Raw genomic sequence first — 72089 nt, forward strand, 5'->3', positions numbered from 1 at the left:
TGTCTCTCTCTATGTCAGCTTCTATGCGTTCCTGTTCTCTGATTTCAATTCCATCAATGGCCTCTTGCATTCTATCCATTCTGCTTATAAACCCTTCCAGAGTTTGTTTCATTTCTGCGATCTCCTTTCTGGCATCTGTGATCTCTTTCCGGACTTCATCCCATTTTTCTTGCGTATTTCTCTGCATCTCTGTCAGCATGTTTATGATTCTTATTTTGAATTCTTTGTCAGGAAGACTGGTTAGGTCTGTCTCCTTCTCTGGTGTTGTCTCTGTGATCTTTGTCTGCCTGTAGCTTTGCCTTTTCATGGTGATAGGAATAGTCTGCAGAACTGGGACGAGTGACGGCTGGAAGGACTTCCTTTCTTGTTGGTTTGTGGCCCTCCTCTCCTGGGAGAACAGCGGCCTCTAGTGGCTTGTGCTGCGCAGCTGCGCGCAGACAGTGTTTCTGCTTCCTGCCCGGCTGCTATGGAGTTAATCTCCGCTGTTGCTGTGGGCGTGGCCTGGCTCGGGCAGCTACTCCAAAATGGTGGAGTCGCGTTGGAGCAGGAGCTGCTGGGAGGCTATTTATCTCCGTAAGGGGCCTCCCTGCTCCCTGCAGCCCAGGGGTTAGGGTGCCCAGAGATCCCGGATTCCCTACCTCTGGATTAAGTGACCCACCCTGCCCCTTTAAGACTTCCAAAAAGCACCCGCCAAAACAAAACAACGACCACAAAAAAAACAAGAAAAAAAAAAAAAGGTGGTCGTTCGTTTTTCTTTATTCTCCGGTACCAGCCTCAGGCCTCTGCTCACCGGTCTTTCTGCCCTGTTTCCCTAGTATTGGGGTCCCTGTCCCTTTAAGACTTCCAAAAAGCGCTCGCCAAAACAAAGCAGCAAAAAAGCAAAAAAAAAAAAAAAAAAATGTTCGCGCGCTTTTCTTATGCCCTCTGTCGCCCAGCCTCCAGTGCCTGCTCACTGTTCTTGCTGCCCTGTTTTCCCAGTATCGAGGGCCCTGTACTCTGGTCCGGATGGCTGGGGCTGGGTGTTCGGCAGCCCTGGGCTCCGTCTCCCTCCCGCTCTGCCTGCTCTTCTCCCGCCGGGAGCTGGGGGGAAGGGGCGCTCGGCTCCCGCGGGGCCGGGGCTTGTATCTTACCCCCTTCGCGAGGCGCTGGGTTCTCTCAGGTGTGGATGTGGTCTGGATATTGTCCTGTGTCCTCTGGTCTTTATTCTAGGAAGGGTTGTCTTTGTTATATTTTCATAGCTATATGTTGTTTTGGGAGGAGATTTCCACTGCTCTACTCATGCCGCCATCTTCCGCCCCTCCAACTACAGTGTTTTGACACTGGACTGTTAGTGCTTTAATGTGTCTTTCCCAGCCATGGATTTCCTTGTCTAAAGTCACAACTGTGCTTTGCAAATCATTCTTTTATTTGTTAGTGTCACCTCTGCACAGTCACATAGATACAGCTGTAGTGAGGTAGGGGCATGGTGTGCTGGGTTAGTTGGCATTATTGTTAATTTAGAAATTCTCAAGGCAGCTGAGTGAACCCCTTGCCAGCTTCAGCTCTTATTCAAGTGTCTAAAACCTTGTCAGTGGTGAACTGAAACCCTCCCAGGGTCTGAATAACTGAAAATGCTCTCCCATCCTCCCACTGATTAGGAGAAGGGGCCTGTAATAATTCTGCTGCTCAAACCTCGTGCGTGGGTCTCATGGGGTGAAATGACATCTACGCAGTTCTCTATAGTACCCGTTACTATCCAACTGACTATATAAATCTGACTTCTTTATCTTCCTCTTTGCACTACTCCCCCAGTAGTGTTCTGGTAAATCTGCAAAACTGGCTCTGCAGGGCTGGGGGTGCTGTAGGGACTCTGACGGATGGCTGTTTTCAACAACGGGCTTGCAAATTCCTGAAAATTTTGCACCTTGCCCTTGCAGACTGCTTTGAGCCATCTCCAGCACACCACTGGCTCCTCACACTGGGAAATCCCATGGGGGTATCCCATGAGGACCAGGGTTTGTGGATGCTTTGTTAACTGTTGTAACCTCAACCCTCCGGGTAATGCTTGGCCCACAGCAGAAGTTTCATAAATAACTGTTAAATGAATGAATAAGTTTAAACACATACTTTATAGTTGGGATCATTACATAGAAAGAACAATGCATTGCCATTTTTCCTTCATCTTGTAATATAAACTTTACGCCATCACTTGCTATTCTAGAATATATTAATGGTACCATGATGCTTAACATTAGAGTATAATTCGTTCCAGTATTATTTGACATTTAGGTAAATTTAACCTCATTTTAAAAATCACAAAGGTATTTATAAATATCTTTGAATGTAAATATATTCAAATTAACTAAATCAAATATAGAGGTGCATTGCTTAATGTTATAAAGTTATACTAAAAGTGGTATGGGTAATAAACTTGCGAGAATTTCATGATATTCTGAAGTTAAAATGATGCGTATATTTGAACAAATTTATCTGGTATTAGAATATATTTTTAAGGAATATAATATGGATCAGTGGGACAGACAAGGAATTCAAAACACTGACTTTCTTTAAGTACAAATTTGATATGTAAAATAACTTTGATAAACAATGTAGGATGTATATTAAAAAAGGAGTTGGTGGTAATTTGTTACAATATGGAAAAAAGTAATTTAGATTCATACTTCAAGGAACTCAAAACATTGACTCTCTTTAGGTACAAATTTAATATGTAAAATAACTTTTATAAACAATGTAGAATGTGCATTGAGAAAATGAATTGGGGGTAATTTGTTACAATATGGAGAAAAGTAATTTATATTCATATTTCATATACTATAGTAAAATAAAGTCCATCTGGATAAAACAATAAAAAAACAGTAAATAAAATTACAAAATTCATTTTATTCTAATACTGTAGGAATGAAATTTTCTGAGGATTAAAGTAAAAAAGATTATAAAGAAGTTCAAAAATTTAAGAATACAGGAATTTTAAAACTTGTGTTCCACAAAGACTGAAAAAGTTAAAAATAGTGTGACAACTGTGACAGACATGAAATCTGTCAAAATCTTCTGCAAATCTGTAAAAGCTCATGAAGCCATACATAGATGGATACAAGGTTAAAGAATAAACAAGAAGTTTTATTTAAAGCAAAGTACAAATGATGAATACAAACTAGGAAAAATAAAAATCAGTTCAGCCTGTGTATTGATTAAAGCAATTCAAAGTAGAATTTTCTTAGAAGAGGTTGTATGCTTAGTTCAAGCCTCTTTCACTTATTGGACTGATTCCATTTCAATTCTCCCATAGGTTTAGTGAACCAAACATGGATTGAGCCTGATGTCAATTTCCCGTTCCCAAGTCAGACATGGAGACCCAAAGGAACTCTCAGCAGCTTGCCAAGGTGACCAACAGACAACAGAGCCTAGAGCTGATATGTGATCGCATTGTCCTGAGAGATACTGGAATAACATTTCTGGTTCTTCCTAAAGAAAAGAAAAGCCTCGAAGAGTCAAAATGCCAGAAACAAATATATTTCAAGCCCAAGTGCATCACCTTGCTATTGCTTCACTTTTGGTCTCTTTATGAAGTTTAAACACAGACGTAGGTGTATCTATGTACTTTGTGGGCGTTGTGACCTGCTGCTGCAATTTTATTATGAAAACAGTTGTCACTGGAATGTATACAACTTCAGGGTGGCTCTATGTCACTGAGTCACTGACTGCCAGGTGGTGGAGGAGATGGCAGTTCTACCTGAGCCAAACCTCTGTGGAGTCCCTGTCTGCCTACCTAGTAGATTAGGTACCCAGTGTATTTCCTTGGGAATTCTGCTTCCATGTCATCTCCATGGCCTTCACAAAAATATGGTCATAGTGGTTCTGAGAGCAGCTGATGGAGTCAAAGGATTCAGGGATAGAAGAAGCATAAATAGCTATTTTATAAGTAAGCTATGATTTTTGAGGAGGGAAGCAGGAGGTGAATTTCATGTCCCCTCTGGCTCCCTCATGGAGGCACTTTCCAAACTGTGACAAGGAAGCAAAGACAAATACAGAGTTGTGGTCTCACTAGTAGGAGAAAACAGATTGATATTCAGGGAAATGGAAGTGGCTAGAGTTTGTGGGACATGATGCTGAGGAGGAGGGAATTCCTTAGAAAAGGGCACCAAAAAGTCTTCACAGGGATCTCTTTGGGTCTGGCTGAGCACTAAGCTTCATGGGTAAGGCTGAGAAACATGGCAGCTGCTGAGGGCCATGGGCTACAAGGAGATTCCAGAAGCCACTTAGTTCTGGGAGATGTTGGAGTTCCAACAGCAAAAGTAGAAAGATTTCGCCAAACATCTAAGTCCTATAGTTGAGATCCTAGAAAGGCAATGCCTTAAGAGTATGACTATCTTGGCTTTCAAGTAAGAATTTTTATAGACAAGCCTTAACAAAACTCTTACAGACAATGCCTTAAGTTCAAACCTTGACTGACTCACATTGATCCACCAGTAAATAAACTGCCTGCCAGAGCAAAAAATCAACATTCTCTGAAGAAAGAAAACTAAATCCATTCTCTCAGTAGCATACCACACAATCACAAATTACTAGACATGAGGAAAAGTAGGCAGATGTGACACAGCATAAAAAGTCAATATAGACAGACTCAGAGATGGGCAGATCTTTCCAGTGGCAGACAGGACTTTAAAGAAGCTAATATTGAAAGATTTCAATGAATATGTAGGCATAACGATTGTACAGAAGGAGAGCCTCATCAGAGTCATGGAAACCAGAAAGTGAACTAAGTAGATATTCTAAAACTAAAGATTACTAGACCTAATGTGGAAAGTTTGATAGATGGGCTTAAGACAGGTTTGTTTACCTTGGAAAAGAAAATAGCTGTGTAAAAGACAGAGCTTCAGAAAGTGTCCAGACTGAAGCACAGAGTGAACAACTTTAAAAAAAGATCAGAGAATCCTTACTGAGGAATAAATAAACATGGGTGTTTTGAAGAGGGCATGGGTGTGGCGTTAGACCAGGGCATACAGCATGACATCCATGTGCCTGGACATGCCTTTTAACTCCTATGGCCCAAGTTTTCTTATTTTCACGTGGGGATGTGGGAAAAGGAAGGTACCTGAGATACAGAGAGGTGAAGGGGCTCTCCTCAGATCGCAGAAATAGCAAAATTCAAAGAGAAGCAGCACATGGTATCCTGACTCCCAACCTAGGAACTGATCCACAGAATGGCACAGGCTAAGGCAGAGACAAGCTGGCCATTCCTGGGCTGTGTTTGGGCCGATGTACCTAAAATGGCCATTTCGTACATCTTGTAGGATTGTGAGTTGGAAAACTGCCAACACCCCAATCACAGGGAAAGAGAAAGAGCCCTACAACTTGCAACCAGGTCTCACTGGGTCAAGTCACTAGGTTTTCTGAACCTCCACTGCACATATGGAAAATTGACAACATAATACTGATTCCCAGAATTCAATGAATTCAGGTTGAAGTGTACAGGAGCTGTAAGCATCCACCACATACGCCTTCCCTACTCTGAATCAACGGTGCTGAGCCGCTGCGCATCACTATGCCTGAGGCCCAGGAGAGACATTCTGGAGCCTTTGTCTATTTATTGAAATGAGCCCAGTATCACTACCTAGCCGCTGTAGTTAACGAGGTGAAAGGGCACAGTTATAGCAGTTCCCGACCTGGGTGCCCTTAGCACAGAAACATAGGTCACTCTGTTGTGGTTATCAGTCTGCCAGGGACCCAGCCCCCTCAGAATCAAGGTTCCCAGATCCTACAGGGCAGACTCTTCACCCTGTACATGTGCTGAAGCAGGGATAACACACTGTGAGTCAACAGCAATGCAGAGAGAAAGCTGACATTTTCTGGTTTCCCTGAAGTGAGGTAAGATATGAAGGTGGGGACATTACTCTTCAGGTTCCAGATCCACCTGGGAAGGCCTGTGCGGGGCCTCCACTCCAGAGCCTGTGGCCAGTGCCAAGGTCTAAAGAGGAAGATAGCCCACTTGCCCAAGTAACAAACATTTACTGAGCACCCACACTGTGCCAGACGCTGCCCTGGGCCTGGAAGGACAGCCCCTGCCGAGACAGACCAGTCCTTGCTCTAGTGGATCATCAGTCACACTGTGACACTGTAAGCCCCCTGACGCCCTGGTGCAGGGACAAGGATTCCTGACCTCTTAAACAAACCTGGAGAAAGAATCTTCCAAAGGAGTTCTGGGAGAAACAGCTCAGCTGTGTCCGGAGCAGGCCATTCACAGTGACCTGGCTTCCCGCATCTCTCCTTCCTCCCATCAGACACGGGTCTGCTAGGTAATGGGAGACTTTCAAACACCGAGCGTCAGCACAAGAAGTTGCAGTGACAGCGCACTGGGGGCCAGGAGGATGGGGCTGGTCCAGCCAAGCCCCCGTGCCCTTCGGCCCCAGAGGTGCCTGGCGCTGTGGGGGTCCCCGCAGCGCTGTGCTGCTCCTGTTGCCCAGGGCTGCAGCTCCAGCTCCTGCCCTGATTCTCTTCTCTGTGCCTGGGACCTAATTCTGTGCATTGCAAGCTTTTCCTAAAGACCCAGTAGGTGTTCAAAGGCATAAATGAAGAACATGTGCACAACATAACGCAGGCCAAGGATAAGGCATGTCCACACTTGAGGAACTGTGGTGTGGCTGAGGGAAGGACGTTCAGGCCTGTGTTTATAAGCTGTCTGCTCAGAGAGCCTGATTCAAGGGGGGCCCAGCATCAGGGAGCCCTTGGGTATTCAGGCCCATTTGCTCCACCCTGACACAATACCTTGTCCATCCAGCTGTTCAGTTCTGAGTTTTCATGGTTGAAATGCATTTTCTCCATAACTGCCAGCATGCTCCCAAAGACAGAAATTGTTCTTCTTGTTGTCCGGTGAGGGAACTGGGTCAAACAGGAGGCCCATGGGGTCCAGTGACATGTCTGGTAAGAGATGGAGTCAGGGCCTGAGTTAGACCCTGGTCCTTCCCCACATACCCATGGCTCCTACATGTGGCTTCCCCTTCTGAGTCCCAGGATCCACTCTGGAAAAGGGGACAGGGCACACTCTGGTGCTGATTTGGTAAACCCCTGATAAGCACATGGCCTTCAGTTCCGCCAGATCCTCCTCGGGGTCCTCATTCTGAATAAAAAAGCGAGTGGGAGGCAGCTCCTGTCCTGCTGGCTGCCTGTAGCTCGGCGTGCCACAGGGCCTGGACGCTGCCGCCTCCCATTGTCCAGAGCTGTTGACCCCCTGGTGGGCCCACTGTGTGCCGGGGGGCCAGGCTCCGGTCTGCACAGGACTGCGCCATGTCCCCACTTTCCTGGAATTCAAGGAATAAGAATAAAATGGGCTTCTTATTCACTCCCCAATTATTTCCAGCTTCACTTTACAGACTCCCCCTGTGGCATTGTTTTCTCAGGAACTATGAAGCAATGAAACTATTAAAAAATTCAAACACTATGCATGGACTGTTTATCAAGAAAACAATCACAGAAAAAAAAAGGTCCTACAAATTTGCCAGTGAAAATTTCAGGGCCGGGAGGAGGGGAAGGGAATGGCCAGGGGAAGGGAATGGCCGCGGGAAGGGTCGGGTTTCCCCTGAAATGCTGACCAACTGGACCCAGGCTGGCGAAGCTTCCAGGGGCACACGCATACCCAGTGGGAGGACACACATGTCCTGCTGTCTTTGTAGGACTCTTCTTCGAACTCCAAAGGTTCAGATTTCCTTTTAGATAATTTATGAAGTCCTTTTAAACACACTCACTCCCTTGGGGGAAAGATTTTCAAGCAACAACTGAACTTTTATTGATGGATTTTTGGCTATTAGGGATATTAGTTCAGCATGATTTAATTTGTGGATTTTGTTGAGCAGAGCAATGAAGGCCAAGCTCAGAAGAGAGAGGCTTGGGCTGAGAGATGCCTGGCCTTGGGCCCTGCCTCACATGCCCTCCCTGGGTCTCTGCCCTGGCTGAGTGGGCCTGGCAGGTCTTCCCTGAGAGCTGGCCTGTTTGTGTCTGGTGTTTCCCTGCTTTACTTCTCTCCCTGGCATTTACTCCTGTTAGCATCTCACTGCAAGTTCAAACCAAGGTGGAAAACAGGGCCCCGGATCTCAGAGCTCTCTGCTTTGGGTGCATCTCCCATGTAAGTTGCTACAGAGACCGCATCAGCTGATGGACCAAGCTGGACTGGGCCAATGCACAGAACCTGATGGATCCATTCTGGGCTTTGAATGCTGGGATGCTCAGGGCTCCCAGCCCAGCTGGACTGGCCACTTGGAACCTGGAGAAGGACGAGGTGGGATGGGGCTTTCTCCATCTGTGCTTAGGCCTGGGAGATGCTGCCCTGGGTCTGTAGTAAGAGGCCACAGCAGAGTGGAGGTGTGTGCAGGGCTGGGAGTTTTACCCCACTCAGCTAGGAGAGAGCAAAGGGCTCCTCAAGGTAAAAAAGAGAAAGAAGAGGGCACACTCAGGACTGTAATTAGGAGGCTTCTGGTCTCCCCCTCCATCAGCAGCCATTCCCATACAGGCCCCACATGATGGGTGGGCAATGGTGGGGCCCAGAGATTGTGGAAATACACATTTCCTCTGTGAGCTCCTCGATCCTGCAGCTTCAGGGACTAAAATATTCAACCTTCCACTAGTGGCAGGTCCAGATGGCCTGTTCCCAGACCCTCGGGCTACAACAGTTTCAGCTGCAGCTTTTCCTCGTTTGGGAGAGTGAAAACATGGGCTTGGAATGTCCCTGAGCTTTCTAATTAGGCCACCAGCTGATCTGCCCCAGCCTTTTCTTTCAACCAACTTTACCTTCTAATGTGAACAGGGAAATGCTTATTTGCTTAAGCTTGTATTTTCCATAGTTATATAGCAAAATCCCATTTTTATAAGCATAGTTTAGCTCAAAGAATAATAAGGCACCATTCAGCCATCCAAAAAAGCCAATCAGGTTTCCTTCCAGTTTGAGATGAGGATGCTAGGAGGAGGTGGAGGGTCTGGCAAGGAGGCACTGTTCCCATCCTGAATGAAAACAGGGATTCATACAACATGATGAACTTTAAGGACACTGTGGATAAAGTGAGGGTTCCTATGGCTGGATTCTCACCTGGCCCTGGTCAGCTTGCTCACTACACATGTGTGGGCAATATGTTGCTGTTGACTCTATATAAAGAGCTCTGCCCAGTGCTCTGGGCGACATGGTGGCATGGCTGCAAGGCTGCAAGAGAGCAGAGACTGGAGTGATGGTAGCGCCAAGGACAGTCACTGAAACAGCTGTAGGGGCAGAGAGGCCCAGAGGCAGAGACCAACTTGCTGCATGCAGACTCACTCTGAATCCCAGGGCAGGATTCTAGTGATTAACCTGCCACTGTGGGAATAAAGTTGGGTATAAACTCTTTCACCTCAATAACGTTCCATTGTCATTTTTTCAGTCTCATTGAATCCATAGTGAACTTGCCCTGGGCTGAAACCCATTGACAAGACAGACATCATGCTGAACGAAATAAGCACACTGCAAAAGGACACACATACTGTATGATTTCACTTACCTGGGGTGCTTAGAATAATTAAAATCATAGAGACAGAAAATGGAATGGTGGATGCTAGAGGTGGGCGGGGGTAATGAGGAGCTAGAGTTCAATGGGGAAGGAGCGTCAGTTTTGCGAGACGATGAGAGTTCTGGAGAAGGGGGGTGGCAATGGCTGCACAGCCACATGAACGCACTTACCACTACTGAGTGTGTTTAAAGATGGCTGAGAGACCAAGTTGTATGTTGTGTGTTTATCACAGTTAAAAATAGAGGGGGGATTCAGCACCTGACCCTGCTTTCCTGAGGGTATGGAAAAGCCTCTAAGCTCTCTGGATCTCCAGCTTGGCAGCCTTGGAGGAATCCACTGCTTTCATCTTCTTCCCAGTGGCGATGCTGACGCCGTAAGTTCTGATTCATCAGGAATATTAATTCAAGATTCTGGCATAAAACCCAGGGCAAGCAGCCCCGTCATGGGACATGGCTGGATTGGGTCATTGTTGGATGGTCTAGCTTTTGCCTAGGCTGCTGATCACCATGCAGTTTATCAGTTACGCTGGGTCGATTGACTGGCTCGTTGGCTCCTTCATCATCTGGAAGCTCTTCCTGGGAGCAGGTCCAAACCTGCCCCGCGCTAGGGAAGTGCCTTGGCCCCAGGACCTAAGCAGTGCTGAGTCTGATGTGCTCTCACCCCATTCAAGGCTGTGCACATTCTATCTTTGAACGTTTCATCTGTTCGTGGAAGATTAAGAGGACTTCACTGGATGTGACTGGAGAGTAGACCGTGTGTGCCCGCCCGTGTATGTTTGTGTGAGGAGACCTGCAGGTGAAACTCGGAGCTGCTTCTTCTGCACCCCTGTCCCGCTTTGGGGGATGGTGTGGCTGAGCAGCCAGTAGGGGCTCCGGTGCCCCCGCATCAGGTGCCAGAGTAGAGAGCACGCAGAGAGCGCGCAGGTGCCCTCCGAGGCAGGGGCCTGCCGCAAGTTACCAACACGTGTTTAGCATAAAACCGTACTAATTCACTGCTAACAAGGACTCAGCTCAGCTTTTTGTAGCCAGAAAAGCCCCAGGCGAGCTCTTGGTTGGTACTGGCATCCACTCAAGTAGAAGAATTGCTTCTTTGGGAAAAGAAAACACACGTGAAATACAGAGGCAGACTTGCTCTGCCTGATGCCTCTGTCAGGCTGCAGTTCCTGAAGAAGGGCGGGGAGCCTTGGGGTTATATTGTCTGTTAAAATCTTGTCCCCTTGTGGAGCTGGCTACGCCAAGGTGGAGCTGTTTCACCACTGCACAGACAAAATGGGAGGCACGTATTTTGTAAAGCAGCAGGCAACACTGTTGGTTTTGTCAGACAAACCTTAAACTCTTCACCTTTTGAAAACATACAGAATAGAAACATTTATATTCTGTGTGAACCTCACTTCCCTGATGGCAGCAAGGCCAATTCCAGAAGTACGACGAACCCAGAATAAATTTTGATAGAAACCTTGGCTCAGAGCAGGAAAGTTATAAGAGCTTATATTCTTCCATCTAGACCAAAGGCTCTTGTGGGGTTGCTCTTTATTTTTCTGGCTCAATATAACATAAAATAGGTAATATAATAAAAATACCTTATAAATCATAACCTAGGGCTGATTAGACCTATGCTCTGTCAACTCTGACATGAACATGCAGAAGCACCTACTGACTCCATGTCCCCGTGGCTTCTCCATCAGTGTGCTGCCTGGGGGAGCCTCTCCTGGTTCCTTTGCCTTAACTCCCCTGCCCTTCCTACACGGCTCGGACCCACTGTGATTATGAATGGACCTTGCCTTCATCTGCAATGTGGCCTGGAGGGACATGTTTTTCTTCCTTCTCCTGGTGGAGTGGAGGGGATGGGGCTGAGCAGCAGACAGCACAACCGGTTGGTCAAATACACATCAATCATGCACCACAGGAAGGTCTAGTTTTCACAATAACGCTGTGCATGGTAAAACTGGCTGTTGCTCCCTGGTGAACTTTTCCTTTGGAAAATGGTGCAGGGCATAATAGACAGTTATCTGTGAATAAGTGGCACCAAGTGAGTCAAGATGTGAGGGTCACAAACCTGCCGTTTGGCCCCAGGACAATGAGACCCAGGAAGGAAAGCAATTTTCCCGGGGTTGTGTGCTGAGCTGGAAGAGTAGAGAGGTCTGGATGCCCCGTTGGAAAGAGAACCCTGAGGACCCTGCCAATCTCCCAGGCACTGGGGAGCCCCCTGCTGCAGCTCTGCTTCCTCCCTGCCCCCATGTTCCTGGCACACTGATGCCTTTGTTCCAGACATCCTGGTTGGAACTTCTCTTTACATTAATCCCAAATCTCCTTGATCCTTGGCTGCCAATTGCTGGTTCTAATTCTGTTGCCTGAATTGAAATAGAATGAGTCCATTCTTTCTTCCATGTGATGGTTCTTCAAAAATCCCAAGGCTTCTAGAATATTCTCCCATCTTTATGTTTCCAGATTAACCACATTTCTTCAGTACTTCCTCAAACTTTCCAGACACTTCTATCTTTCCTTCTTCCAATGTGTTTGAAGTTGTCAGTCATCAGTCTTAAAACCTTAAAAAGGGTCACAACTTTCCAGTGACCTGACCAGCATTGTTCAAGATGTCCTGTACCATCTGCCTCACACTGTGCATGCACATTGAACTTACACACTCTGAGGTCCTGTTTTGTTTATTGGTCTTCTAAACATAAACCATTGTTTGTATTTATTTATATATTTATTCAATTATTTATTTATTGACATTCTCAGTCCTAAAAGGATTTAAGGTGACTGTTAAAAATACAATACAGCCACATGTAAAAGTATTAATTGAAGAAACTAGCAAAGGGATAACATGAATAGAAAAAATTCAGAAATTCCAAAGTTATACTGGCAGGTAAAATGTATCCCAGGAGATGCTGTAACACAGCTAGAAGAAGGCCACACATTTGGCTTTGAGCTTCCTAACAACAAGCAGAAAGATGGTAACAGGGTCGTTTATGTGTCAGAGCACATGTAAAGGAAACCCAAGTCAGAGGCTCAGGACAGTCATGGCTCTTCCTGGTTCTGAGACCTAAAAGGACTGGTTCCCGTTGGTGCTGACAGAGGGGACTGTGTGATATAACTCTTAAGAGCGTTCCCAGAGCAAAGGGCGTGTTTCCTCAGGCTCTGGCTGCTGACACGTTTCCGAACTGCTGCTGATCTTATGCAGTACCCTAACTTGATGTTCTTTGGCAACTGATTTTTTTAAACAATATTTTTATTCCTGCTACATTTTAATATGTTAGCTTAGGGAATTCTCATTAAAAAAAGGAAGATGGAGAAACTGCATGAGTGTATCCATGTCACCCAGTGTCCTGTGGTGTGCCTTTTGGTTTTCAAAGTTCTTTGATTTTTGGCTATTTTGTTATTGGGTTATATCCTTTCTAGTATTCTCCCAGGACCCTGTTTTCATTATTATATTTAACAAAACATATTCTGAGGTCAGGGACACTTGCAGGAACCCTGTTGTTGTGATATTCTAGTTCAGAGCAGATCTAGCTGGAAACCTGGGGTTAGGCTGGTGTTCCTTCAAGATGTAGAATAACTGAAACTCTCCTGAAGTCCTAGGTCCTTGGTGTCTCCATCCAGGTGCAAGAAGAGGCCAAGGGAGGGGCTGTTTCCATGCCTCACACTGAGAGGCTTCATTGGTGGGGAGGGAGAACAGCCTTGTGAATGTTCTCCAGGTCAGCAGCGAGACTGGGGCAGCTCTGTCTGTATGACCTACAAAAGGCTGCTCAGGTGCACACCACAGTAAGCTCAGTTGCTCTAACAGCTCATCTTTGGACTTCAGCCTCTAGCCAATGGAACTTAGTGCCTTTGTCATCCACTTTCCCACCCCACTCAGCAGAGCTCCATAACTGTGGTCGGTTCTTCATAATTCATTCCATTAATAGCCCTCCACACTGCCTGTGACCATCCAGTGCTGGTTTGGAAACACTTCTCTTTGTCTTCATAACACCTGATGGCTTTGCTTTTAATTTCCTCACTTTCTACTTGCAGATGTATGGGTCTCCTGGAACTCTATCTTCCTTCATAATGATATTAATATCATCTACATCAGGAAACATGTGAGTCCTCTCTCCAAAGTGCTACAGTTGGGTTTCATGCAATCCACCTTTATCAATATCTCTAGACCTTTTGCCATCTCGACGGTTCTCTGAATACTTCACAAATTGTGTAGTTAGTGTAGGTCAATAAATTCTCATGAAGATAGTGCAGTTCTAGCAACTGTTCCAGAGAGAGAGAGGACTTTATTTCTGGGCTTCTGCCCCAGTATGGTAAAGAAGTGAACATAAAGGTACATAACATTGAGTCCAGAGCACGGGGTGTAGTCCTCCAAACAAATTCTTTGGTTTTCTAATGAAAATGGCCAGGTTTTTAAATTCCATTTGTAGGTAAATCTTCCCCCAGCTAGAACATTACAGTGGCACAATCGTTGAGGCAATTAACTCAGGGTGAGGTAAAACAAAACTCCAATAGTATCTGGGTCTGGTCTGGGAAATGGAATCAGATTTGATTTCCAGTCTTGAACTGGGCTGTTGCAACTCCTAACTTGCAACAATAAACATTGATAGTTTCTATTTTGCTTTCATTTAATAATGACAGGAACCAAGGGCAAGAAGGGAGGAGAAAGGGTTGTGTGCTGCAGTGTGACCAGCTGGAGAATTTGCCCCCGTGTGGGGGAGAATCCTCCCTGGGATGCGCCTCAGGCTTGGAAGTGCTGTGCGCCTGGCCGCTTCTTGGATCTGCTCTTCCTACTTGGAGAATGCTGCGCCTCGGTCCTGAACAAGAACATGAACAATATCAGAAAGCGTGGGGACATCTTCCCCCTAAAACATGATGCATGTACCAAACACACAAACACTAACATATCTGGAGTTGTAAACATATCACACATATAGTGTTCCACTGACTCATCACAGCGATGTCAGGATTACTATTCAAGTAGCATGGCCCCTACTTCACCAATGATGAAAATGAGGTTTGCAGTGTAAGCACATTTGCAGTGAGGACCTTGAATCTGGTGCCTGAGACCCACGTGGCATCATTTGCCTGTAGAAACTCCTCCTCTGGCTGTTGCTTCCCTTACTCCAGACAACCTGATAACAACTGCGGCTGGAGTCATTGCTCCTTTTTGGCATGTGGTCAAGGAGAGGTGGGGAGGTGTATGGTCCTTGATTGTGTTGTATTTAGAAACATAGGGGCTCCCCGAAGCAGTGCCCCAGCTCTGGAGAATGGGGTCTATGACTCTGGGTAGTTATCCACTTGGAGGAATGCAGGGAGCAGGAGGTTGTTGGAAGATGACGCATCCTTTGTTATTGTTGGAGTTCATGGTGCTACACTCCTTTCAGCTGAGTATGCACCAGCGCCTCAATTTGAGAGCACTGCAGACTTCATCTCACACTGGGTGGAAAAGTTAAGGGTTACTGAGTGTCCTCTTCATGGCCCCTTAAGATCCGTGAAATAAATCTCTGTCCTGGGCAACACACTGAGGACTCTTCAGCCTCCATGCTCCATTGACATGTCAAAGTTTGACAGGGAGGGCATGGCTCCTCTCATTTGGGAGGCTTGCAGAGCAAACCAATGATGTATGCAAACTGGCTGGAGGCTGCACCAGGATTTCTATGAAAATACATAGATTTCCACCTAGAATTGCCTTTATATGTTAGCATGAAAAGTGGCCTGGTTTGCATATCTAAGCACCTAACAGACACATGGAGTCCTTGGGTGCCCAGACTAGCAGACCCTTTTCTGTGTGTCAGAGCCACCCCAAAGTCCCTTGGGAGAGCCCCGCTGCACAGAGCAGCCATGGCAGGAAGGATCGGTTTGGGGACAGTGCACTTACTTTCTTTCCTCCCCAATAGCCTTTAGATCCAGGAGGTGCTTTGATGGAGTTTAATTGGATCTTTCTAATTGCCATTTTATAGATGACAGAGGAGACCTGGAACGTTTCTTTCTAAGGTAGAGCAGTCAGTGGGGGGTGTCCAGCAGAGGGAAGGCCACCTCCAAGTCGGCACTGCAGCATGGGAGTGAGCACAGCGGCAAGGGCGACCCCTGCATGGAGTGGTGGTGCTGAAGACACACGGGTGTTGTCCCTGGGAACTGACTGAATGAGCAGAGGGCCCCCATGGCTGTCACAACTGAGTGGGGACACAGCTGAGAGATTACGGTGCCTGCAGAGTGAAAGGGGACAACATCTGCTGTACTCAGGTGTCGCCTGGCAGATGCAACGTGCAGTGGGCATCTGGAGAGGTGGGCAAGCTGTCTGACTGAGATTAAGGCAGTGGCCCTCAATCCAGGGTGTCCTGGCCCCCAGGGGACATTCAGCAATGTCTGAGTTGGGTGTCACAACAGGGTGGAGGTGCTCCTGGAGTCTTGTGGGCAGAGGCTGGGGATAGTTCTTTTCTTGCCAATGGGTTTCAGCCCTGGGCAAGTTCACTATGGATTCAATGTGACCAAAGAAAGGACAGTAGAATGTTCTTGGGGTGAAAGGGTTATACCCAACTTTATTTCCATGGTGGCAGGTCAACACTAAAATCCTGTTCACTCAGAGCGAGTCTGCATGCAGCAAGCTGGTCTCTGCCTCTGGGTCCCTCTGTCCGCACAGCCATCCCAGTCTCTGTCCTTGGCACTGCCACCACTCCAGCCTCTGCTCTCCTGCAGCCATGCAGCCATGCCACCGTGTCACTGGGAGCACTGGGCAGGGCTCTTTATATAGAGTCAATAACAATGCATTGCCCACACGTGTGTAGTGAGCTAGCTGACCAGAGCCAGGTAAGAATCCTGGCCATAGGAACCTTCACTTTATCCACAGTGCTAAACACCCTACGGTGTTCAGGATGGTTCCCCACAACAGAGAGTCACCCAGACAGAAATGTCAATGGTGCAGAGGCTAAGAAACCCTGGTTCAAGAGATTGTGAGCAGTTAAATCAGTAGATGATGCTGGTTTCCATTTATAGCTGTCATCTCTACCACCTTGATTTGCAATTAATTCTGTCATGCTTTTCAGAGTCATTTTCCAGTTAGTATAATAATGGCATGGCCTAGGAGGAGAAAGGTTTAGAAGCACAAGCCCATCTGCCAGTTAAGGACCCAACTCTTTCTCCCAAGCTGGAGGCAAGCGCTGCGTCCTTGGCGTTCCTAGAGCTCTATCTGTCCTTCCAGGGACTTTGAAACTTTCTCTCATGCGAGCCTGATTAATTCATCTCCTGGCCCTCATGGCAGTCAGCTGAGAGGCTTGTCCTTAGAAACTACTTGATGAATGTTTGGGGCCGCCTGAGGCCCCTGGGGCCGACCTAAAGCAGGGCAGAGTGGAGCAGCCTGCCTTCCACCTGACTGGGTTTGGTTTGGGAGGAGTGACCACGGGCACCTTCGGGGCCCCTTCCCCAGAGAGAGCCCCTGGGGGGAGGCCAGAGCCCCACTAGTAGTCCTTTCTTGTTAACTGTTTGCCTCCCAGAGACCCCAGCAGTTTCTCATGTTTATGGCCTCGGGGCTCCGAGGGAAACAGAAGTGGCACAGTCTTTGCCCTGCAGCCTCCATCCCCTGCGAAGCTCAGAGGGTCGTGATGAGCCTTACGAAATGATTCTCCAGGAATCTTTCCTGCACTGTCCTCAGTGACCCTGTGTGATGGGGAAGGAGCCATCCTACTCCTTGCAAGCTCTCACTTCAGTGCAGGGAAAAGGTGGGCCCCTAAATAACCACGACGGATGATTGCAGTGCTTCCTAGGAGCACAGACAGTGTTGGTGAGGGTAGAGGGAGGGAAGATGGATCATCGCTGAGGTGAGCTGAGGAGGCGGGGCCCGGCTGCAAGTTTTCCTGGCCTCACAGGAAGCACAGATGGAACGCATGCCTGAGGGGCTTCTCTCTTCACCGACATGAGCAAGTGGCCAAGGGAAGATGCTGTGGCATCCTCAGGGCTGCCAGGGCAGCCCATCCCTCCTTCCCGGCTTTCCCATTGTGCACAGGCCACACCTGGAGACCAAAAGCTGTGGATGAACATCCGGCTCCCTGAGCCACAAGACCCTCCACAGCCTGGATGTGACTCAGCTGCCCCATCACTGCCCGGCGCCTGCCCCAGTCACTTCAGCCCCTTCAACTCCTGGTAAGAATGCTCCTGCCCCTTGGGCCACAGGTTGTACTGTGCCCTTTCCATGGTTGGAAAGTGTACTCTGCAGGGTGGGGGTGGAGGGTGGGTTTCTACCTGTGAAAGCCTCATATAAAAGGTCACTTTCTCCTTGAAGTGTTTCCACCCTGCTCAGGTAGAAATCATCCCATTTGTCACAGCTCATCACACTCTGGTTTTGCGTCACATCGAGCTGAGCATGTTAGGGGCTCTCTCCCTCATGCGCTCCTTGAGGCCATGCAATGCTATTTTTTACATGCGTTCATGTATTTGTACCACCTTTTCCCAGTGTTAACTTGGATGCATATATAGTAGGTGCTGAATAAATATTTGCTGTTGATTAAGATGACGAGTTTCATTACATTTTTCAGGAACAAGTTTGTACCAACAAAAATAACTCATGTGTTTCAAAGAAATGTTGACTCTTCAAACTGCACCAGTCTTCACCTTTTAACGGTTCCTAAATACATAGACTGCTCTGGTGCAGAGGGGATATCAAAGTTCAAAGAGACTAGGAGTCAGGTTGAAGATGGTAAGTGATCAGATCCTTAGGGGAATAAGAGCGTTTCCTCATTTTTGGACTGAAGCAGAAATGTCTGCAATCCAGATATTTAAAACTCGTCTGGGTGAATAGGTGGGAGCTTTCACAGAGCGGACTGGAGCAGGGCCCTCAGAGATGGACTTGATGTGATCGTGAAGGTCATATCTAACCCCAGAGCTTCGGATTCCATGGTAGCACATCTGCTTTTGATTATCCAGGTTCGGAGTACTGGGCTTAGGGCCGGCCGCCATCTGAAGGAGGAAATAGTAAGCCTGCTTAGAGGTCTGGATGTTCCCACAACGGGAGAGCAGCTAAGCCCTGTGGCTGCAGGAAAGACCCTGGGGCTTTGTCTGTGAGGCCCCACATGTGGCGAACTTTGCAAGCCACTCGGGCCTCTCAGAACAAACGAAGTGGAGCAAGTGGGATGTGAAACCAGGGGAAGTGGGCCCTGCAAGAGGAGGAGATAACTCAGACATCGGACAGCATGGTGTTAGGGGGGAAGGTTTGGAATCGGGATCACACCATGCTTTGGTTCTGGGGACACTACTCAGTGGCCCCTGTGTGACCTCCAGAGGTGTGCCACTTGCCCCTTTGTAAAGGGGGTTTATTGAGATGCCCCATGGAAGCATGTAAGGCTGTGCCTGGGACTTGCCACTCAGTCCGTTTGGCTATTATTTTACAATGGGACTTTGGCTGGCTCCATCTGGAGAGGCAAGATGACTTTCAATGCTTTGAAATTTGAAAGAAAGAAAGAAAAAGCCCCACCACCCGAGTATTGTTTAGGAGTATATGCTTAGAATCGTGGCAGTCTTAGGCGAGCAGCGCTGGCTCCCTGCTGGGTGCAGATGTGAGGGGCCCTCTCCTTCGGCAAGTGCACTTGCTGCCCAGCAGAGCCACCCAGGGCACCGAGTCATGAGAGCGGAGGCGGCAAAAGCTGCAAAAACACATGAGGCGGGAACGGGCCCCAGGAGGTCCCTGAGGCTGCGTGGGACACAGAGTCCTTGGCACGCTGTGGAGGCTGGGACTATGTAAACATGAGATCAAAACGGTGGCCTCGCTGGCCCTTCAGCATGATAACTATTTGTCCTGAATGTGCCACAGGAGCCAGACCACCACCACCTTTTTTGTAGTATGTGTTTTAAGAGGACCTGGGAGAAACCCACTGGTATAGGTTCGGGGAGAGACTTTCAGCTGGCTGTCTCCCTGGTGGCGGGACCCACCTTCTAGGGGCAGACAGCCCCCTGCATTTTCAAAGCCCAGTCAGCCTGCATGACCCTCCCAAGCAAGGCGGCATGGAGCAGGCTGCTCAGATGCTTTCATGCTAAGCCTGGCATGGGAAAGAGGGGCCCGCCTAGCCCAAGTCACGACCATCATCCCAGGACCACTGGGGACCTTGTCTGTGAGCTGGGAAAGGGGAGTTTAATAGGAACGGAAGCCATGAGGCCAGGTGTGCGCAGGGTCGTAAAGCCCAAATAAGCCTCAGCAGCTCCTCCTTCCATCTTTGCTGCCAGTCTTGGCTTTAATGAGACCCAAGCCCTTTCACCTTACTGTGCAGCCCCCACTGCCTCACTTGGGCATCTTCTCTTAAAATCAGAAAATACAGAAGAGGAAACATTTCCTGTTCAATATCCCAAGTCATTTGGCTTCTTTGGGTCCTGCTTTAGAGGGAACCTGGCAGGTTGCTACGACTCAAGCAGATCCCTGGACACACAGTTAGCCAGGCAGACAGATAGATAAATTGATAATCTATTGGATGAAAAGGCCGCTGGGATGAGTGAAACAGCTAAGATCTAACCATCTTCTGTTTCTTTGTGAGGACAGCAACCATTATCATCTCTTTTTTGACCATTTATCATTCTGTCTTTTCTGCCAGAAGTGCCAAATTAATGTTTGGACCCTTGCTCATGTTTGTTATTTCACCTAGGAAGTGTTAGCGATAAAGCCATTTGTCTGAGAATGTTTGACTGACTTTGTTTTTGTTGTCTGGCCCTTACTTTGCAGTGTTTGGGGCCAGAAAGTGATTATTGATATCATGCCTGAGAGAAAGTGCTCAGACTCGCTCTGTAAGTGTCTGAAAGGAGAGAGCTGAGGACAGTCCCTGGAGCCCAGGTCAAGCTGACAGTCATGGGTGGGGGCTGTGGGTTCAGAATGGTCTGGAAGGATCTCAGAGATGTGTGTGGGTGTGCACCTGTGTGCATGCATGAGTGTGTGTATGTGAATGCAAGTGCACGAATGGGCATACATGCATGTGTGGCAGGGCTGTGGTGTGATGGTGATGAAGCTGGTGGCTAGGTTTTCATGATGGCCTATGGACATTTGCATGGCATGCATGAGTGTGTGTATGTGAATGCAAGTGCACGAATGGGCATACATGCATGTGTGGCAGGGCTGTGGTGTGATGGTGATGAAGCTGGTGGCTAGGTTTTCATGATGGCCTATGGACATTTGCATGGGTGCCCATCTGAGGTCTTCTTGAAATGTCGGCAGCACATAACTGCAGCGCCTGCAGGAGATTCAACCGACTACAGCATTGTTGGCTGTAGGAATCTTGACAAGGTGGCTGCTTTGGAGGGTCCCAGGGCCCCATAGCACTTCTTCCTGCTGTTTTTCTCTGTAGTGACTAATCAGGCAATCCTGTGGATTGGAATGAATGGCACAGGTTTGACACCCACGCCTGAGCCAAAGGCACTCAGTGAACTCAGTTCTCAGCTGGGGAGGGGCTTGGTGGGCCCTGTTTGGTACACTTTGGGCAAATCCTCCTCTCTGCACTCTTCTTCCTCATGTGCTGCCTCTCAGACTCCTGTTTCTCAGAGTGCGATGCAATGAACTGAGTAAGACTGCCCGTGGCATCCTTTAGGAAAGTAAGAAATTAAGTATTCTTTGTTGAGATGTGTTGAGGGCGCATGTTGTACACACACTGAATTCCATCCCTAACAAAGACATACCTGAGTGGGGCAAACTGGGAATTACATCACACAATGTCACACACTCCTTCTGGACATATTTATTTAATACCTACTTTGTGTCCTATCACATGAAGGATACAAATATGAATGGGGGTTCCTGCACTCCAAGTTTTTATAGTTCTTTGACCAAATCGAGAAGGTCTTATTCTTAGTTGCCCAGAAAGCAGAGGAATCATAATGTTAGGGAGCTGTCATGGGCTGGATTGTGTCCCCCAGATTCATATGTTGAAGTGCTAGGACCTCCAAATGTGACTGCATTTGAGACTAGGGCATTTGTAACAAGTAATTAAGGTAGTGTGTGGGAGATTGGTGTCCTTATAAGAAGAGGAACTTAGGACAGAGACACACAGAAGGAAGACTGTGGGAGGATGTAGGGAGAAGACGGCAGTCTGCAAGTCAAGGAGAGAGGCCTCTAGAGAAAGCAGTCCTGCCGACACGGTGATCTCAGACGTCCAGCCTCCAGGCTGTGAGACAATAAATGTCTGTTGTTTAAGCCACCCTATCTGTGTATTTTGTAACAACAGCCTTAGCAAACTAGTACAGGAATCCCAGGAAGCAGGAGTGAGAGGGAATTAGAAGGAGAGAAGCAGCTGGGGGCTTTATCAATATGCCACAGAGAAGGGAAAAGGGCAGCTTAAGTGAGTGGGCACCGTTCTCAGAGAAGCTTCACATCGAGAGTCATGGTCCACTGAGAAGCAAACAATTTATTCTCAAACTCTGATTTCCCATCAGTTCATTTTGCTGTGAGGGACGCTGGCTCCCCTCTACTTCCTGGTGATGCATTCATGGGCACTGGGCAGGGTCTGTGCCTTGGTGTCACAGGGAAACTGGTTGAGATGCCAGAGGTGCTTGGCACTAACACACAGGTGGCGCTGCCGTGGAGCCCATGGGAGCTGCAGCTGAGCTGGAGCAAGTGGACCTGGGCTGCAGTGAGTAGGAGCTAGCCTGGCTGTAGGGAGACAAGGAGCTTCTTGGAGAGAACTGGGCAGAGAGGCTCATGGGAGAGTGGTTGGCATCAGGTGTGGCTGGCATGGAGAGTGTGCTGCAAGGATGGTGAGCCAAGGAGGTGAGATTAGAGACGTCCCTACAGCCGAGCTCCAGTCCCGAAAGGATAATGCATTTGGGGTCTATCATGAAAATAATGAGTAGTCATTATGCAAACACTTTAAGGGAGGGTGATGTCACTGGGCTGGAACTCAGAAAGGGCTCTGTAAGAAATATGTTTGCCGGGGACTCATGGGGCTCTTGCACAGCAGTGCCCAGCGGGCGCCGTCCCCACCTACACCTCCCTCTCCCCCTCAGCAAGGAGAGCAGGTCAGAGCTGGCAGACCAGCCTCAGTGCAACTCTGACACTTACTGACCATGGTGAGCTGACAGGTCAGGCCTGCCTTACATGCCAAAAAGTCATGAGTTAGTAGAAGCCAGAGGCAGAAGAAGGACATGGGGACTCACTCCTTCTTCAGTGACCTAGGTTGGGTGGAGGGGGTCATAAAATGATTTTTGCCTTCAATTATTCCCACCCCAGAGAAGGCCTTCTCTGTGGACGTGAGGGAAACAGCCTTGAGGCCCCTGTCTCCTCAAATACTGAACACTTCCCACTATTCCAGCCGTGACTGTTAAGAAGTATCTGACTCAGAGGGCTCAGGATCAACCACCATCCACTTAGTCCTCAGTGTGGACACATTCCATCATGGCTTCCCAAGGGTCTGGCTCTGTCGCCCACAGGGATGGAGGGTTCATAGCTGGGAAGAAGGTCAAAGGTCATTTCTGAGCCTGTGGCTCTGGTAAGGAGGGCCCACTGGAAAGGTGACTTAGAAAGGGGTTTTAGGCCCCTAGGGGACAGGCTGTGTCCCTGGGGAATTCTAGAGGGTTGAGGAGACAAAGGAGGTGGGTGATAGCTGCAGGGGCAGCAGTCAGAGGACCTGCTTGGGATATCTGAAGGTGGGCGGCAGACCCCAGTCCCCTGGGGAGCTCATTGGGGGCAGGGCCAGGCCCTCAGAACCCCAGCAGGGCCTGCATAGGCAACAGAAGGACGTCCAAGTTTCTGCAGGTCTCCTACCTCGGAAGCATCCAGTGTCGGGACTGCAGGGTCTGTTCCCAGCAATCAAGGCCAGGCCATGCCCTGCTCTCCTGATCTATATAACAGAGGTACCAGACCCAAATGTCCCTGCTGCCCTCACCTTGAAGAGGCCCAGACTGAGGGCAGAGATGGCCTCTGGCTTTGGCACAAATGACCTGTCAATGGTCTTGAGGAGAGAGTCTCTGAGTGGGGGTGGAACCGGTTCCCTCAGCCCAACAGGACCCAGTCTCTTCTGCTCTTTTGTGACTCTCACCAGTTTTCTACAAAAAGAGGAACAAAATCTCCATCATAATATAAATTAGTCACAGGGGTGAAAGGACAGCATAGAGATCTGTAACATCTTCCTATGTGGACAGATAGTAAGTGCACTAATTGGGGTGAGGATTTAATCATGCAGATAATGGTCAAATCACAATGTTGTATACTTGGAACCAAAATAATACTGTATATCAACTATACTTCAATTTAAAAAAATAATTAAAAAATAAATAACAATAAAAAAATACCACAAAACAAAACAGAGCAAGTACAATGACATACAACAGAAGGGCCTTAGGCAGACCTCTTATGAACATCAAGTCCTTTCATTTATTGTGTTTCCATAAAAAAGGATTTTGTTTCTGGGCTTCACACCCGCATCTCTTATCGCTGGGTGGCTCTGCCCCTGTGAAATGTGAAAGCTGAAGGGCGGAAGTAACGGTCAAGAACCTGGGGGTTATTGCTGGAATTCAGCCTCCAAGTCACAGGGGCTGGGGAAGGGAAAGCAGTATTCCAAATTCCCGAGGTCTCCTGAGATCATGCTGAGCACCACTCCACTAGTCCAGGACTGGAAACCTATAACATTGTGTCCCTGCTTATTTTTAGAATTTAAGATGATACTTTCCTATTTTAGTTAATGGACTGAGAATGAGATTTTGGTTCTTTGCTGTAAATTGCCTGATTTGGGAGTACTGGTGCAGAGGGACTCCAGAATTCAGTCTTTTCACAGCACAGTATTTTTTTTCCCCTGGTCTGGAGAATTCCTTTAATCAGGTAGTGGGAGTGGTTAATAACTGCATGTACCTGTGTGGGGATAGAGGCCTCTATGGCCTCAGGATGAGGAGACCAGGGATCATGACACATGCACTGCTTCAGAAAAGGCAACCCCAGGACCACTTTCTACCCAGAAAGTGCATGCATGCGTCACAGCCCTGCCAAGCCCCACCCAGATGCAAGTAGGGTGAATATAATAAATAGATGGAATATGCTCAAAGCTACACCCTCAGATGTTCTGGCCCAGTGTCTGTCCCCCTTCTGGCCCAGAAAAGCAATAGGGATGGGGATACAGGACCCAGTCCACATCTTTTTCTTTTCCTTCTGCTCATTATTTCAAAAGAAAAATACTTAAAAATCTTCAAACAACATTTACTAAGCATTCATTACGTGCCAGGCATGAAATGGCAGAAGGAAAGACTCTAAAAAGGAGTAATTTTTTATCACAGCTCCTGGGGAGTTAACAGGTTAGTGGAAATGCATATAAACAAATACTTAAATGCTGGAAAATGGTAGCAGCCGCAGCAGGGAGCTGTGCTGGGCAGCTCAGAGAGGGTGATGACCCGGCAGGTGTTCCCCAGGCAAGGAAGGAGGAGAGGGTGTTTCCAGCAGAACCAACAAGACATGCACCATCCTGGTGCCTGGAGGGTAAGGGCTGGTGGGGGTGAGGTGGGCAGGGATGTGGAGCATAGGGCAGGGATGGGACTGGAAGGATGGGCCCAAACACAGAGGGTTTATATGTCCTGATAAAGAGTTCAGATTTGCATCTGCAGGCAATAGGGAATGATGATATGTTCTAAAGCAGAGGCATTGAGATGGAACTGACATATTATAGCTACACACATCTCTTTGTAAAGACTTGACAGCCAAGGCCGTGGGTGTGGGATGGAGCTAAAGTCACGTGGCTGGTGGATGGAGGTGCCTGTCATCCAGACACAGCTAAACTCGGGTTAAAGCTGGGGTTTCTCCTGTGTGCTTCTCCTCATTCACCCTCTCTCTTTTTCTTAAAAGAAATACTTTCTCCTTAGGGTCCTCAGAAGTATTATAGGTACAGTTCCTTCCACAAATATCACGGTTCAAGTATGTCCCATCTTTACTAGACATGCTCTTTGATGATATTTGGGAAAGAGGCTCTAGCAATTGGATAAACAACAAAACAGTCAAGTTCTCTACATAAGGCACATTTTTCAAGGGATACAAAAAAAAAAGTACATCTAGCCTTGCACTCTATGGGACATGTCCACCTGGGGACATTCCTAAGGGGAGATTTGATCCCATGCCTACCATGCCAGGGGCCTCCCTCAATAGGATGGCAACACTCACACGGGTGAAGCAGGTGCACCAAGCTCTCCCCACCTCTGAAAGATGCCTGCCTGGGCTCAGGCCACAGCCTGTTTCCTGCTCACCTGTCTCAACTGGATTCAAAGGCCTCAAGGTTCCCTTTTACAGAGACCTAAGGGCAAGCTCATCATTTCCATTATAGGGAGGAGAAAGCAAGGGAGTTTTCCCCTGCAAAACTTAGGGATCTTAATGACTGAGATGGTGACAGCATTGCAGAAGTATTTATTTGGTTTCACCAAAGCCATCAGAAACTAAGTGAGTCATCTCTCAGCAAGTGGCGCATGTCCAGCAAAGGACTCCAAAGACCCTGGAGCACTCCAGTAAGGGAGACCGAGCCCCACCGTGTGCCTCGTAGCATCCTCATTGACCTCTGAAGCTCAGCAGCCCACATATGTGCTCGTAGCTTGACATCCTCCTAACAGGGTTTCATTAGGCTTGAGCTCCTATAGGTAAAGGCAACAATTCCTTGCCAAGACCACACGTCCCTAGCTTCCTCCAGGGACACCAGCATGGCTCTGGTGCTTCTGTGTTCTTTCAGGTCTCTTCCTTGGGGACACCAGCCCCTGCAAAGGGCTGAGGTAGGTGAGGCTCTCCAGGATCCTGTCACCAGTGAAAGGGTGAGCCAGAGGCCTAGTGGGGGCTGCCCCTGGGCCCTCTCTACTGTCCCTTCTTCTCTCCTTTCTCTCCCAGGTAGCCCTCCCCCTGCCCATGTGTTTCTGTGGCTTAGGGGACACATTGTATTGCTTTCCTCAGCGACTAAAGCTCTGGCTTTCACTCTCTCCATAAGCTCTCATGGGAGAGCCCTAACACACAGGGGCCACCGTGCTGTGCCATGGATGTAGCCACATACTGTGTCAGCACAAGAATACACACCGTTCATGACTGCAGAATTCCCAAGCACCAATATGGCACCATCATGTGAAATCCCTGATTTGAAGGGAAATTAGGGGCACTGGGGCACAGAGAGTCAGGACCCTCTCTTTCCATTTGTCACTCCTGGGGAATTAAGAGGACTTGCCCTCTTGGTCCCCACCCCCCAGCCCCTCCAGCCCAGCCTGTCCTCTCTTCCCCTGCCTTTGATGGACATCAGAACCAGATCCCAGACTCCATGGGATCAACCCCCCATCAGGCTGTGTGGCATTGAGATGTCCTGGTGGCAGACCCGTCCCCAACCCGGGCACTAGTGAGACCACAAAACGGCTCTCCAGATAACCTGTCATCAGAAGACCCTCCAAAGACCCCACTAATATGTTGATGACACAGATCACATGTTTGTCCAAGGAAGGCAGAAAGTGAAGGCTTTTTATCTGCTACACATTTTATGTAACTCCTATTATTGGCAGGAAGCTGAATGGTTTTCACCTGGTTAAGTGGCAGTATGCGTGTTCAATTCTTACATCTGTCCTGTATCTATTTCCTGAATTATTTGTGTTAATTATCAGTATACCTACATGCATTCTATGGCAAGTACACTCAGCAAAGGGAAAGGAGAGACTGAATTTTTGTATGAGTGTTTTCCATGTATGAGGTGCTTTCCCTGGATGTGATCATTTCATTCTCAATAACAATAACCCTTTGGAGCAGTGAGTCTCAAATTTGGGGGAGGTATCAGAATCATTGGGATGCCTTGTTAAAACACAGCTTGTTGCCCCCTTCTGCCACCATGCATCTGATTCAGGTGGGCTGCAGTGGGGTCTGAGAATCTGCATTTCTAACAGGTTTCTGGGGCATGGCTGTGGCTGCTGGTCTGGGGACCTCACCTTGAGAAGCACTGCGTCCAAGTGTCAGCCTCAATTTAGGAAGAAGAATTGGAGGTTAAAAGATGGAAAGTCTCACAGCTAGTGAGAGGCAGACCTAAGATTCAGGCTGGACAACAGTCTGTCACCCTCCAAACATGGTCACTTCAGTGTTTTAAATCAGTGAATCGAGGGGTCTGCACAGCTGCAGGACAGCGCGTGGCGGTGTTCATCTCCTGGGCTCTGTGGTGGGACTGTCACAGCTAACACAGCCCTTGAGGTGTTTGACTACATCCCCTGGCTTTTGCCACATAAGAAACTGTCCTGGAGCTTAGTGGTTTTAACAGCTATTAATTTTCGCTCACAAGTGTCTGGGTCGTGTGCAGAGCTCTGCTTCTCAGGGTGAGCTCAGCAGATGGAAGGTGGGCTGCCTCATGTCTGTGGTCAGCTGGTGGGCCAGCCTGGGTGGCCTCAGCCACTTGTCGGCAGTGCGCTTCATGTTGGTTTAGGATGGGGAGGCTGAGTCCTGGCCGTCCCATAATGCAGCAGCAACCCAGGTTCGTTCACATGGTGCTGAAAGTTCCAGAAGGCAGAGCAGAACCTTGCCCTGTGTGCTTGGGACCCAGTGTGGAACCGACACACATCACGTGTGCTATTGGCTTAAGCATTAGACCAGCTAGGAAACAAAGGAGAGGAAATGCTTCCCATCCCTTGTGGTGGACACAGGAAGGGACACTGGGACTGTTTAAAAATGGGCCCTACTGTGTGTTCTGTGTTGGAATTCCTGCAAATCCTCTTTTTCATACTTGGCTCAAGAGCAACAGAGTAGAAGGGGTACAGCTCTGCCCTCGCTTTCTGCTCCTTTGTTGGAAAGGAAGTTGGGAAAACAAAGTCTGTTATTAGCAACAGCATGCCACCAGGCTTCCGAGAAATACGATTTTCATTTTCCGTGGAAAACTTTAAAATGACGTTTCCTTGGAACCATTAGTTGCAAGCATAAGTAAGGGAGTTGAAATGGGATACCCAGATTTCCCAGCTCTATCTGTGCTAAATTAAAAGGCCAGAAAAACAAAAAGAAAGAAAGAAAGACCCCTGTCTTTTTCGGCAGCATGGAGGCCCCGGGAAGGATTTGTTCTAACACAGCTGCCTGCCCGGTGACGCTGTCATTTCCAGGATGGACTCTTAATTAATCATGGCTGGATTTCTGTGCATTTACTTTTGGGCTGGTGTTTTATTTTCTTATCCTAGTACCCACACGAACATCCTCTGGCAATAAAACATCCAGGGAGAAGTTATAAAAACATGTCATCTTGGTTATAACATATGGCTAATTGATTTTAGAGAATCACTTAATTGTAGGACTTTCGTTAACTAAACAATGCCTGTTTTCACAGCCCCGATATTAGCTCATACTACTTCATGACCTGCCCCTGCTGAGACACACTCCATATTTCTGACCATAAATCTGGCCTCTGCTGAGGCCTGTGCATTTGTTCCAGCTTTGGTGTGTTGGTTTTACTGCATTGGTTGCCTTTTTAATTTTTCCCCCCAATTAATAGTGAGCCATAAACATGGAGAAAGGTTTAAGGGTAGAAAGTGTTGGTTTTCAGACCCTGTGAGGTTAATTTTTAATTTCTTAAATAAAATAATAAAAGGCAATTTTCTCCACTGCTTGGTTCGACATGTTTCTCTGTAGGTCCCTCTTAAGTGGCATGTGAGAGAAACATGAGCCGGAGACCCGTTCCCAGCAGAGGTCTCTGAACGCCCTGCTGAGTTAGACTAACTGCCTGGGAGTTTCACAGGGTCTCTGTCGGTTAGAAGGAGGTTTTAATGTGGAGAAGCCAAGATGATTGGCCTGTGGGAACGGGGTGAGGCGGGGCCTGGGAGAGGGGAGGCGGTGGGGGGAGGAAAATAACAGCAGGAGAAACCTGTTTGGTGGAGCCTAAGAAAGCGGGATGAGAACTGGGACTATCTCCCCAGATTATGATTTGAGCTACAAAGAAGCAGCAAAGGAGGAGATCATATTCCCATTTGCCCCTCTGGATGCAACTGACCAAAAGTCAGCCCACATTAGAGTACAAGGTACAAGAGCACTAGAAGAGCCGTAACCTGGTGTGGATGAAGTGACCCTCGGCTTTCCACAGCCCTGCTTGAGGCCGCCGGCTTTGTCTTCTTTCTTATCATAAAGGCAGCCCAGAGTAATCACTAAGGTCCATAATCTTAGTTGGATGCTTCCATGCTGCTTACCACGTTTCAGGGCTTGTGGCTGGGGCTTTGTGGATGCTAATTGCCCCTGCCTCACAGTGCAGGCGCATCACATGTGTAACTAAACTACTGAGGTACACCGAGGGGATGGACTTGCACGGTCACACAGGTGCCGCGTGGCAGAGCTCAGCCTGGCTCCAGCCTCCACCGAGTGAGCTTCCTGCTACCTGCCTCCTTCTTTAGGCGGCTTCCAGATCAAGTCATTGGCCATTAAGAGTGATCCTAGCTGTGGGTTGTTTCTGGATGTTCTTTATCAAGTGGAGCAAGGGTCCTTCTACTCATCCTTTTCTGAGAGTTTTATTGTAAGTGGTGTTGAGCTCTGTCAAGTGTTTTCGTTACATCTACTGATACACTCGTGTGATTTTTTTCTTTCCCTATTATGGTGGCTAATATGGATTGGACAAGCCTTGCATCTCTGGAATAAGCCCCACTTGGTACATTTTTTTTTTATAGATTGCTGAGTTCTGCAATTACTGAATACTGAATTCATAATATTTTGTAAGAGATTTCTGCAGTGACAAGAGATGGAAAGGAGAACTCAGAACGGGGGTCTTTCCCTGAGCTGTGGGCAAACCCTGCATTGCCTGACACTTCTGGTTGTCTGGGCCTCTTCCTGCCAGGTCCTACCGAGGACCCCACTGAGCTGCTGGGCCAGCAGGCAGCGTCTGAGTGAAAACGCAGAGCCAGTGGACAAGCCTGCATGTCCTCCTCGGGGCCACTCTGTTCTCACAAAGACAGCAAACAAAAACGTGTGAGGCTTTGAGAGAAGGAGTTGGCCACAGGGTGCTGGGCCTGTATTCCATGCCAGATGCCAAGCAAACCCGCCAAAAACCCAAGGAGTTGACTTTCCTCCCTTTTTAGTAGACAGGAAAAATTTCCCAGCAGTTTTCACTGAATGAAAACAGAACACTTTGCAGGAAAGAATGCAATCCCCTCTGCTAACAGCATTTGCCCCCACCCCCCAACCCCACCAGGATCACCACTGTGAGGGTTCAGTGTGCCCCAGGCCAGGGGCACCACTACAGGAAGGCTCTCCTTCCGCTCAGTCTGGGCGAGCTTCCTGCCTTCTGGGTGACGCAGCCCTTGCTGTCGCCTTTGGCCTAATTCCTAGGCTGGCGCTGCACTGGTAAACTCCCTAATACCTGGGTTGACCATATAATTTATCTCCCAAACCGAGATTTCTAAAAGTGGTGATGCCAGAAGAACAGGCCTAAATTGGAATTGTCGGGGGGAAGGGGGTGTACAGAGGACCTTCCAGCACTCCAGGCACCCGGTGACCTGAATTATCCAGGCGACCCCACTTCCTGCCACGGTGGCCACTCCGGCCTTGCCTGTCCCCTGCTCTGGCAGCTGCTCCCCTCTTCCAGGAGTCCCCACTGCTGACTTGCTCTGCAGTCTCTAGCAGTTAATTACCTGCCCCTTGAGCCCCACTGCGGACTGCGGAAGGCCCACTGAGGCCCCCACTCAGCATGACTGGCTGCTGTGCTGCCTTGTGGCTTCTATGCTGGGACCACTGTGATCTTCTGGATTTCATGTCAAGTGACTTGCTATGTCCTCGCTGTCCCCCTCTGCAGACCCGTTTGGCCCCTACACACACACATACACACACACACAGCCTCTTGGAAGGCCACTCCTTCCTGTTGGTAATACAAGGGGTGGATGGAATGAGCTGCTGGTTTGGAAGCGGAGGGTTCTCAGCTAGCGAAAACACAGCCTTACTGTATTCCCTACTATCTGCAGCTGCTCTGGCATGATGTGCATTTTAGAGGTTCGATTGGGAAGCTCTGAGGAAGCATAGCGTCTTTGGCATTCCTACAGCCTCTTGGAAGTAGCCTCAGGATGGGAAATCAGGTCTAGCCACTCAATCCTGCTGGAAACTGAAAGCAGGAACTCAGACAGATGCCTGCGCATGCTTGCTCACAGCAGCATGATTCCCAACAGCCAGAGGTGGAAGCAATCCAAACATCCACCAGCAGATCAATTGATAGACAACATGTGGTCTATCTATACAATGAGACATTATTCATTTTTATATGGTAATGAAATTCTGACACATGCTACAACATGGATAAACCTTGGAAATGTTTTGCTGAGTAAAATAAGCCAAACACAAAAGGACAAATGTCGCATGGTTCTTGGACGCACCCCTCCAGACCCCCCAGTGTGTCCTCTGCCCAGGCCTGCGCCCACCCCGTGCTGGGAGTTTGTGTGGTAGGGAGCCCTCACCGCTACCAGTGTGGCTCCCGGCGCCAAGCCTCTGCATTCTAGGGACACTGATCCAAGAGGCAGGGCAGTTTAACAGCTCCTCGGGGTTGCTTGTGTTCTCAGAGGAAACTCCTGCTCATCTTCTTATGCCCGGGTCACCCACTTGCAGGCTTTCCAAAGTCCAAAGAGGATCGAGAATTTTGTTTAACAGAGGACAGCTTAGTCGGATTCTGTGTGGGAGATTTCATGTTTTGAGAAATGAACTTCCATGTCAAAAAGATTTAACATGTCTCAAGATCATAGAAAGCCCCACACAGTGAAAAGAACAAAAACAAAAAACCACGACACACTGTAAGTTTTGTTTGAGGCCTCCAGGACCATAGCACAAGCAGTAGAATCAATAGAACCGGATTTGCTGCCAGCTGCCTCCGACCTGGGCCATATCCCCAAAAGCAGGAGCCGGGTGTCCGTGTGGTTACGATTTCCCACACAGTGACCCGGATAAGGTTTGTATCCACCGCCCTTGCTGGCTCCGTGTCTAGCTCATTGAAGGACTTTTGACAAATCCTCTAACTCTCAGCCAGGGGTAGGGGAGGAAGGAGCTGGAGCACGTGCTCTCTGAGGGCCGGCCGGCTTCAGTGCGGCTGGTCAGTGGGCCTGACGATCCCTGAGGTCCCAGGTGAGCTACTGCAGATGGCAGCTGCTGGCGCGGCAGGGGGCCCACCACGGCCTCCCTTCCACCATTCGAACTCCTGCCCCACATCCGCGAATGGCCCAGATGAATAGGACAGTCCATACGGGTCCAGGAAAATACCCCCAGCTGGTGAGGGCAGGGTCAATGCTTCTTCAAGGACCAGAGGAAAGTGGATCCTCAGGCTTCGCTTTACTTGTTCTCACTTAAGCCTCTGATCCCTCCACTTTCGGATGGATGGATTATATGGATATCTCACCCTGGACATCATGGTCCAATTGATGATCAGGACCAGGATTGGAGGAGCTGGGTTCTAGAATGGGCTCTTCCTACAGGACAAGCATGTCTGCAGGTTCTGTGGGGATGCAGGCCAATGGGAGGGATGTAGAGCTAGAGGTATGTGCATGTTTTAAGTATGTCAACTATGTGAAATGTTTTAAAAAATAAAAAATGACTTGTAAATTGTCGATCAATTTGTACTTCCAGTGACCTGGAAGTTCTGTGCATGTCTTGGAAGTGCCCCTCCAGGCCCCACTATTCTCATGCTCAGCAATCCAGAAAAACGTCCCCTATAATCTCATCCTTATCATTTATGAAGTGGGCACAGTAACTGCTTATCTCGCTGGAATGTGGCAAAGAACACCGAATTGAAATGATCACAGGCATTAAGTCAAGTTTATAAAGTGCTATGTAGAACAAACAGAAATACCTACAGAAATGCATGTCCTTTTTTTAAGAAGTTTATTTTTGTGGACTAAGGAAAGGCTTCCAGTCTTAGCTGAGACTTTTGGACAATGGGCCATCTAATGCGCACTACACACTGTCAGGCTCATTTAGAAACTCCTCCAGGGTTTGCAGACCAAAAAGTTTAGCTGATATGTGTACAGACATCCCACCCCCCCACAAACACACACACACACACACACACACACACACACACCTGCAGTTAAATGTCCCAACAGAGTACACTGCATTTTACTTTCCCATTTATGTGGAAATCTTGTTCAGAGTTTAATTTCCTTTGACCTACTGACCATTTTGGCCCTTCTGGTTTTAATTACATCTGTCTCTGATTAATCCGTTGGTGTTCTTCACCTTCTCTGCTGTCACTGGCAGAATGCTCTGTAAAGTGCAAATGCCTTTTGGTATGTTTACTAATTTAACTGATCCCAAATGTAGAGGAGAGATGCTTTCTGGAGTTTAGATCTGGAATTTTCACCTAACAGAATTCCATTAAGTGCTTTCTCTGTGTCTTCAATGAAGGCATTGGGGAAATGTTTTGGCATTTTATTTTTTGTAATTAGATGTTTCTTGCTATTTCCTCATGTTTCTGTCAACAAGAACTCTATGTCATTCACAAATAGTACAAGTTGTGTGTTTAATCAGTAGACCCTGTGTTTCTGCCTTATCTTCTCATGAGGATTTCAGTTAATATCTGTGCCTCATGATCTGGCATTGCTAATAGAAACAGCACCACGAAGCCTCTGGCTTCTTTGTAATGTGAACAATGTCACCCCCACCCCATCCCACCCCCTCCAGGGTGGAGCAGAGGGAGAACAAGCTAAAGAAAGCCTAAGGGTATGAAGACCCCCGGTGTGAACTGTAGCTCAGACACCACGTCTGCATTTGATTCTGGGCAAGGGTTACCAGGCTTTTCATCTGCAAAAGTGAATGAAGCTATTTATATAAAAACAGAAAGGTGGAAAGGACATTATTTAAAAGGGGGATTTATACATATATTCATGCACAGAAATGCGTAGGTTTGAGAACATAGTCAGGATGCGTGTGTGGTTTTGTATGGCTGCTGATGTAGGAGATATGTCCAGCTTTGAAATTTGTTGAATGTGCCAGGATACTCTGTCTCTCTGTGTGATTCTCTATTTCTCTCTGTCCCCTTCCTCCCTCTCTGCCTCCTTCCTCTGGAACATCAATATCAGAAATTAAATTATCAATTGCATTAGAGGTTAAATTTGTCATATTTTACAGGTGTTCTACTTGAGGGGATTTGATGACATTCATTTAATTTATAAAAATCTATTTGAAGAGTGAATTCATCTGACTATGATGTATCACTATTACATCAATGTTACATGTGTTTATCAGTGCCGAAGAATTGCATTATAGTCATTAAGTAAGTTTTCATGATATTTTACTCCTCAAATAATTTTACCATTGTTCATTACACATTATTTCTGAAAGCAAACTTTCAAATCCCTTTGCATATCGATCTTTCATGATATTATGAAATTACTAAGTATGTGGGTGGCCCTTGTTCGGTCTCTTATTCAGTTGTTGCGGTCATTGTTGATGTACAATTTACAATCAAAATGGATGTGTCTAAAGCTTTCAGAGCAATGAGGTTCAACAATGATATATATATAACCCTGTAACCGCCACTTAAAACAAGGTAGAGAATATCTCTATCACCCCAGACATCTTCCATGCTCCTTTTCAGTCAGTTCACAGGCAGCTGCCTTCTGATTTTGATCTCTGTAGGTTCATTTTGCCCATCGTGGGTTTCATATGCGTGGAGTTATTTGGTATGTACTCTCCTGTGGTTTGACTTCATTTACTCACCATGATGTTCTTGAGATTCATCCATGTTGTTGCTGCCTGTGTTGTGGTTTATTCATGTTTGTGAATGATACACACACACGTACACACACATGCACACACACGCACTGTCCTCCCACTCATGGGGGTGAGCATGGCATTTTTCTCCACTCAGGTCATCTTTCATTTCTCTAAACAATGTTTTTTAGTTTTCAATACAGGGGTCTTCTGTATATTTTACTACATTTAGTACTCATTACCTATTTGATGCTTTTATGTGGTATTTTTATTTCATTTTTAAAAATTGTTTGCTGCCATTATGTAGAAATGATGCTTTTGTATATTGGCCCTGTGCTCTGTGACTTCATAGAATTTGCTTATGGATTCTAGTAGTTTTCTTTCATTCAGATTCCATAGGGTTTTGTATGTTCACAATTGTCAGATGTAATAATGGCAGTTTGACTTTTCATTTCTAATCTGTGTGTTTCATTTCTTTTTCTTGCTCTTGCAAAGACTTCCAGTATAACAATGTGAATAGAAGATGCAAGAGCAGATATTCTTAACTTGTTTCTTATCCTAGGAAGGAAGTGTTCAGTCTTCCATCACAAGTATGGTGGTAGGTGAAGGTTTTTCATCTGTGACTTTGATTTGATTGGAAAACTTCCTTTTCATTCCTAGTTTGCATAGAGATTTTACCACAAGTGGGCATTGGCCTGTATGTGTTTTCAGTTGCTGCCTCTTGTTTCCTGTAAGGGAAAGCCTCAGCTTCCACTGTACCACACGTCTATCTCACGCATCAGATTTGTCTCGGATTGAGACCCTAATCCTTCTACTATGATGTTAGCAGAGCCTAGAAAAATACCTTTTTTTTTTACATGAACAGCTGTTAAGCTAAGTATTGCCTATTTCATAGTTATTTTTTGAAACTAGACTTAGACTTTTGAAATCAGACTTAACACTGCTTATTGTACAACTTGGTGTTAATCATCTTCAAGTTCCTTCACTCTGTCCAATTCACATTCTTTCTCAAGAAGATTATTGGAATTTTATAAAGCATTTCACTATCATGTTTTATATTATTTGAACCAAAATCCTGTAATCTGGTATGAAGGAAATCAGTTCATTCTAGCCTATTGTCTAGCACCATTTGCTTTTCTAAGTGTTAACTGGAAGTGTGCATATTAGAATCTTGCAAGAGGATCCATTTTATGTTTTACACTTCTGCTTTTGAAATGTATGGGCACCAAAGAAGTTAAATAAAAAAGTCTGCGATTTTAAATTCGTAAGAAATACCAATAAGGTTTTATGACACACTTTTTTTCTTAAAGGAAGACACATTTTCTAGCTCTGTCCACTGAAGGAGCTAAAAGAAATAATACCCCTGTCACAGATAGTTCCTGCAGACTCAGTTTTTGGACTTCAAACATAATTTTCCCCTAAAACAGTCTAGGGCTTTTTGCAGAAACTGTTGGTTCTTGATTTGGAACAAGAAATATGAAAGAAGAGCTTTTATGTGCTTTCAACTTGAAGAACTTCAACTGGCCTGAGATGAGATGTTTTGCCCACCAAAAGTAATAATGCTGCACTGGATTGAAATCCAATATTTATGTTTAAAATATTTATGAATTCTAATTACATACTTTTCTAAAAAGTAAAACCCTTATTGGTCACATTTTTCAATTTTACTTGGTCACTAATCCATTATTCTGAAAATTTGTAATTACAGGAGAAGAATCAAACATTTACCCTGCATTCCTTTTAAACTATAACCAAATAATTGCTTCTTAAGAGAAGATTGCTTGGCAAGTAGAAGAAATTATAGAAACAGAACATTATGACTGTGTAAACTTTAATGAATAATGGTTTAGGTAATGATCATCCATGGCTGCCAAAACCTTTAAATGAGATTTTAATAGGAATGCTATAATAGGCAGATAAGGTGACAATATCTGAATCTACTAATCAATCCTAATATCACAAAAAGAAAGGTGAGCAGACATTCAGTGTCTCCTAATGTGATATAATAAAAGGTACACAAGAAACATTCTTTCCAAACAACTTGAACCAGTACATGACTAAGTTTCTAGACCTAGTAACCATTTCCAGGAAGTTAGGGGATAGAATAATGTGTTAAATGGCACCAAGATGCCAAATCTGGAATGTGGGACCATTTTCAGGGAAATTGACTTGCTTTCTTAAATAAATAAATAAAACTCAAGTAAATAAATGAAGTATAAAATAAAAAGTAAAAAATAAATGAAGTCTAAAATAAAAAATAAAATCTTAAGTAAATAAATGAAGTGTCAAATAAAAAGAAGGCAGTGAGACTTACAGGACAGACTGAGTTGATGCAATGTGTGCACCTTGTTTGGATTCTAACTCACATAAGTCAACCATAAAAAGGCAGCTTTGTCACACAAACATGAACACTGACTTAGGCATTTGCTGATATTAAGGAATTACTGGTAATTTTGTTAAGTAGGAAAAAGACATTACAGTTTTTTTTATTAAGTGTCTTTATCTATTAGAGATTAAAAACAAGCAGTTTTTGATAAAACACAGTACCTGGTATTTGCTTTAGAATGCTCCAGTGTATAATGGAGGTAGTAAAAAAATGTATGGGAGGCATATCAAGGGGCCCTATGATTTATCATCAAAACTGGAACACTAGAGAGTAAAGTGAGTGCTATTAGGAATTGTTTAGGCATAAATAGGCACAAGCAGGCTCTGGTCCTGGACACATGTCTGCTCAGGGCCATGGAATGCCATGTTCTGGCCTGGACACTTACTTTCAAGTTTCTCAGGAGGAAGAGATGGTGCTTCCACAGAATAACATGGTGCTGTGAGGGTGTGAGGTGCCCAGCTGTTGCCGAGATGGTGTCTGATGGAAAGAGAGGATGTTTATGGTTTATAGGCTGCTCTGTGCTTGGTCTTTTTTCTTCCTTTATGTTCAGAAGAAATAAAGACACTCTGTCTTAGTGGGGAGACCTAATTAAGAAGGCCCCATCAATAGCAGTGACTTCTTACTCACCTCAGGCTAATGGGAATCTGATCTTGGCCACTGACCCTTCATTGACAAAGAATATCTCTTCAGACCCAAGGATTGCAGCTAAGAAAAGCAGCTTCCTGGTCCTAGAAAAGGCAGGATGAGCAGGGTAGCCTGAAGCATCTCCAGGACTTTCCTATGACAGGCAGAACCTCAAAGGGCCTGGGCATAGCTCTTCATTCGCTCTGTGTTCATTTCACAAATATTTACTGAGCCTTCACTCCATGCCAGGTCCCAAGTTAGTCCTGAGAAAGCTGAAAGTAAGAAATTTAGTCCCTGTTCTCAAAGAGCCCATGGTCTGATGGAGCAGATAGGCAAACATGCAGACCATTCCCTGTCAGGAGTATACAGGCAGTGCCAAACCTCACTGGCTGAGCTGAATATAACTCCTGAATATTATTTTAGACACAGGTGGAGCAGAGCTGTGCAAGATGACCACTCTCTTTCCCCTCAAGAAGATTAACAACAAGCTTGAATGGCCAAGAATGTCTTCCCAGGTAAGTGCATGCTGGGCAGTCCTGGAGGAGAAGGAGGAGGTAAACTGAGGGAGGAAGTGAAGGCTGGGCACTCCAAGCAGAGACAACAGCACAGGCCAAAGAACAGAGGGCAGAGAAAAGCCAATCCAAGTGCCAGAGGAGGGGGAACCGAATTCTCACCTCTGGGTGGATTCCAGCCCATCAGCTAACAGCTAAATGTGCTAATTGAATGCTCTATGGGCTGATTATCTCCCGGACATCAGCTTTTTTACCAAGTCATGTACAGGCCCAGATTTCATCTCTGCTGAAACTCACATGTGACTGGTGCTCCCCACAGCCTGGGAGAAGAGTCAGGAAGGAGAAAACATGCCTGGGCAGCTCCGGACTTCCTGTCAAGTTGGCCCAAGCCCTTCATCTGGTGTTGTCTCCAGGGATTTTCTCCAGGCTGTTGTTGGGCATCAGGGAAATCTAAACATCTTTGTAGGAAAAGGATTCTTACTAATAAAATAAGGATTATTATCACTGTCACAGACTCAGATTCAAGAAATCATCCAGAATTATCAAGGGACTCTGTAGTTGAGTTTCCAATTTTTAAAAACAATAATCAAGGCATAGCTATTAAAACTTGGAGGCCTTAGCTTTTATGGCCAGCTCTGTAGGTCACTAGGGGTGACAGGCACTGAGTTAGTTGTCCCACTAGAGTCCATCACTCCCATCATAGTACTTCTCCTACGATCTGTTTTCCTATCATTTGTTCCCACCCATGGGCTATCTGCAAACCTAGAAATGGTAGAGCAAGTGTCATAAAGATGACATTTCTCCTTATGGAAAGAACTTTTGCATGAATTTATTTCTTCAAGTCTAGGTTTTTTTTTTAATCTTGAAAATACAGGAAAACTGCAACTATGATCTTAGAGCAAAGTTTTGCCTGCTGTCACTGTGGAAATCATAAAGAATGGGCAGGCTCCAGTTTCTGCTCTGACATATAAAAAGTCATCCCTCCCATCTTCACAACAGGCAAAATGCTGAACAAACAAAAACAGCATCTCTTCTTAGATCCATCAAGGATCTGAGGTCAGAGAGTAAAATGATGCCTTCAAAATTATAGAAAGTGGTCAATATAAAGAATCACAGTTTGCTGGGAGCAGAAGCTGCCACAGCCAGGAATAAGGATCCTGCATAATAACAGGAGAATGACAGCTAAAAGAGCCACAGGGCTCAGACTCTATTTAAGATGGAGTTTGTAGGGAAACCCAAAGATAACAGGGTTGACAAAATCAAGGATACTAGAGGAAACTGAAGCCTAGATGGCTAAACAGAGAATGAACACAGCATAACTCCTAATCAGAAAAAAGTAAGCCATCACATTAGCCTCAATTTCTATTACCCAATACATATTGTCTGGCTTTCAACAAAAACTATGAGGAATGCTAAAAGGTAAGAAAGAACACAGTGTAAAGAGACAAAGCAAGCAACAGAACCAGTCTCAAGTGTGATACAGACATTGGAATTACCAGAACAGGTATTTAATATAATGGTGATTAATACACTAAGGACTCTAATGGAAAAATGGACAGCATGCAAGAACAGATGGGTAATGTAAGTAGAGGGAATGTTGAGGCAGGGTCTACATGAAATACTAGAAATCAAATACACTCTGACAGAAAGCATAAAGTCTTTGATGGGCTCACCAGTAGACTGAACATAGTTGAAGAAAGAATCAGTGAGCTTGAAATGTGTCAATAGAAATTTCCCAAACTGAAATGTAAAAAACAAAACAAAACAAAAGAATAAAAATAGAAGTAAGAATCTCCAAGAACAGTGGGGCAATTACCAGGTGCAATGTATGCTTAGTGGGATACCAGAAGGAGAAGAAAGAAAGGAACATAAACAATACATGAAGTAATATGGTGGAGAACTTTTCAAAAATAATGACAGACTCCAAACCACAGATCCAGGCAGGTCAGAGAACACCAAGTAGGACAAACCAAAAAAAAATTTTACACCCAGGAATACATATTCAAAGTGCAGAAAACCAAAGACATAGGGAAAATATTGAAAGGAGTCAGAAGAAAAGACACCTAACCCATAGAGGAGCAAGGATAAGAATTAACTTGGGCTTCTCTTTAGAAACCACTCTTTTTTTTCTTCAGAATGAGCCTAGAACTCTATATCCAGAAAAGTTATCCTTCAAACATGGAGGAGAATAAGACTTTTCCAGACCAACAAAAACTGAAGGAATTTGTCCCTAGTAGAGTTGTGTTGCTTGACATATTAAAAGCAATTCTTCTGAGAGAACAAAAATGATACAGGGGAGAAACTTGGACCTACATAAAGAAAAGGAAGAGCCCTGGGGAAAGAATAAGTCAAAGTAAAATAAAAGCTTTTTAATTAAAAAAATTTTAATTTTTCTGAAGGATAACTGTTCAAAATAATTATAACAACAATATGCTGAGCGATTATAGCATATAAAACAATAAATAGGAAACAGTAACAAATATGGTAGATAGTAACTCAAGCATATCATTTTAAATATCAATGATCTAAATATACCACTTAGTAGTCAGAAATTGACAAAATGGATAAAAAAACAAGACAAAAACTATGTTTTGTTGTCTACAAGAAACCCACTTTAAAAATAGACAGATAGATTAAAAGTAAAGGGATAGAGAAAGATATACTAAACCAACAAAAGTCACAAGAAACTCACAGTAGCTATATTAATTTCAGGTAAAGTTGACTTAACAAGAAGGGAAATCATCAAGGATAAAGAGGGATATTAGATAATAATAAAGGGTCAATTTCCCAAGAAGACATAATACTCAATGTGTATGCACCTCACAGCAGAGTGTCAAAATGCATGAGAAGAGCTGGTAGAAATACAAGGAGAAATAGATGAATGCACTATTATGGTTGGAAACTTCACCTGTTTTAGTTGGAGACGACACCCATTGTATTGACAGATACAGTAGGCAGAAAATCAGTAAGAACAGAGTTTAATTGAACAGCACTGTCAGTCAACTGGATCTAATTGACATCAACGGATTACTTCATCTGATGACAACAGAACACATATTCTGCTCAGATCATTAGAAACATTCACCAAGATAGACCTCATTCTGGGCCATAAAACACATTGAACAAATTTCAAAGAATAGCAATCATACAAAGTATGCTCAGACCAGTGGAACTGACCAGGAAACAATAACAGAAAGATAAGCCATCACATTTGGACCTTTCCAAAATATTTGGAGACTTAACGACACACTTCAAAATAATACATGAGTCAAAGAAGAAATCACAAGAGAAATTTAAAATACTTTCAATTAAATGAAAACAAATATCAAAATTTGTGGATGCACCAAAAAGACTGTTTTTAATTTATAGCATTGAGATTTACAGCACTGAATGCATATATTAGAAAAGAAGAAAGATCTAAAATCAATAATCTAAGCTTTACCTTAGAAAACTAGAGAAAGCAGAGCTGTAAACCCAAAGCAAGCAGAAGAAAAAAAAATGATAAAAATCAGAGCAGAAGTCAATGAAATTGGAAACAGAAAAGCAACTGATAAAATCAACAAAGTCAAAAACTAATTCTTTGAAAAGATCAATAAAATTGATAAATTTCTAGTCAGGCTGATTAAGAAGAAAGCGAGAGACACAAAATGCTAGAATAAGAGGGGCAATGACTTGCAACTCCATGGGCATAAAAAGGATTAAAAGGGAATATTCTGAACAACCCTATGCTCACATGTTTGATAACTCCTGGATGAAATAGACCAATTCCTTATAAGAATGCAGAAGGAAAGAAATGGGGGAAATGACCTGATTATTGAAACAGAAAAAAAATAAACGTACTTTAAAAACTATAAGATGCAAATACTGTCATCAATACAATCCAAAAAAAGTTGGCACATAATTAAACAAATTGCTACTTATCATATGTAGTAAGAAAGTGATGATTACAAAGAAGGAATATGGGTTAAGTAAGAGTAAATAATGTTAGAATATCTCCAGTGTTTTCCAAATACAATGTAATTACTTAAGGAGAAAATGAGAGTGCTTTGAACTGTATCTCTTAATTTTGAAAATGACAAAATCTCCTAGGAAATTTTAGAGAATAGTACAATGAAGTATGCTCTTTTCAGTACTACTTGTAGAAAAATGTAGAACTGGTTTAGCAACTCTGCCCTAATATTTTGACTGATAGCTGAATCTCAACACAGAGAGCAGGTTCAGGAGACAGCCACAATGCAGTGTTTTGAACTTCTCATTTAAAATCTTTATCAAGAATGGAATGAAAATGAGGAAGAATGTATATGGAGTTAAACATGAACAACAACAACAAAAAAAACAGAATGAGAGGATCAGGATTCAAATCACAATATCAGGATTAAATTTAATAGGAACAAGTATAAAGCCCTTGTATTGGGGGTTCCTAAGACCCCCTTCCCCCAGATTCAGTGATTAGCTGGGACGACTCAGAGCACCCAGCATAGAGTCATACTCAAGTCTATGATTTATTACAGTGAAAGGTTACAATGAAAAATCAGCACAGAAAAGGCACATGCGGCAAAGTGCAGAGGAAACCAGGCACACGCTTCCAAGAGCGCTCTCCCAGTGGAGTCTCACAGGATGTGCTTAATTCTTCCAGCAATGAGCTGTGATGACATATGTTAAACATCCACCAGGCAGGCTTATTAGAGAATCAGTGCCCAGAGTTTTACTGCAGGCTGGCCATGTGGGTGCCCTCTGCCTAACATGGACCAAAAATCCATGCTTCTGGAAGGAAAGCATATATTTGGCATAAACTATACTCTCTGTGCAAACAGTTTAGGCATGCTGAGCCATTCTTTTTTTTTTTTTTTTTTTTTTTAATGATTTAAATAATTATTTTTTATTGAAGGGTAGTTGACGCACAGTATTACATTACATTAGTTTCAAGTGTACAACACAGTAGTAGAACATTTATATACATAATTCTAGGTTCTAGCTATCACCCTACCAAGTTGTTACAATATCTTGACTATATTCCTTATGCTATACATTACATCCCGGTTACTTATTTATTTTACCATTGGAAGTCTGTCCTTTTTTTTTTTTTTTTTTTTTTTGTGAGGGCATCTCTCATATTTATTGATCAAATGGTTGTTAACGACAATAAAATTCTGTATAGGGGAGTCAATGCTCAATGCACAATCATTAATCCACCCCAAGCCTAATTTTCATCAGTCTCCAATCTTCTGAGGCATAACAAACAAGTTCTTACATGTAGAACAAATTCTTACATAATGAATAAGTTACATAGTGAACAGTACAAGGGCAGTCATCACAGAAACTTTCAGTTTTGCTCATGCATTATGAACTATAAACAGTCAGTTCAAATATGAATACTCATTTGGTTTTTATACTTGATTTATATGTGGATACCACTTTTCTCTCTTTATTATTATTATTTTTAATAAAATGCTGAAGTGGTAGGTAGATACAAGATAAAGGTAGAAAACATAGTTTAGTGTTGTAAGAGAGCAAATGTAGATGATCAGGTGTGTGCCTGTAGACTATGTGTTAATCCAAGCTAGACCAGGGCAATAAAACATCCACGTATGCAGAAGATTTCTCTCAGAACGGGGGGGTGAGGTTCTAAGCCTCACCTCTGTTGATCCCCAATTTCTCACCTGATGGCCCCCCTGCGACTGTGCCTGTCTTAGGTTGTTCCTCCCTTGAGGAATCTTACCCGTCTCTGGCTAACCAGTCATCTTCCGGGGCCATACAGGGAAATGTGAAGTTGGTAAGTGAGAGGGAAGCCTTATTGTTTGAAAATGTTAGCTTTTTACTTCTTTGCATATTTATGCCCTGTGGCTTCTATGCCCAGCATTTGTCTTGAGGTATCTTTACCACTTGGAGGAGTTATGATACTCGGTAAATTTGATATGAGGCACGAATTCTAATTAAGGGTTGTAATTAGGAAGGAAGAAGAAAAGCTATAGAAGTAGCAGGCGGCAGAAAACATGGGAAGATTGATTATTTCTTTGACATATCTTCTTGTAGAGTAACTTCAGCATATATAGGTTTTAAGCTACTACTTAAATTGCGCACACACATTAACATAATAGGAGTATAGTTACATAACCAAAGCATATCTGTAATTACCAGCCATCTCCAGTGAAACCAAGAAAACCATTAAGGCACCTTAGGCATTTGTGAAAACTTATCTATGATATGGTGGATATTGTCCAACTGAACTTGAACAGTCTGAGAGAAATCAGACAAATTAAAACAACCCATTCCTGGGGACTGTTCACATGCCATATGTTCTTTTAACAGTAAATAGTCTGTAGTTGTAAGACTTTGGAGCGCTACAATTTGCACTTCTAATTCTTGGTTGAGTTCCAACAGTATAGATCCAGTCAAATTTGTTGTTTTACTGTATGCACAGGCCAGCTTAGATATCTTCTCCTTCCTCATTCCCATGGCAAGTCCAGGAACTGGTGGGATGAGTGCATCTACAGCTGTAGCAGTGCGTGGATCTTTGTTGGGGTTTTTTGATGATCATCTTCTGGCATGAGTCTTCCAGAGAGTGCAGATGTTGGAAGTTCTTTTTCATATCGTATCTTAGTTCATTTTTGGGGTAGCCCAATTAGGCTTTGATCCTCTGTATAAACACAAACAGACCCTTTGCCTACACTTATATATGCCCTTTTTACCCTTGTGTAGAATTCGTTGGAGGTTACCACACAGGAACTGCCCCTTTTTTTTTTTTTTGCTTTGTTTTTGGTATCACTAATCTACACTTACTTGACGAATATTATGTTTACTAGGCTCTCCCCTATACCAGGTCTCCCCTATAAACCCCTTTACAGTCACTGTCCATCAGCATAGCAAAATGTTGTAGAATCACTACTAGCCTTCTCTGTGTTGTACAGCCCTCCCCTTTCTCCCACCCCGCTATGGATGCTAATCTTAATACCCCCCTACTTCTCCCCCCCTTATCCCTCCCTACCCACCCATCCTCCCCAGTCCCTTTCCCTTTGGTACCTGTTAGTCCATTCTTGAGTTCTGTGATTCTGCTGCTGTTTTGTTCCTTCAGTTTTCCTTTGTTCTTATATTCCACAGATAAGTGAAATCATTTGGTATTTCTCTTTCTCTGCTTGGCTTGTTTCACTGAGCATAATACCCTCCAGCTCCATCCATGTTGCTGCAAATGATTGGATTTGCCCTTTTCTTATGGCTGAGTAGTATTCCATTGTGTATATGTACCACATCTTCTTTATCCATTCATCTATCGATGGACATTTAGGTTGCTTCCAATTGCTGGCTATTGTAAATAGTGCTGCAATAAACATAGGGGTGCATCTGTCTTTCTCAAACTTGATTGCTGCGTTCTTAGGGTAAATTCCTAGGAGTGCAATTCCTGGGTCAAATGGTAAGTCTGTTTTGAGCATTTTGATATACCTCCATACTGCTTTCCACAATGGTTGAACTAGTTTATATTCCCACCAGCAGTGTAAGAGGGTTCCCCTTTCTCCACAGCCTCGCCAACATTTGTTGTTGTTTGTCTTTTGGATGGCAGCCATCCTTACTGGTGTGAGGTGATACCTCATTGTAGATTTAATTTGCATTTCTCTGATAATTAGCGATGTGGAGCATCTTTTCATGTGTCTGTTGGCCATCTGTATTTCTTTTTTGGAGAACTGTCTGTTCAGTTCCTCTGCCCATTTTTTAACTGGGTTATTTGTTTTTTGTTTGTTGAGGCGTGTGAGCTCCTTATATATTCTGGACGTCAAGCCTTTATCGGATGTGTCATTTTCAAATATATTCTCCCATACTGTAGGGTTCCTTTTTGTTCTATTGATGGTGTCTTTTGCTGTACAGAAGCTTTACAGCCTAATATAGTCCCACTTACTCATTTTTGCTGTTGTTTTCCTTGCCCGGGGAGATATGTTCAAGAAGAGGTCACTCATGTTTATGTCTAAGAGGTTTTCGCCTATGTTTTCTTCCAAGAGTTTAATGGTTTCATGGCTTACATTCAGGTCTTTGATCCATTTTGAGTTTACTTTTGTATATGGGGTTAGACAATGGTCCAGTTTCATTCTCCTACATATAGCTGTCCAGTTTTGCCAGCACCACCTGTTGAAGAGACTGTCATTTCGCCATTGTATGTCCATGGCTCCTTTATCAAATATTAATTGACCATATATGTCTGGGTTAATGTCTGGATTCTCTAGTCTGTTCCATTGGTCTGTGGCTCTGCTCTTGTGCCAGTACCAAATTGTCTTGATTACTATGGCTTTATAGTAGAGCTTGAAGTTGGGGAGTGAGATCCCCCCTACTTTATTCTTCTTTCTCAGGATTGCTTTGGCTATTCTGGGTCTTTGGTGTTTCCATATGAATTTTCGAATTATTTGTTCCAGTTCATTGAAGAATGTTGCTGGTAGTTTCATAGGGATTGCATCAAATCTGTGTATTGCTTTGGGCAGGATGGCCATTTTAACGATATTAATTCTTCCTAGCCACGAGCATGGGATGAGTTTCCATCTGTTAGTGTCCCCTTTAATTTCTCTTAAGAGTGACTTGTAGCTTTCAGAGTATAAGTCTTTCACTTCTTTGGTTAGGTTTATTCCTAGGTATTTTATTTTTTTTGATGCAATTGTGAATGGAGTTGTTTTCCTGATTTCTCTTTCTGTTGGTTCATTGTTGGTATATAGGAAAGCCACAGACTTCTGTGTGTTGATTTTGTATCTTGCAACTTTGCTGTATTCCGATATCAGTTCTAGTAGTTTTGGGGTGGAGTCTTTAGGGTTCTTTATGTACAGTATCATGTCATCTGCAAATAGTGACAGTTTAACTTCTTCTTTACCAATCTGGATTCCTTGTATTTCTTTATTTTGTCTGATTGCCATGGCTAGGACCTCCAGTACTATGTTAAATAACAGTGGAGAGAGTGGGCATCCCTGTCTAGTTCCCGATCTCAGAGGAAATGCTTTCAGGTTCTTGCTGTTCAATATAATGTTGGCTGTGGGTTTATCATAGATGGCCTTTATTATGTTGAGGTACTTGCCCTCTATTCCCATTTGCTGAGAGTTTTTAACATGAATGGATGTTGAACTTTGTCAAATGCTTTTTCAGCATCTATGGAGATGATCATGTGGTTTTTGTCTTTCTTTTTGTTGATGTCTTGGATGATGTTGATGGACTTTCAAATGTTGTATCATCCTTGCATCCCTGGGATGAATCCCACTTGGTCATGGTGTATGATCCTTTTGATGTATTTTTGAATTCGGTTTGCTAATATTTTGTTGAGTATTTTTGCATCTACGTTCATCAGGGATATTGGTCTGTAGTTTTCTTTTTTGGTGGGGTCTTTGCCTGGTTTTGGTATTAGGGTGATGTTAGCTTCATAGAATGAGTTTGGGAGTATCCCCTCCTCCTCTATTTTTTGGAAAACTTTAAGGAGAATGGGTATTATGTCTTCCCTGTATGTCTGATAAAATTCTGAGGTAAATCCATCTGGCCCGGGGGTTTTGTTCTTTGGTAGTTTTTTGATTACCGCTTCAATTTCGTTGCTGGTAATTGGTCTGTTTAGATTTTCTGTTTCTTCCTGGGTCAATCTTGGAAGGTTATATTTTTCTAGGAAGTTGTCCATTTCTCCTAGGTTTCCCAGCTTGTTAGCATATAGGTTTTCATAGTATTCTCCAATAGTTCTTTGCATTTCCGTGGGGTCCGTTGTGATTTTTCCTTTCTCGTTTCTGATACTGTTGATTTGTGTTGACTCTCTTTTCTTCTTAATAAGTCTGGCTAGAGGTTTATCTATTTTGTTTATTTTCTCGAAGAACCAGCTCTTGGTTTCATTGATTTTTGCTATTGTTTTATTCTTCTCAATTTTATTTATTTCTTCTCTGATCTTTATTATGTCCCTCCTTCTGCTGACCTTAGGCCTCATCTGTTCTTCTTTTTCCAATTTCGATAATTGTGACATTAGACCATTCATTTGGGATTGCTCTTCCTTTTTTAAATATGCTTGGATTGCTATATACTTTCCTCTTAAGACTGCTTTTGCTGTGTCCCACAGAAGTTGGGGCTTAGTGTTGTTGTTGTCATTTGTTTCCATATATTGCTGGATCTCCATTTTGATTTGGTCATTGATCCATTGATTATTTAGGAGCATGTTGTTAAGCCTCCATGTGTTTGTGAGCCTCTTTGCTTTCTTTGTACAGTTTATTTCTAGTTTTATGCCTTTGTGGTCTGAAAAGTTGGTTGGTAGGATTTCAGTCTTTTGGAATTTTCTGAGGCTCTTTTTGTGGCCTAGTATGTGGTCTATTCTGGAGAATGTTCCATGTGCACTTGAGAAGAATGTATATCCCGCTGCTTTTGGATGTAGAGTTCTATAGATGTCTATTAGGTCCATCTGCTCTACTGTGTTGTTCAGTGCTTCCGTGTCCTTACTTATTTTCTGCCCAGTGGATCTATCCTTTGGGATGAGTGGTGTGTTGAAGTCTCCTAGAATGAATGCATTGCAGTCTATATCCCCCTTTAGTTCTGTTAGTATTTGTTTCACATATGCTGGTGCTCCTGTGTTGGGTGCATATATATTTAGAATGGTTATATCCTCTTGTTTGACTGAGCCCTTTATCATTATGTAGTGTCCTTCTTTATCTCTTGTTACTTTCTTTGTTTTGAAGTCTATTTTGTCTGATATTAGTACTGCAACCCCTGCTTTCTTCTCACTGTTGTTTGCTTGAAATATGTTTTTCCATCCCTTGACTTTTAGTCTGTACATGTCTTTGGGTTTGAGGTGAGTTTCTTGTAAGCAGCATATAGATGGGTCTTGCTTTTTTATCCATTCTGTTACTCTGTGTCTTTTGATTGGTGCATTCAACCCATTAACATTTAGGGTGACTATTGAAAGATATGTACTTATTGCCATTGCAGGCTTTAAATTCGTGGTTACCAAAGGTTCAAGGTTAGCCTCTTTAGTATCTTACTGCCTAACTTAGCTCGCTTATTGAGCTGTTATATACACTGTCTGGAGATTCTTTTCTTCTCTCCCTTCTTGTTCCTCCTCCTCGATTCTTCATATGTTGGGTGTTTTGTGCTGTGCTCTTTCTAGGAGTGCTCCCATCTAGAGCAGTCCCTGTAAGATGTTCTGTAGAGGTGGTTTGTGGAAAGCAAATTCCCTCAGCTTTTGTTTGTCTGGGAATTGTTTAATCCCACTGTCATATTTGAATGATAGTCGTGCTGGATACAGTATCCTTGGTTCAAGGCCCTTCTGTTTCATTTTATTAAATATATCATGCCATTCTCTTCTGGCCTGTAGGGTTTCTGTTGAGAAATCTGACGTTAGCCTGATGGGTTTCCCTTTATAGGTGACCTTTTTCTCTCTAGCTGCCTTTAACACTCTTTCCTTGTCCTTGATCTTTGCCATTTTAATTATTATGTGTCTTGGTGTTGCCCTTCTTGGATCCTTTCTGTTGGGGGTTCTGTGTATTTCCGTGGTCTGTTCGATTACTTCCTCCCCCAGTGTGGGGAAGTTTTCAGCAATTATTTCTTCTAAGATACTTTCCATCTCTTTTCCTCCTTCTTCTTCTTCTGGGACCCCTATAATACGGATATTGTTCCTTTTGGATTGGTCACACAGTTCTCTTAATATTGTTTCATTCCTGGAGATCCTTTTGTCTCTCTCTATGTCAGCTTCTATGCGTTCCTGTTCTCTGATTTCAATTCCATCAATGGCCTCTTGCATTCTATCCATTCTGCTTATAAACCCTTCCAGAGTTTGTTTCATTTCTGCGATCTCCTTTCTGGCATCTGTGATCTCCTTCCGGACTTCATCCCATTTCTCTTGCGTATTTCTCTGCATCTCTGTCAGCATGTTTATGATTCTTATTTTGAATTCTTTTTCAGGGAGACTGGTTAGGTCTGTCTCCTTCTCTGGTGTTGTCTCTGTGATCTTTGTCTGCCTGTAGGTTTGCCTTTTCATGGTGATGGGAATAGTCTGCAGAACTGGGACGAGTGACGGCTGGAAGGACTTCCTTTCTTGTTGGTTTGTGGCCCTCCTCTCCTGGGAGAACAGCGGCCTCTAGCGGCTTGTGCTGGGCAGCTGCGCGCAGACAGGGTTTCTGCTTCCTGCCCGGCTGCTATGGAGTTAATCTCCGCTGTTGCTGTGGGCGTGGCCTGGCTCGGGCAGCTACTCCAAAATGGTGGAGTCGCGTTGGAGCAGGAGCGGCTGGGAGGCTATTTATCTCTGTAAGGGGCCTCTCTGCTCCCTGCAGCCCAGGGGTTAGGGTGCCCAGAGATCCTGGATTCCCTACCTCTGGATTAAGTGTCCCGCCCTGCCCCTTTAAGACTTCCAAAAAGCACCCGCCAAAAGAAAACAACGCCCACCAAAAAAAAAGAAAAAAAAATTTTTTTAATTAAAAAAAAAAAAAAAATGTTTTTAATTAAAAAAAAAAAAAAAAAAAAGGTGGTCATTCTTTTTTCTTTATTCTGTGGTGCCAGCCTCAGGCCTCTGCTCACCGGTCTTTCTGCCCTGTTTCCCTAGTATTGGGGTCCCTATCCCTTTAAGACTTCCAAAAAGCGCTCGCCAAAACAAAACAGCAAAAAAGCAAAAAAAAAATGGTCGCGCGCTTTTCTTATGCCCTCTGTCGCCCAGCCTCCAGTGCCTGCTCACTGTTCTTGCTGCCCTGTTTTCCTAGTATCGAGCGCCCTGCACTCTGTCCCGGATGGCTGGGGCTGGGTGTTCGGCAGTCCTGGGCTCCGTCTCCCTCCCGCTCTGCCTGCTCTTCTCCCTCCGGGAGCTGGGGGGGAGGGGCGCTCGGCTCCCGCGGGGCCGGGGCTTGTATCTTACCCCCTTCGCGAGGCGCTGGGTTCTCTCAGGTGCGGATGTGGTCTGGATATTGTCCTGTGTCCTCTGGTCTTTATTCTAGGAAGGGTTGTCTTTGTTATATTTTCATAGATATATGTTGTTTTTTGAGGAGATTTCCGCTGCTCTACTCACGCCGCCATCTTCTGCCCCTCCTGAGCCATTCTTAACAAGGAATGATGGGAACCCTCCCCAAATCCAAGTCCCCAGAATCTGGTCAAGGGCTAACACTGCAAGCAGGCCTTTCTAAGGATGGAAGTTTCAGGCTTGCTACGTTAACTGTTTTACACACAGCCCCACACTCAGATGAGCACCAAGTTCATTGTCCACAAGAACTGGTGTGGACAAAGTGATTGACAGGAGTTGAAATGAAAGAGATGTGATGACCTCAGTGGACCTCAAGTGGAAAGAACTTAGTTTTGGAGTCAAAGATAATTGAGCTCAAATACCAGTTGGCCACCTGCCAATTCTGAGATTTTTTTCAAGTTACTTAAACTGAGTTTCAACTTCCTAGTCTATAAAATGGGTTATCAATAATAGTAACTAAGCTTGAGAGTTATTTTAGGGAATATAGATAAGTTATGTAAGGAATAGAGTACTCAATAAATGGTAGCTACAGTGATTAAGCTTAATATGAACCAAAATTGTGATGTGATTGGTAAAAAGTAATCCATTTTGGGCTTATTATAGGAGATAGAAGCAAATGTTAACCCATATTTGGAAATTATTTTCAGCACTTGAGCCATTAAATTATTTAATGGCAAAATATGTACAAAGAGGAAGCCTCTAGTAGGTGGTGAAGTCGAACAGTTCACTGGAGTACATTGGATCACTGAAGAATGTCCTTGATCTGGAATGGAGATTTTATTAGGCCCCTTCAACAGACCCTGGGAAGGTAGAACATGAAATATAAGAAATGTGTTGAAATTTGACTCAAACATTTAAGGCACTCTTTTATTTAAGAAGATGAGATTATAACTTTAAATTATGGAGTTCTGATGGATAGAGTTAAGACAATTCCTTAGAAATTACAGGAAGGCTCAGATTGACTAAAATAGAGAATATTTTCTGTTAACTATGTTTGTCCAGCATTGGAATGGACACAACTGGAAGTAGTGAGTCCTGGGATGTGTTCAGAGGGGAAACAGATGGAACATTTGGCAAGAACATTTTTGTTCTTGATTCCTGAATGAAGGAGAATGAGGTTGTTATTCTTGAGGAATTCTTTTAGGTATGTGGTAGAGAAAACCAGTATTTTTTCCTGCTCATTATCCCTTTGTACTCTTCTGGGCAATTACATCCCTATTCTCTAACTCTCATCTCAGTCTATGAAGTTTAGTGTCATGACTCAGTCCCTGGCAGTGAGGGAGCCACGTGACTCAGAATTGCCTCCCCCTGCTGTCACGATTGGTCCAGGGGTGAGCACTTGAGCCAAGGTGGGCCAGTAAGAATCCACCTGGTGTTTAAGCTGGAGCCACTGCAGAGAGGAGATGTGCCTGGCCTGCTGGGATTGGTGAGGAGGTGGCCTGTAAGTTAGTCCTTCTGGATCAATTTGCTACCTGATGGAAGAGCCAACTAAAAATGCAGCTAACCCAGGGAAAGGAAAGGCTAGACCTGGAGAAAGGAAATGAGGGAGACTTTCCTGATAATATCTTTTGATATCCTAGATCCAACCATTCCTTGCAGTTTTATGAGCTAATAAAACCTCTTTTTTTTTTTTGCTTAAAGTGATTTGAGTCAGTTTTCTATTAAATGCACCCAAATGAGCCTTAATAGAATATACATTCTTTTAGCTGTCAAACAGATATAGATATTGTATGAAATGATGTATATATATAAACTTCTCATTCCAAATAGTATGATACCATTCATAGAATAGTAGGACTAGCTAAAGTTGGTACTCAAAGATAAATGTCAAAAAGTGCTGCACAGTCATTAAAACTGGATTGCATACTTCCCTTGAAGTCTCTCAGGAGTCAACCGCGAAACAGAAAAAGAGCATTATTTACCACATTAGCCCAAGAAGACCAGTTGCAGTGTTCATGTAATACAAACAGTGCTTGGGGATAATATGTGTTTCTCGTTTGGGTCTTGGTAAGGAGCTCACATCCTCACCAATCTCCTAGAGCAAGAGCAATGAACACATGCTGCCGTGGCTCTTCATAGCCACCCTTACCATAAACTTTTCTTGCATCAAGGAAAGCAAAGGGAAATAAAGTTCCATGGGTACAACGTCAAGGCAATTCTGTATATTTCAATGTCTAATCACTGAAGAACAGCCAACAGCTCTGACAAGCTGGTTTCATTAACAGGAATAATTGATCAAATTTAGAAGACTGGGCCATCTGTCCCTCAGGCAGTATCCTCTGAGTTGCAGGGTGTCTATACCTAAATGTGCAGGCTTACCTCTTTACATGGTTTTCCAGATGAGGGGTCATTCTGGGTGCCCTGGAATAGGGCTACATCCCAGAAGGAAGGTGTGCCTTTTCCTTATTACTAAAAGTAATGTCTCCCCTGAGTACTCAAAACAATATTGAAAAGGAAGAAAAAGTTGGAAATCTTACAGCTCTTGATTTAAAACTTACTAGAAAGCTACAATATTCACAACGTGTGGTTCAGTTATAATGGCAGACACATAGACCTAAAGGACAGAATAAAGGGCTGATAAATAAACCCTTATACTAAGATCAACTGATTTTTGACAAGAGAGTCAAGATCATTCAATGGGGGAAGAGACAGTCTTTTAAAAAACTAGTGTTGGGGAAAAGATGTCGGCATGAAAGGTGAAACAGAGGCTTCCTCCTAAAATTGCATATAATATGAAAATATAATTAATACAACTAATCCTGAGAGAGCAACAGGAAACAGGACTGTGCCAGACTGCATAAACCTGGAGAAAAGAGCAGACCTCATGGAACAGGGTAACGTACCAAAGCTGTGTCCTGGCGGGACCCAAGCCCTTCTTCCTCCACCCCAGCTCACCAGCAGGAGGAAGAGAAACTGAGCAGGAAGGGAGTGGAGGCCTGGGACTGCTGAATACCTAACTCCAGAGATCTGCTCTGGGAGCACAAACCTACATTTCATGGTGCTTTCATGATACTCTCATGATTATGGGGTTGGAAAGCTAAGACAGGCAGAATTCCTGTGGAGACTGAGATTCCAGCTGGTTGTGGAAAGCAAGGATCCATATCCAGCTGCTCTGGAACAAAAGCTTATACCTGTGTGCCCAGCCAACTGGTTCAGGCAGTTGAGACAGGCATACCTACCAGCCGGGAAGCAGGAAACAGTTATTTCCCACCCCCAGTCACCAATCCCACTCCCATGCAACCCCCAACATTGCTTCACGGGATGAGTAGCTCCAGAGAATACAGCTTCTGGACACTAGAGGGTGCCATACACAAATATGAAACCCCAAAGGAACCTGTTCCAGGTAAAATTAATATGACTCCTAAGAAAGATGACATGGACCTCATGACTCTTCCTGAAAGGGAGTTCAAAATAAAAATCATTAACATGCTAATGGAGGTATGGAAAGATATTCAAGAACTCAGGAATGGATTTCAGTCAGAGATCCAATCCTTGAAGACCACAGTGGAGGGCATTAAAAGCAGATTGGATATGGTGGAGGAGACGATAAATGAAATAGAAACTAGAGAAGAGGAAAACAAAGAAGCCAAGGCACAGAGAGAAAAAAGTGTATCTAAGAATGAAAGAATATTGAGAGAACTGACCAATCTAAATGAAACAATATTCGCATTATAGGGGTACCAGAAGAAGAAGAGAGAAAGGAATAGAAAGTGTCTTTGAGGAGGTAATTGCTGAAAACTTCCCCAATATGGGGAAGGAGATAATTTCTCAGGCCATGGAGATCCACAGATCTCCCAACACAAGGGACCCAAGGAAGACACCACCAAGACATACAGTAATTAAAATGGCAAAGATCAAGGATAAAGACAGACTGTTAAAAGCAGCCAAAGAGAGAAATAAGATCACATACAAAGGAAAGCCCATCAGGCTAACATCAGACTTCTCAGCAGAAACCTTACAGGCCAGAAGGGAGTGGCATGATGCATTTAATGCAATGAAGCAGAAGGGCCTGGAAGCAATATTACTGTATCTGGCAAGATTATCATTTAAATTTGCAGGACGGATTAAATAATTTCCAGATAAGCAAAAGCTGAGAGAATTTACCTCTCACAAACCATCTCTTCAGTCTATTTTGGAGGGACTGCTATAGATGGAAGTGTTCCTAAGGTTTAATAGTTGTCACTAGAGGTAATAAAACCACAGTAAAGAAAGTAGAATAGCTAATTACTAAGCAAAAGCAAAATTAAATTATCTATCCCCAAAGTCAATCAAGGGATAGACAAAGAGGACAGAATATATATAAGTGAGTTAAGTTAGACTCTTAGATAGTAAGGAAATAAACCTTGACCCTTTGGTAACAATGAATCTAAAGTCTGCAATGGCAATAAGTACATATCTATTGATAATCACCCTAAATGTAAATGGAATGAATGTACCAATCAAAAGACATAGAGTCACTGAATGGATAAAAAAACAAGACCCATCTATATACTGCCTACAAGAGACTCACTTCAAACCCAAAGACATACACAGACTAAAAGTGAAGGGATGGAAAAAGATATTTCATGCAACTAATAGAGAGAAAAAAGCAGGAGTTGCAGTACTTGTATCAAACAAAATAGACTTCAAAACAAAGAAAGTCACAAGAGACAAAGAAGGACATTACATAATGATAAAGGGGTCAATCCAACAAGAAGATATAACCATTATAAATATCTATGCACCCAATACAGGAGCACCTATATATGTGAAACAAATACTAACTGAATTAAAAGGGGAAATAGAATGCAATGCATTCATTCTAGAAGACCTGAACACTCCACTCACTCTAAAGGACAGATCAACCAGACAGAAAATAAGTAAGGGGACAGAGGCACTGAACAACACATTAGAACAGATGGACCTAACAGACATCTACAGAACTCTATACCCAAAAGCAGCAGAATACATATTCTTCTCAAATGCACATGGAACATTTTCAAGAATAAATCATATACTAGGCCACAAAAAAAGCCTCAGGAAATTCAAAAAGATTGAAATTGTACCAACCAGTTTCTCAGACCATAAAGGTATGAAACTAGAAATAAATTACACAAAGAAAATGAAAAATCCCACAAACACATGGAGGCTCACAACATGCTCCTAAATAATCAATGGATCAAGGACCAAATTAAAAGAGATCAAGCAATATATGGAGACAAATGACAATAATAATTCAACAACACAAAATCTGTGGGACGAAGCCATGGCTGTGCTAAGAGGGAAGTATATTACATTACAGGCCTACCATAGGAAAGAACAATCCCATATAAGCAGTCTACACTCACAATTAATGAAACTAGAAAAGAAGAACAAATGAGGCCTAAAGTCAGTAGAAAGAGGGACATAATAAAGATTACAGCATACATAAATAAAATCAAGAAAAATAAAACAATAGAAAGAATCAATGAAAGCAAGAGCTGGTTCTTTAAGAAAATAAACAAAATAGATAAACCCCTGGACAGAATTATCACGAAAAAAAAGAGGGTCTACATGCATAAACAGAATCAGAAATGAGAAAGTAAAAATCACTATGGACACCACAGAAATACAAAGAATAATTAGGGAATACTAAGAAAAATTATATGCTAACAAACTGGATAACCTAGAAGAAATGGACAGCTTTGTAGAAAAAACCTTCAAAGGCTGACCAAGGAAGAAACAGAAAATCTGAACAGATGTATTACCAGCAATGAAATTGAACTTGTATTCAAAAACCTATCTAAGAAAAAAATGCCAGAACCAGATGGCTTTACCACTAAATTTTATCAAACACTTAGTAAAGAACTAATACCCATCCTCCTTAAAGTTTTCCAAAGAGTAGAAGAAGAGGGAATACTTCCAAACTCATTCTATGAGGCCAGCATTGCTCTAATACCAAAGCTAGGCAAAGACACCACAAAAAAAGAAAATTGCAGACCAATATTCCTGATGAACATAGATGCAAAAATACTCAACAATATATTAGCAAACCGAATTCAAAAATACATAAAAAATATCATCCATCATGATCAAGTAGGATTTATTCCAGGGATGCAAGGATGGTACAACATTAGAAAATCCATCAACATCATCTACCACATCAACAAAAAGAAGGATAAAAATCACATGGTCATCTCCATAGATGCTGAAAAAGCATTTGACAAAATTCAACATCCATTCATGATAAAAACTCAACAAAATGGGTAGAGAGAGCAAGTACCTCAACATAATAAAGGCCATATATGACAAACCCACAGCCAACATCATAACAGTGAGAAGCTCAAAGCTTTTCCTTTAAGATCGGGAACAAGAGAAGGATACCCACTCTCCCCACTTCTATTCAATATAGTACTGGAGGTCCTAGTCATGGCGATCAGACAACACAAAGACATAAAAGTCATCCAGATTGACAAGGAGGAAGTTAAACTGTCCCTGTTTGCAGATGACTTGATATTGTACATTAAAAAAACCTAAAGAATCCACTCTAAAACTACTAGATCTAATATCTGAATTCAGCAAAGTTGCAGGATACAAAATTAATACACAGAAATCTGTTGCATTCCTATACACTAACAATGAACTGGCAGAGAGAGAAATCAGGAAAACAGTTCCATTCACAATTGCATCAAAAAGAATAAAACGCCTAGGAATAAACCTAACCAAGGAAGTGGAAGACCTATACTCTGAAAACTACAAGACACTCTTAAGAGAAATTATAGAAGATACCAATAAATGGAAACTCATCCTATGCTCATGGATAGGAAGAATTAATATTGTCAAAATGGCCATTCTGCCTAAAGCAACCTATAGAGTCAATGCAATTCCTATAAAAAGACTAACATTTTTCAACGAACTAGAGAAAATTGTTCTAAAATTCATATGGAACCACAAAAGACCTCGAATAGTCAAAGCAATTCTGAGAAGGAAGAATAAAGCTGGGGGGATTATGCTCCCCAACTTCAAGCTCTACTACAAAGCCACAGTAATCAAGACGATTTGGTACTGGCACAAGAACAGGCCCATAGACCAATGGAACAGACTAGAGAGCCCTGATATAAACCCAACCATATATGCCCAATTAATATACATAAAGGAGCCATGGACATACAATGGGGAAATGACAGTCTCTTCAATAGCTGGTGTTGGCAAAACTGGACAGCTACATGCAAGAGAATGAAACTGGATTACTGTCTAACCCCATACACAAAAGTAAACTTGAAATGGATTAAAGACTTGAATGTAAGTCATGAAACCATAAAACTCTTAGAAGACAAAAGTTTCCTGAATATAAGCATGAGAAACTTCTTCATGAACGCATCTCCTCAAGAATGGGAAACAAAAGCAAAAATGAACACATGGGACTACATCAAACTAAAAAGTTTCTGTACAGCAAAAACACCATCAACAGAACAAAAAGGCATCCTACAGTATGGGAGAATATATTTGTTAATGACATATCCAACAAGGGGTTAACATCCAAAATATATAAAGAACTTACACGCCTCAGCACCCAAAAAGCAAATAACCCTATTAACAAGTGGGCAGAGGATAAGAAGAGACAGTTCATCAAAGAAGAAATTCAGATGGTCAACAGACACATGAAAAGATGCTCTACATCACTAATCATCAGGGAAATGCAAATTAAAACCACAGTGAGATATCACCTCACATCAGTAAGAATGGCCAGCATCAAAAAGACTAAGAACAACAATGCTGGGGAGGATTCAGAGAAAGCGGAACCCTCCTACACTGCTGGTGGGAATGTAAGCTACTTCAACCATTGTGGAAAGCAGTATGGAGGTTCCTCAAAAAACTAAAAATAGAAATACCATTTGACCCAGGAATCCCACTCCTTGGAATTTACCCAAAGAATACAACTTGTCAGATTCAAAAAGGCATATGCACCCCTATGTTTATCACAGCACTTTTTACAATAGCCAAGATATGGAAGCAACCTAAGTGTCCATCAGTAGATGAATGGATAAAGAAGAGTTGGTACATATACACAGTGGAATACTGTTCAACCATAAGAAAGAAACAAATCCTACCATTTGCAACAACATGGATGGAGCTGGAGGACATTATGCTCAGTGAAATAAGCCAGGTGGAGAAAGACAAATGCCAAATGATTTCCCTCATTTGTGGAGTATAACAATGAAGCAAAAATGAAGGAACAAAATGGCAGCAGACTCAGAGACTCCAAGAATGAACTAGTGGTTACCAAAGGGGAGGGGTGTGGGAGGGCTGGTGGGGAGGAAGGGAGAAGGGGATTGAGGCGTATTATGTTTAGTACACATGGTGTGGGGCATCATGGGGAGAACAGTGTAGCACAGAGAAGGCACATAGTGTATCTGTGGCATCTTACTACACTGATGGACAGTGACTCTATTAGGGTAAGGGTGGGGACTTGATAATATGGGTAAATGTAGTAACCACATTGTTTTTTCATGTGAAACCTTCATAAGAGTGTATATCAATCAAACCTTAATAAAAAAAAGAAGGAAAAAAAACAGTGTTGGGAAAATGAATATCCATATGCAAAAGAAAGAAGTTGGACACTTACTTTATACCACATATAATAATTAACTCAAAATGGAATGAAGAACTAAATGTAAGAATTAAAACTATAAAAGTCTTAAAAGAAAATATAGGGAACAATCTTCATGGTATTGGATTTGCAGTGATTTCTTGGACATGATACCAAAAGCACAGGTGAAAAAGTAGAATTAGATTAATTGGACTTCATCAAAATTAAAAACTTCTGTGCATTCAAAAGACAAAATCAACAGAGTCCAGGCAACCTGCAGAATGGGAGAAAATATTTGCAAACCATTTATGGGATTAATTCCAGAATATATATAGAAATTCTCCCATTTAACAACAAAGAGCAAATAATCCAATTAAAATGAGCAAAAGACTTCAATAGATAATTCTCCAAAAAAGATACACAAATGTCCAATAAACCAATGAAAAGATGTTCAACATCACTAATTTAGGAGGTGCAAATCAGAACCACTGTGAGGTACTCCTCATATCCAGTAGGGTAACTACTGTAAGAGAATAAAACAAAACAAAAAGAACCAGAAAATGTTTGTTGGCAGGATGTGGAGAAAGTGGAACTCTGTATATTGTTGGTGGGAATGTAAAACAGTGCAGCTGCTGTGGAAAACTGCATGGCAGTCATCAAGGAATTTAAAATAGAATTGCCATATAATTCAGCAGTCCTACTTCTGGGTATTTCCCCCAAAGAATTATAAGCAGGATCTTAAAGATTATTTGCATATTCATATTCACAGCAGTATTATTTACAATAGCCAAAAGGTGGATGCAACTGAAGTGTGCATCCACAGATGGATGGGAAAACAAAATATGGTTTACACTAGAGATAGAATATTATTCAGCTTTGAAAAGGAAGGAAATTCTGACACATGGTACAATATGGCTAAATCTTGAAATAATAATGCTAAGTAAAATAAGCCAGTCACAGAAAGACAAATACTGTATAATTCCACTTACATGAGATACTTAATGCAGTCAAATCAATAGAAACAGAAAGTAGAATGGTGACTACCAGAGCTGGGGGGAGGGAGAAATGCAGAATTGTTTAGTGGTACAAAGTTGCAGTTTAGTAAGATGAAAAAATTTGGAAATTTGTTGCACAACAGTATGAATATACTTAACATTAGTGAACTGCACACTTAAAAATGGTTTAAGATGATACATGTTGTTATGCATTTACTACAATTAAACAAAGGTACAGTGTTCTTTCCAAGCTACACTTTTGTGGAGCTATGTCCATCCAGAGGCTTTCTGTCTAATTTGCACAAAGGTGTCATGGAAGATAGCCATGACTCAGGGAACATATCTCACAACAACGCTTTGAACAAATGTGGAGGAACAGGTTGAGGTTATAATAAGGCAAGACCTGGAGCAAAATTGATGTGTGTCTTAAAGAAGATCCCATCCAAATGTTCAGAAACACAGATGGTGGGCTGACTTATCTCGAGGGAAATTACAGTGTCTGCAAAGACCTGTTCCTGACAAAAAAGCCTTTCAGTATTCACACAGAGGTAGAACAAAGAAGCACAGTTGAGCAGGACTAAGAAAACAGTTCTGATATGCTTGAAATACAGGACAAACAAGACCAAGGCCTCCAAGTTCTGAACTGTAAAATGTAGCCACAGTAATTCTGAAAACGTTCTAAGTATTTACAGTCACACGCCATTACCATAAAACTTTGCAAAAATTCACCCAGAAAATGATTAATTTTAAGGAATGCCAGTTCTAATGAAACTTCCAAGATAAATTGTTTGCAAAATTTACATTCAGGTGGCTACACAAATTGGCCTGCAGAACTCAAGTGCTAGATATGAGCCAATTAAAAGTTGGCAGGTGGCTGATTTGGAGGTTAGAGAAATTGATCTCAATTCATTCTTTTGGATTGAAGTTGGATTCAAGGTCCAGTGGCCTGTGGAGGAGGGGTGGTCACAAAATTTATGACTGTTAATAAGAGAATAGTTAGTTTATCTAAGCAAGTCTTAGATCAAATTTAAAGAGAAAGTAGTACAGAGCACATTCCTCTTCTACTACATCATACAGTATTATCTCATTGATAATATTCCCATAGAATATGCTTGTTTCAGAGACACTGAAAGGCAATTTTATGCATACGCATCAGTGATTAGGGATTTGATACTAAATGCCTTAATGGAAAGACAACATTAAAGCATGTGATTTTCCCTCATTTTTCCATACATGGAGAAAAAAATCTAATCATATACACCACTTGCTACTTTTTTAAACTGATCAAATAAAAATCTGAATGCTACTAGCTAAGAAATCACCATATGAGAAGAATAAAGAGGGAGATTTTACTAAGAGATGTGAAAAATATTGTTCAGAAATAGGCTCCAGCATAATGATAGTTTGTTCTAGTGTGAAGTTGAGAGAGTTAAAGATGGCTTAACTATTTAGAAATGAAGGTTGGCTGGAGAATCATTTGGAAAGAACAGAAAGAGATGCAAACGCCTAGCTCATGCCAGATTCAATTCAAGTGGATTAAAGTTTTACATTAAAAAAATCTGATGACATTATGTCCTAAAAGAATTTGGATGAGTCTTTCTATAATCTGAGTAAGGGGATGACCCTTCTAAACATGGCCCTAAAGACAGAACCCTCAGAAAAAGAGCTTTGAAAGATTTTACACATAAAATATACAGAGCAGCACACATTCCTTTCAAATACCACAGGAACAGATAGAAAATAGAAGATGATTCAGACACATGAGGCCACCTTCACTGGTTGATAGGTAGGGATAGCAAATCCCCAAAAGGAGAAGACAGTGACCCATATAATTGCTTCAAAACAATTATGTATTTTTAGAAAAAAATTAAGAAAAAATATGTCCACTCCCATCTGCCTCATTCCCCTCCAAAAAACCACCAGAAAACAAAACAAAAAAAATACAAAAATTAATCCTTACCATTTAGAAACTTAAAATTAAAATGAGTTTATATCAAATTCTTGGTTTAAAGCAAAAATCAATATTGAAATCAAAGATCAACAGCCAGAGCACTCAACAGCTACCCCTGTGGGCGGGACCCCACCTCTCTGCCAGGGGTATTTCACAACTTTCAGAACTGTTAGTGAATCATAATGTGAAATAGAAGTCAGGGCACATTTTTTGTTTTTCTTTTTCTTCTCCACATAATTAATGAAATCCAGAAGGGAACAAATCCTTTAAAACAAAGGAGATGGACTGGGTGTGGGTAGGGTGGGTCAGCAGCTGATGTGGGGTTTCAGAAAATCTGGGGACCAGTAGAAAGGAAATGGGAACATCTAACTATGTGAAAAAAAGGGGAAGCCCAAACCAGAATATGGTCCCAAAGGGGCTGTGGCAGAGGCAGGCTCCCTGTGTCCTCACACATTCCTGGGGCCTCCGAGGGCTCAGCGCCCTGTCTCCAGGGACCCATGGTGGTTATTTGTCCTCTACCCCAACCCCCCCACACAGTCTAACTCTTCCTCTACCTCCAGCCTCAGAATGAATAGCTGCCTCCTGTCTACCTACTGGCCAACGCACGGAAAATGAAGTCATGACAGTTCTTTTAAAGAAAATGCAGTGCCTCATATCGATATGAGGCATAATACCGAGTATCATAATTTTTCCAAGTGGTAAAGATACCTCAAGACAAATGCTGGGCAGAGAAGCCACAGGGCATAAATCTGCAAAGAAGTAAAAAGCTAACCTTTTCAAACAATATTGCTTCTCTCTCACTTACCAACTTTACATTTCCCTGTATGGCCCCGGAAGATGACTGTTTAGCCAGAGACGGGTAAGATTCCTCAAGGGAGGAACAACCTAAGACAGGCACAGTCGCAGGGGGGCCAGCAGGTGAGAAATTGGGGATCAACAGAGATGAGGCTTAGAACCTCACCCCCCTTGTTTTGAGAGAAATCTTCTGCATCCGTGGATGTTTTGTTGCCCTTGTCTAGCTTGGATTAATACTTAGTCTACAGGCACACACCTGATCATCTACATTTGCTCTCTTACAACACTAAACTATGTTTTCTACCTTTATCTTGCATCTACCTACCACTTCAGCATTTTATTTAAAAAATATATAATAATAATAATAATAATAATAATAATAAGGGAGAAATGTGGGATTCACATATAAATCAAGTATAAAAATCAAATGAATATTCATATTTGACCTGATTGTTTATAGTTCATAATGCGTGATCAAAACCGAAAGCTTCTGTGATGACTGCCCTTGCACTGTTCACCATGTAAGAACTTATTCACTATGTAAGAACTTGTACACCATGTAAGAACTTGTTCATTATGCTTCAGAAGATTGGAGACTGTTGAGAATTAGGCTTGGGGTTGATTAATGATTGTGCATTGAGTCCCCTATACAGAATTTTATTGTTGTTAACAACCATCTGATCAATAAATATGAGAGATGCCCTCTCAAAAAAAAAAAAATTCTGCTTAAAAAAGTTAAATAAGTAGCAGTCATGAATATCTTTTTTTTATAGACACACCCTGCCAGAAAATTCTAGTATGTAAGAATCTCTCCACTTTATAAAGTTAATCCTATCATTAGCAGGTGATATGATATGTGTGTAAAAGATTTCCTCTGACCCACAGTGACCATGATAATATTTTAAAACCATAATTTTGCACAGTGATATCAACAAGGTTGAGTGCTAAAATTAATTATGTATTTTTAACATGTAAATAATAAACTAGAGAAATAAGGTCAATGAGACATGGAATTGTAACTCAAGAAAATAAATTAAAATGTGTTTATGTCTGAGCCACAAGTTTCCAGGCTAACCTCTCATATGCCCTTCAATGATGGATAGTGCTCAGGACCACGCATGCTTTACATGAGTTATATGGAATGAATATGATAATTGTAATAGCAAGAATAAAATAATTCTCAACTTGCAAAACTCAATGTAAATGTAAGAAAGAATAAAGCACTATATATATTTTTCATGCAAGAAAAAAAAAAAGAAAAAAAGAAAATGCAAACAAGGAGCCTCAACACTGGCGTATGAGTTCAGGCACCCGGATCAAAGCCATCTTCATGGAGGGCCTTTCTGAGTACTCCTCACCCCCTATCCCCGATGTCATTTCAAGGAATGAAGAACAGAGAGTGTATCTGAGAGACTTCCCTCCCACTGTCCTAGAAAGGCAGTTTAATGTAAAAGATGAGAGTAAGTTAGTTTGGGTTCGCAAGTTATTGTTTTCCTCAACGGCCGGCAGCTGAGTCTCATGGAAGAGGTGCTGAGCTCTAGACAGAAACACGGACTCATCCCAGAGTTACTATGTGTGAGCCTGCAACACCTGCACCCATCTCAGTGTTTTCCTCCCAGCACCCACACAGGCTTCTGAGCACCCGTCTACACAGACAGGTGCCCTCACTCATTTGTTGCTTCCGGTCTATAGCAAACACTCTAAAGCTGTCTGGCTGCCTTTTCTTTCTCCCCTCCAGCTGTACTGCAAGGTGTCCCTCTTCGTCCAGGGCGTCTGAGGCTGCTGCCATTGAGCCCACGGCCACCACCTCCCTGTCCTATGATAACATCCCTCTTGCTTTCTCATCCTTTAAAATCATGACATACCTGGGAACAATAGCCTCTATCCAATCTCCTATTAATGTCCCTTTTCCACATCCAAACCTGTGTAGTTTTCACAGGGGTCAGGAGCTATTCCGAGGCCCTACTGCTCCCTGTTGCCTAGACCTGGCTAAGCAAGTCTGGCAGGGATGACAGGTGGGGAAGGGCCAAGGCTGGCCCCAGGAGGCTGCCCTACTGGAGAGAGCCCACTGGCTGTGAACGGGGGGCTCTGAGACTTGCCTCAGGCCTGCTTCCTTTTAGCCAGGTTGCTTTGGAACCTTTCAAGGAGCAGGGAAAGCAGAGATGGGTTTTCTGTTTGGCCTTAAAGTCCAAGCCAAGACCTGAGCCCCAGAAACCCATCATCAGAGATGTAACCTAAACAACACTTCCTCCTGTATTTCCTTCAAAGGTCAGAAGACCGGCAGGTATGTTTGCATCTTTTCCTCCGCTTCCCTCCGGAGATATGCTCAAGGTGTGTGGTTACCCTGCAGAGGCAGGCAGTATGGCTGCTTATGGAATTTCTGACAGGAAAAGGAATCCAAAAATTCATTCTTTCATTCATATGTTCAATGCAGAGAAGTTATCTCTTCATACACATGTAAATAGATAGCTTTTTTATTTTCTCTTGAGAATGATGGAAGTTCATTTATGGAAAGAGAGATGATTAAGAGCAGAAGAGAGTGGAAGAAAGTCTTTCTAGGAGGCACTTTCCAAGAGGAAACCTCTGCCTGCTCGGCGGGGCACAGGGGGAATGGGAGGTGCTCACAGCTTCAGGAAGCTCCGTTCTAGCCACGCGGCACATTCAGCAAGAAGAGTGGAAGTGACTGTGCTCAGCTACTGGCTCCTTTGCTTTCCAGAAGGGGGTTACTCTCTGGGATAAGAAAACCTTGACTTAGGAGTTGTTGGTGAGGTCCCTTTGTCTGGATCTCTTTCTCTTAATCATACTTTGAATTTGAAAGAACAAATTAACTGAAAGCATTCACTTGGGCTTCCTGGTAGGAATTATAATATGAGGACAGATAAAATCATTAAGAATAGTGCCCAGGACTATTTACAGAGCAATGAATGAAAGCTCCTACCTTCAGGAGGCTGGGGGAAATGAAGTGGGGGGCCAACACACAAAGCTTTGAGATGGATTCACAGCACCTGAGTAGAAAGCCCCATGGGAGACCAGCCTGCAGGGAAGTAAAAGCAAAGCAAGCTCTTGAGAACCATCTTTTTAATAAGAAAAATATTCTTCTGTGCTGATGGAAATGCCCCATATCTGTACTAATATGGTGGCCAGTAGCTACATGTGGCTATTGAGCATGTGAAATGTAGCTAATGAGACTGAGGAGAATTGCATTTTTAATTGTATCTAATTTTAATTACTTTGCATTTAAGCTGAAGTAGCTACTTGTAGCTGTGGCCACCATATTGAACAATGCAGATCTAGAGGACTTTCTAAATATTAAAATGATTTGGAGTTTATTTTAGTAGGCAAAAAGGAATTTTAAAAAATTGGTGTATGTTAATATACAACTGTATAATCTTATTAGGCAAAACCAGATCAAAGCAAACCAAACCCCAGACCAGACATACTGGCCAGTCAAGTGCTCCCTGTGTGTCAGCTGGCTCTAGCTGAAGTGTTCAAATGCAGGAGGAGGACCAATAACGGGAGTGTGACCATGGGTTTGGAAGAGAGTGCAGAGCATGGAGACCGTGAGAAGATTCACGTGGCAAAGGAGAGCTTGGTAGTGCAAATAGGACAGAGAATAACCTCATATTCTCTGAAGTGGGGTGTGCCCTCCTTTCCTCACATCCCGTGTCCTCTCCAAATCACTGAGGTGGCCAGCCATCAGGGACACAGTAAGGAATGCCTGCACTCCAGTGCAGGAGAGCTGACCAGGGTGGGCAGCCCTACGCTTTCCCAGACACACAGGACCAGGAGGCAGAAGAGTTCCGGCTGTCAGGGTCCAGGATGCGGGCACAGGGGGCTGGAGAGGGTACACAGAAGGCAGACAGGAGGCCTGGAGGGGGTCTGTGAGTGGCTAGCCTGCCATATCAGAAGTGTCCATTTTATTTCATTAATTCTTGAGCATGTTGTAATATGTAATATAATATAATTAATATGCTATAGAGCACGTTAACATTTATGGAGTTCTTGGTGCTTCTGATCCGTGAAAAAAAGGGAAAAGACAACCGCCCTCAGGGAACTAAAAATCTACCAGGAGTTAAATACATCAACGTGCTAAGAGTTAATTAAGCCCGATTGTATTGGTGGCTCTGAAAGTGTCTGGCCAGCAACTGGGCCTAGTTGTGACTGGGAGAGGGCAGGGCAGAGCCAAAGTTTCTCTTCAGGGTCCTTATCTTAGCCTGAGGTGTCAGTAGGCGCTCTCCAGAAGAGGGCAGAAGAAACTCCTCTCCTGAAAAGGACATATTTGGGGATCTGAAAGACCAGTGTGACTTGATGCAGAAGAAAGTGAGGGACCCATAGGTAGGGGAGATTCATACCGGTCGTGAAGCACCCTTCAGGATTGGGCACTTTATCCTAAAGGATTATTGGTGGACTTTGCCCTTACAGCATGCATATGTCCTGAAAATCTTCATCACCATCTGGGAGAGCACACCCTCTTCTCCAGCCACAGCTGCGTGCAGGGATGATGGAGATCAGTCAGGATTTGGGCCAGCACAGTGTAGGACAGCACACATGTCCATCTGTACTGGACACCTTCATTTGACATTAAAAATGAGTTTTAATTCCATACAGCCTGCTTAGTTGGGGTTGCTGTGGAGTTTCCCCAGCCATGGCCTGAACCCAAGGTCATTACTAAATGGGGCCATTCAAAGCCACGTGGGCATGAAAGAATATGAGTTTGTGGTGACAGCTATGCTGTAAGTAAGCCCCACAGAATCTGGTCTCCATGCTCAAGCTCCTCTCTGTCTGAACAGAGGAGAAACATCTGAGTCTAATGCATTAACAGGTGGAGCAGCCAGGGGCATCTCATCTCAGTGCTAGGAAGAGCACCAGCTTCCCTGGATGTTCTGCTTAGTTCTTCACTGTAGAAACCCAGAACTGAAAGCTTCCACAATCCAGGCTCCACAGCCACTCTGAGATTTTGTGAAGAAATCAGAAGCCTTAGAATCTGTTCAGATCTCCAGACCCGGCATGGTGAGGGAGAGCCATATGCATGTTAGTCTGCTGGCATGGCATGCCCATGTAAATTTGCATTTCAGAGAACAACACACTACTTTTTAGCTTACATATCTCCCAGGACATGGAAATACTCATGAGCCAAATTCATACTAACAATTATTTGCTGTTTCTCTGAAATGCAAGATTAACTAGGACATGTATTTTATCTGACAACACTATGTGTGGGTGATGTATCATCGCAGATGCAGGTGGAAAAGCCTTCTGGGAAATGTTTAGCAAATGAACTGGCATAGCTAGGGATGACTTGAATCACAGCAGGGTTTTGTAGTCTTGTAGCTCTGAAATAAAACCTCAGGGAATGGCAGCATTGTAGAAAGAACTGGATATTGAGTCCAACCAGCCTAGTTTGAACTTCAGTTCCATCCCTGTGTGCTTGTGTAAGAACGTCGGTTTCTCTGAGGTGCAGGCTTCTCATTTACAATGAGGACTAATAAGACCTGTTTTTCAGAGTTTAAGTCAAGGTTGAAGAAACTTTATGCTAAGGAGTCATGCAAATACATGAATAAAAAAAAACAAACAGTCAGATGAGTCAAAATCTTCCCAAGGGAAGACTAATAAAGTTGAATAGGATAGGTCTACCAGAAGCCCAAAGGCAGGAGCGGCCATCCGGCAGCCACGGGGAGGAGTAGCAGAGGTGTTCTGTGTGCAGCCTCATCTGACCCAGTGCACTTGCAAATTGCCCTGGGTCTGCTGCTGCAGACATTTCCCATCAGCCTGCTGTACATCTCTTAGAACCCTACAGATATTCCTTTTCTAAGTGAAAGAAATGTGTGGGAGAGGTATTGAGAGGAATTGAAGCTGACTTGGGTTTAAAAGAGTTAATGCCATAGATCTATTATTTACTTTAATTTAACATTAAATTAGAACCAAAGGAGTTCTGGATGTGTGTTCAGTGAGAAAGATGATCTGGATTTGCAGAAACAGGGTGAGGTTTACAGAAGGCATCTCAGTAAATAAACACTATGGAGTGGCTGGGTTGTGTGCACCATTGTACTGAGAGGGGTGCCAAGGGGCAGAGAGAGAGGACCCCTTCTGTGCTCAGGCGCTAGTGGTCCTTCTGTATATGTGTGGGGTTTTACAATATGACCACACACTCTTTGACACTGGTCAAAATGTGGACTCATTCTCCTCTCCTTATATGAAAGTAGGACTCAGGGACTACATTTAACAAATAGTGCTGGGTGGAGGCGATGGGGTGTAGGACTTCCAAGACTAAGTCATAAAAGGCACTGCATCCTCCTCATCTCACTGAAGTCACTTGTTCCAGCTAAAGCCAGATGCCATGGAGTACAGAGCCCTCAAGCAGCCCTGCAGAGCTGTCCCAGAGCGAGGGACTGTGCCTCCTGCCAACAGCCATGGGGTGGTGGGGAGGTGACTTGGAAGCCAGCACAGTGACTGCAGCCCCTGGGTAACACTGAATCAGAATCACCCAGTCAAGCTGCTTCTGGATCTTTGACTATTGGAAACTAGGTGAGATAAATGCTTGTTGTTTAAAGTCTCTAAATTTTGTGGTAATTTGTTATGTAACAATGAGTAATTAATACAAATGATAACAATAGCTGAAATGTATTGAGTGTTTAATATGTTCATGTATGTTAACTGTTATTTTCTTTATTTTATAGATGAGGAAACTGAAGCACAGAAAAGTTACATAACTTGCCAAGAGTAAATACAGAGAGTGACCTAAATATAGTCAGATTCTCCTTTCATATGTGCTCAGGTGTATTTGTTTTATTGCTGTATTGCCTGCTTTCCTTAGTAGATTCTAGGTCCAAGTCAGGGGAGGTATTCTACCCATACTGTCGGAACTTTACAGAATGCTTAGAACACAGTATGCTTGAAATAAATATTTAGATAAATTGAATAAATGATGAAGAAGTAAATTTAAAAAATCATTATATGCCAGTTCTTCGCCCATGAGGTTTGAGCTTCTGGGTCTAACACAGAACCATATATGGGAACTTCACTGTTGGATGATATTAATATGTCCTTTTATTTAGAATCTGAAAAAGTAGACTTTATCTTGTTGCCAATTTTAGATGGTGAACAATGCTTCAATGCAACCCAGAAACCCAATGTTTTACAAATTAGCACTCAAATACAGGAAAATTGGAAATAACCTAAATACCCAAAATTAGAGTTGAATAAATTATGGCACTTCAGGTCAATGAAATTTTAAGCAACCTCTAAAATTACAAACTATGTTAAATGGAGAAAAATGTTTCAAACCAAATTTAGTTGGAACTAGCAGAAACAAGGTAAATTTTAGGCAAATTCATGTTATATATATTGTGTAGTTATTAAAAATAGTGAAGCATATTTGTACTCCACAGAATGATCTCAAAGAAACATTTCTAAGTTTTAATGTTAGTAACATATGGATAGTATTGCACAAAATAATATTTTTTATTAAAATACAAAAAAAAATTCCTTTCCAAGAATGGCCTCTATCCTAAATGACAATACACATGGAGAAAAGCATTTCATGAGAAGTTTTGGTCCTGTGTGTAAAGCTTGAAGCAAGCCTGGCATGTCGATGAACATGGTATAGAAATACCAATGGCACCACATATCAATGAAGCATATGACCCAGCACAAAGCAAAATTAACTGGATATTAGCAGATTTTAACCAGAAGACTTGACACAGGATGCCCTGAATACAGTAGAGAGGAGCCTTAAATGTTGTCTGGTCAAATGTTTTACTTTATGGATGTGGAAACTGAGGCACAGTGAAGTGAGAGGTTGTACCCCAGGCCAGACTGGCCCTAACTGTAAGAGTTAAGATGAATATTCAGAACTCTGAAGTCTTAACTGAATGGTAAAAATGCTGCATGCACACTGGCTATTTTGCATGGGCTGCATGCCATGATGGTATACTATTATGCCTATTTTACAGATGGTAAAATTGAGGTCCAGAGAGTTTGAGTGACTTCATATGTTGGTTAAAAATTTGGCTTCTCATATGAGACTGTTCAGTTTCAAACCTTCTCAAACATTTAACAAGTATATGACTTAGGAAAATTGCTTAGTCTCTTTGAGACTCAGGGCCATCTATAAAGTGGGCAACAATAGCTCTAAGTTGTAGCACTGTTGTGAGGATCAAATGAGTTAGCTCACTCAGAGCTCCTGGCAAAACACCTGCTCATGATGATAGTTTAATTAATGTCAGCTGTTTTTATTATTTATGTATCAATCCTGAGA

Source organism: Manis pentadactyla, chromosome 8 (genome assembly GCF_030020395.1).
Source record: "Manis pentadactyla isolate mManPen7 chromosome 8, mManPen7.hap1, whole genome shotgun sequence".
NCBI classification, from domain to species: domain Eukaryota; kingdom Metazoa; phylum Chordata; class Mammalia; order Pholidota; family Manidae; genus Manis; species Manis pentadactyla.